Below are 72,089 nucleotides of genomic sequence, written 5' to 3'. Positions count from 1 at the left end.
TATCCCCAGCTTTCAGTACTTTTGGGTAGATACCTAGAATTTTGGGATCATCTTATAATTCTCTATTTAACTTTTGGAGGAACTGCCAAACTCACACACTGCACCATTTTATATTCCCACCAGCAAAGTGCAAGTGTTTAAATTTCTCTACATCCTCACCAGTACTTACTTTTTTTATATAATTTAATAATAGCTATTTTAGTTTTCTATTACTATGACAAAATACCTAAAATAAAGATGAAAAGTATTTGGGCTTAAGTGTCAATCCATGGTTGTTTGGCTCTTTTGCCTTTGGTAATTTACAGTAATTTTCAATTTTCTTATGGTATGGCATGGTCTTATGGTATGGCAGAACATCAAGGCAGGGCGTGTGTGGAGGAGGAAGCTGTTTACCTCAGGGAGCCAAGATGCAGAGAGAGAGAAAGGGGCTAGGATTTCAACATACCTTCAATGGCATGTCCACAGTGTTCTGACTTTCTTCTCTTAGGCCCTACCTCTTAAAGGCCTCACCACAGACTGGCAATCAAAGAACACAAGCCCAACATTTGAGATCCACACTGTATCTATCCTAATAGAAAAGAAATGATGTCTGTGGTGGTTCTGATTCGCATTTCTCTAACAGGTAGTGACTGTGAACATTTTTTCATGTAATAAATTTGTCTTATTTGAGGATACTTTTATTGAAGTTCTTTGTTCACTTTCAATTAAATTGTTTATTTTTTGTTGTTGAATTGTAAGAATACTTTACATATTCTGGATATTAATTCTTTTGTAGATATATGATTCACAAATATTTTCTCCCATTTTGTGAGTTGTTCTTAATGTTCTTTGATACACAAGTTTTTCATTTTAATGAGGTCCAGTTTAATTATTTTTTTTGGTTTGCATTTCTGGACTCATGTATCCAAGAAGCATTATCAGATTGGATATCATGAAGTTTTCCTATGAATTTTGTTTTTTTACTTTTTATGTTTTGTGTTTGATCCATTTGATTTGATTTTGGTATACAGTATAAGATTTCCAAAGAAAACCAGAGCCCAACAGTAGTAAAGCAATTAAAAAAAAACATATTTTTAATCAGGAACCATTATAAAAGGGGAAGATAGACCTCTTTATAGAACTAGGCTCATTTGTGAATGCATCGTGAAAGGTAGGGATTCATATTCAAACAACTGAGCAAGTGGATAGAAAGTTACTAGGAGAAAACACCAGGGGTCAGAGGGGGATTCTGAAACAAACAATTTAACAAGACTTTTGCTTTGGGCAGGAAGGTGATCAGAAGGGATGACAGGGAGTGCAAAATTTGAGCAGATATATTGAGGGTGATCAAATTGGGGGGAATTCTGGTGAACTGATTTACAAAATTCTTGCCAAAATTAGATGATCTAAAGTGCACAAAGTTCAAAGGTTGAGGCCTAATTAGGATAATAATTTAGAGAAGCCTAACTCACAATTGTTGGAGGAGTCTGTTTCAAAGGTAGGGATCCAACTTACTTGTTTTGCATGCACATATCCAATTTTCCTAACACTATTGCTGAAAAACCTAACTGCTTGTTACATGTATATTATTTAATCTTTAAAACAGCCCTATTTAGTTTGGTATTCTACTTCCATTTTGTAAGTGAGAAAAATGAATTTCAGAGACTTTCCCAGGGTTACAAAACTACAGAGCCTGTTAGATTCAAATATCACATTTCTTATCATTATTATTACTCTATTATTATTGTTTACTATTCAAGTGCTACCTGTTCTTGAACTACTTATGATCCAGCAATCCCACTACTGTGTATGTATGCAAAGAAATTGAAATCAGTTTGTCAAAGAAACATCTTCATGTTTATTGTAGGGCTCTTCACAGTAGCAAAGATATGAAATCAGTACGGGTCCATTGATGAATGAAAAGATAAAGTAATGCATGGAAGAATATAATCATAAAAGAGAATGAAATTCTGTCATTTCAAAAACATGGATGGAACTAGAATATATGAAGTGAAATAAGCACAGAAAGACAAATACAATTTCTCACTTATGTGGAAATTAAAAGGTTCATCTCAAAGAAGTAAGGAATAGACTATTGGTTATCAGAGCCTGGGAAGGGGCTATGAAGAGATGATGGTTAACAGAGTGTAGGTAGAAAAACTTCTTAAGTTTTACAAGTACAGCAGCATATTTATAATTGGCAAAGATTAACTGAATATTTTAAATAAGTAGTAAAAATAATTTTGAATGTTCCCAGAACAACAAAAAATATTTAAGATGACAGATATGCCAGTTAGCCTGACCTCATCATCTCACACTGTATACGTGTATTAAAATGTCATATTGTAGGACACAAATATATACTTTTTCTTTTTGTCAATTGAAAACAAAAATATATTCATCATAGTCAGATATAATCAGAATAATCAGACTAGTCTAACATTGCCATACCAGTGTAAAATATAAGTTAAAATTGAAAGGACGGGAATATTCAAGGGAAAATGTAATTTTACAGTTGGCTTAAACCAATCAATTGCATAGGATAAAATGGGAAGATATAGTTTGACCTCAGTAAAAATAAATCCTCAAGTTTAATTTGAATTCATGTTGAATTAATCCAACTGTATGCTTTAATCTGTTTTTAAAGTTTAACTGCAATTTTCACTAATAAACATACAGCTCTTCTATTTTAAAAAATAAGACATCAAATTTGATTAAAATTTAAATTAAATTTCATAAATTACATTTTAAAAATTCTGTATCAGTATATTATAGACATTCCTGGTAACATACATTAGGAGGGCTACTGACAAATGAGTTTTAAAAAATGGAGTTGCAAATATAGTATGGGTTCTGGGAATCTTGCCCAAAGTGAAACATATTTAGTGTACAAAGGAAAGGCTGAGGAGATGTATGATTCCTAACTTCAAATGTTAGACTTAAAAAATACATTTCTAGCTCATTTTCACTTAAACTTTTTTATTTTGTAATAATTTGAGACTTTAAAATTAGCACAAAGAATAGGATACTAGTATATTTTTCACCCAGCTTTCCCAAATGTCTTTCATAACCTTAGTAAATTGATGAAAACCAGGAAATTAACACTGATAAAATAGTATTGACTTATGTGTACATATTATTTAATTTTTGTCAACTGTCCCATTAGCTTCCTTTTCCTGTTCCAGAATCACACATTAAGTTGTGTTGTCACATTAATTTTCTCCACTAGGGGACACTATCTTAATTTTTGTCTTTCTTGACCTTGGTATTGTATTGGACAGCTATATTTTAGAATGTCCCTCAATTTGAGTTTGACTAAAAGTTCTTCATGAGCTGAGCTTAGTGGCCACACTAATAATTCCAACTATTCTGGAAACTGAGATAGGAAGATAGCTTGAGTCTAGAAGTAGGAGGCCAGCCTGTGTAACATAGCAAGGCTTGTCAAAAAAAAAAAAAAAAAAAAAAAGAAAAAGAAAAAGAAAAAAAGAAAAAAGAAAAAGAAAAAGAAAAAAGAAAATCCTTATGACTCAATTCAGACTATGCATGTTCACCATAAATACCATGGAAATGATGTGCTCTTTAAGAAGATGTCTCATCACAGATGATATTTGCTTTGATCACTTGATTAAATATCTGCCATTTTTCAATTTTCTGTCTTTTCTCTACCATAGAGTTAATATTTGGAGTGTGTTTTTTTCCTATATGACAGTACTTTCAGACTATGCAAATATCCTATTTCTTATAATACTTTTACCCAATAATTTTAGCATCCAGTAATGATTTTTGTCTACAATCATCATTGGCATAATATTTGCCAAACGGTGATGTTTCTCTTTTCATTATTCTATTTGTTCCTTGGAATTCTGTGATGAACGAGGTGTTCTTTTAACTCTTTATTCATTTATTTATATCAGGATAGACATAAATTTTGTTTTTTAATTAATTTTTATTTTTTTAAATTATACATGACAGTAGAATGCATTTATGCACTTTAATATATCATACATAGATGGGATATAATTTCTCATTTTTCTGAGTGTACATGTTGTAGAATCATATTGGTTATGCAGTCACATATACACATAAAGTAATAATGTCTGTTTCATTCTACTATCATTCCTATACCCACATCCCACCTCCTTCCCTCCCAATACTTCCCTCTACCTAATCTAAGATAACACTATTCTTCTCTAGTGCCTCCCACTTTATTGTGAACTAGCATCTACATATTAGTGAAAAACATTCAGTCCTTGAGTTTTTTTTTTAAAGATTGGATTGTTTCATCTAGCATGATATTCTCCAACTCCATCCATTTACTGGCAAATGACATAATTTCACTTTCTATAAAGCGGAGTAATATTCCACTGAGTATATATATCACATTTCTTTATCCATTAATCTATTGAAGGACAGACACCTAAGTTGGTTCCATAGATTAGCTATTGTGAATTGAGCTGCTATAAACATTGATGTGGTAAATACTGTGGTAAAATACTGTAGTATTTTATTTTTAAGTTCTTTGGATATAAACGGAAACTTCCATGATAAACAAAAATAAAAAGAATTCAAAACTAGACAGCCTACACAACAGAGCATCCTTGAAAAACTATTCCATGAGGATGAAGTGAAAAAAAATGAAAACCAGCAAAGGGAGGATCTACACTAAAGGAACCAAAAGGAGAAACTAAAACAAATCAAAACCCCAAAATAAATAAAAATGACAGGGAACACAAATCATATCTCAATAATAACCTTGAATGTTAATGGCCTAAACTCATCAATGAAAAGACATAGATTGGCAGATGGGACTAAAAGTAAAACCCAACAATATGCTGTCCTCAAGAGTCTCACCTCATGGACAAAGATCCATAGGCTTAAGGTGAAAGAATGGGATAAAACTTATCACTCATATGGATTACATAAAAAGCAGGGGTTTCCATTCTCATCTCAGATAAGGTAGACTTCATACCAAAGTTAATTAGAAGAGACAAGAAGGACATTTCATACTTTTTAAGGGAAGTATAATTTAGCAGGACATAACAATTATAAATATTTATGCCCCAAACAATGGAGCATCTATGTACATCAAACAAACCCTTCTCAATTTCAAGAGTCAAACAGACCACAATACAATAATACTGGGTGACTTTAACACACCTCTCTCACTACTGGACATGTCTTATCTTCCAAACAAAAACAAAATAAGGAAACTATAAAACTAAATAATATAATTAATAATTTATACTTAACATAGATATATAGAATATTTCATCCATCAATGAGCAAATATACTTTCTCCTCAGCAGCACATGGCTTCTTCTCTAAGATGGAGCATATCTTATGCCAGAAAGAAACTATTAGTAAATTGAAAAAAAAAATAAATAATACCTTGCAATCTATCCAGCCACAATGGAATGAAATTAAAAATCAATGATAAAATAAAAAATACAAACTATGGTAACAAATGGAGACTAAGTAATACACTATTTGAATGATGAAATGATAAAAGAAATCAAGAAAGAACGAAATATATTCTTAAGAGTTAAATGAGAACACTGATACAACATAAATTTTTATTTTACTCAGTGGATTTCACTCTATTTCTATCATTATTTTTGTTGCTCATACCATACTACATTTGGCCATTGGAAATTTTACCTTGATTCCTGTGTTCTTTGTCTTATTCATATTATTTTCAGGATATTTTCTTTTATTTTTTCTTACTATATGATATTATGGATTAATCCTGTATTTCCATTGCCTTTGCCCTTGAGTCAGTCATTTTTCTAAGGATGTCTGTTTTTTTTTTTTATTGGAGAATAGTTAGATATCAAAATGCAGCACTAAATGTGCTTAAGTCTCTGAAGTGCCTTTGTGTATTTCTCAATGGAATATTATTAGAAAATATATGTATTATAGTTTGATATCTAGATTTTTTGTCTTTTTGTTTACTACTATTAAAAACTAGCATATTTAGCACAAAATTTAGAGCTAATGCTATAGAAGGGATTTCTCAGATGTATAAAGTTATATCAAATAAACATACTCTCTGTAGTGTTCATAATAAGAACAATGAGCTTTGTGCTCACTGGAACAGAAAGCTTTGATTATTATCAGAAACAGTGAAGGGAGTTGAAGGCATAAAAATCCTTTTATCCATTTTAGCCTGACTTGCAGAAGACTTCTTCAGTAAAGCTATGGTGAAAAAAGAAACAAAGCAAATGAGGATATCTCCTTTACTGGAGTTCTAACATAAATTTGCTTTCTGTCCATTATTTTTTACTTTAGATAGATGAGATCCAAGTACAGGTTTATCTGCTATAATGCCATACATACGTTATAGTCTGCAAAATAGTAGCCTAAAAATAACAGGACTGAAACACAAAAAAATAGATTTGGGTAGAGCCCTCAAAATTTATGGAACTTTATATGTATTAACAAGAACTTCTAGCAGTAATTAACTGTCAATATGCTGAGTGACTATTACTATGTTTACCTCTCAATAACAATGTTTAACCAGAGTTTCTATTTCCTACATGTGCATTTTTATAGTCTTAGATGTTTCTAAAATATCGCTTGTTCAACCTGTAGAGTCTCTGAATAAACAGTGGTTTCTTGAAGTAATCTTTGGATACCTGGGTGTTATAGAGGCTTTTTTCAGTGGTAGTTTTGTGTATAGTTGTACAGTCTTTTAAATTCCTTTCCTCTTATTCCTCTGCCTCCTTCTATCCCTTCACCCATTTCATTAGTCCCTAACTTGGAGATAGGTTTTATCAAAGAAAAAATATTGAAGAATCATACAATTCCTACTCTTTATAGATTGGAAATAATTTGGAAGTATTATAAGACAAAATATAATCAATTGATAGAATGCTGTGTGCAGTTGTAAACACTAGGCTTGCTTGTGCTGTGTTCTAGCATTGCCCAGTTTTTCAAAATGCACTTCCAATGGAAGATGTTGCTGATCCTCCTCAGTCATAACAAGTTGTGAACTGATCTTTTCACTTGTTGACATTCCCAATTTACTGAAAGTAGAGGGTTTCTGAATTCTATAGATTTACTTTGTCAGTATCATGGTTTAGATGTTTGGTGTCCCCCAAAAGCTAATTAAGAGAGAATGCAAGAAAGTTTAGAGATAAAATGATTGGGTGACAAGAGGTTTGACCTAATCAGTACACTGATTCCCTGATAGGAATGAACTTGGGTGGTCACTATAGGCAGGTATGATATGGCTGGAGAAGGTGGGTCCCTGGGGCATGTCTTTGATGTTTATATTTTGTCCTAGTGAAGTAAGCGCCAGCTGGCACCATCTCTATCTCTATCTCTCTCTTTCTCTCCCTCTCCTCCTCCCCCCCTCTCAAACTCCCCTATTCCTGGTGTGATATCTTGAGCAATTTTCCTCCACCACACTCTCCTGTCTTTGTATTCAACCTCACCTCTACCTTCAAGAAGTGGAGTCAAGCTTCAATGGACCGAGACCTCTTAAATTGTGAGCCCCCAAATAAACTTTTCATGCTCTAATTGTTCTTGTCAGGTCTTTTGGTCACAGCAGTGAAAAAGCTACCTTAAAAAAATGAGTCCATCAGTACCGCAAAATCTTGTCTCAAGAAATAAAAAGAAACCTTTTGCAATTTACATATTGTTTCTGTTCAAATTTACCTCTTTGGGTGAAGATATACTTTAGGGTGGCAGGTGGCTAGGGAACTCTTTAGTACTTCTTGAATATTGTATTATTTATTAGAAAGTTAATTAAGGAAAATACATTGTTCATATATATCTAGTTGCTGAGAAATAAAAAAGATGGAAGTAATTTAGCAGAATTTTAGAAATTATTTATGCTTATCTAAATAATATAATCAAGTAAATGTTTCTATATAGAATATAGACATCCCCATTTATATTAAAAAATAAACACCTAGTATGATAGTGTACTACTGTAATATCAGCAACTTCAGAAGGTCAAGCAAGAGAATCCCAAGTTCAATGACAGTCTCAGCAACTTAGCAAGACCCTGTCTTCAATAAAAAAAAAAAAATGCTGGCAATATTTATCAGTGGTAACATGTCTCTGGGTTCACTTCCTGGCACTCAAACAAAAAAGTAAACAACCCTTTTGCAGGTAAATATTATATAACGTTTGGTTTGATATAGAGAATGTAAAAACTATCTTGGGAATGGATTTTTCCTCCATGTTGATTTGAAAAAAAAATTCTAGTTTTCTTGAGATTTTTCAAAGAATTTTTGTATTAGAAAATTTTATCATCATTCCTAAAGAGACAAATGCCCTATTACTTTCCTAGAGACAGATGGCGTATTATAAACCCTCATTATCCAGATAGAAAAGTGGAGGATTGAGAATGATGTAATTATCTTAATGTCATGTAAGATAACAGAATATAAGCCTCTAACATAAATATTCTATTGGGCATATTAGAATGCTTTTGTTTAATGGAGAAAAAAATTATACTAATTGAAGATAGGCTTCTGGGTACATGTGATTTAGTCTCCTACTCTGGGATTCAGTTCAAAATTGACTCCTGTAATTAAAGAATTCAAAAGACACTTGGAGCCACATATATTTTTGCTTGGGTTTTTTTACTTTGGGATATTATTTTTTTTTCAGAATCTTTAACTTAATTCATAGCTTTGTTTCTATAGATATCTGCAGTTTTCTAGAAAATAATATGGCAATGATTCCTTTCTAGAAATTAAGCTTTGTAAATTAATTAGAAAACATAGAATGTAGCTTTTAGCTACACAGTGTTTACTTGGAATGTTTTTTATTTTCCTTTATAAAGTTGGTAATTTTTTTTAATTGCTAAGATAAAGCCTTAAATTTTGCCCAGTATTTAAGTATGAGTATTCTGCTTTTTGTGATCATGAGACTATTTCAAAAGAATAGGAGCCAGTAGTGTGGGGAATGTCCACTCCATTTTCTGCCTACCTCCAAAAAACATCAAGAAGCTCCCAACTGATTCAAGGGAGCACATGTGGGGTTGTATCTGCTTCTTCTCTTGGTCATCATTGGCCCTTTGCCTCTTTACTGATGCTGATTGTGTTGACTGGTTGCTTTTGCAATGGTTGTGCTGGTGTTGTAATGAAAAAAAGAGAAATCAGAGATCTTTAATACTAAGAGAAAGGCTGAAATTGCAATCCATCTCTTCTTCTCCAATTTTGATGTGCCTACAGAAGTCAACAGAGCATCCCTTTCATGAGGAAAGCAGAATTCTCTAGCTCTTTTGCATTTTGTTACTTGGTGGGAAGCACAGAGAAAAAGCAAGAGCAGGAAAACATTGTTTTTCCAATCTTTTCAGAGTGCTGTTGATCTTTGTTGGGATAAGAAACACAGTGTATTATTCCTTAATTGCCCTCCTCAAAAGAACCTGTTGTTGAATTCCCATTTTTTTGACTAGCATTTAGGAATGTAATTATTAATAGGTTTCAATGATAAATATGGCCAGGAGAAAATTTGACATGGTACTTCAGTTGATGGTGGGATGATGTTGACACCTTTGCGTGGTGGATAGTGAAGAAGAGTCAGTGATAGAATTGATGAATAAGCATGAGAATTGACTTCCTTTTCAACTGGACAATTACAAGCTTTTATTTACTGTACTTCATAAAAAGGAGGCTTTCACATATTTCAACTCTGCACAACATGTTTTTGCAAATACTTGTACACCTAGTTGGAGAATGACACATTTCTAGGTTTTACAGGCTATCTTGAGGAGCAAGCCAAAACAACTTGAAATAACACTCAATTTGTAGTTTAATAAAGGATGTGGGTGGCTTAGGGATAACTTCTTTCCTTTCAAAGTGTTTCTTAAAACCAGATGTGAGTAGAAAAGGTATTCAGAACACTCAATAAAATGGATGTGTGCTTTGTGAAATTGGGAGAATTCATCAATACATGAAACAATGATTTATCATTGCATTTGGTCCTAAACCATATCAATGTAGATCAACAGAGGCACAGATAGATAGCTAGTATAAAATACCAAGGCAAAGGGGTTAATTGGCCTTACTGGGTTCAGTTTGCCACCCTCATGGTACTTTCTGTTGTCTGTGTCAACAGAGTTTCAAAGTACATTCCCACTAAGCCATCCACTCTGTTATTTATACAGTTGAACTACCCCAGGAGGGATGGATCAGTTTACAAGCTGGGAGGCCTTTTCTCTTTTTCTGCTCACTTCATGCTTTCTTATCCAGCTGTTCCTATGCACCTCCATATTCCTAATCTCTCCTCAGTTCTTCTGATTTTTATTTAATTTTCCTCTTTCCTCTTATTCATGGATTCATGTGTATGCATATTATACCTGGTTCTATTGAACTGTACATAATTCCTTGTCACCTCATTTTACCAAGTTACACCTCAAAACTTACTGAAACCCTTTGAAATTTTTGTCAGGAAACCTTTTAAAAACTCTTTAGAAGTTATACCATTGCACATGTAGCTACAGTCCTCTTTATCTTCTAGTACCTCCACACTACTGAGATTATTTTAAAAAATATACAAATATGAGAATGGTCTGGCAGTATATCTATTTATTTACAAACATAACATGGTATTCTGAAAATATCATTCTGCTTTTGTGCCGGAGTCTGGCTGGCTGGGCAAAACAATGGTGGGGGGGGGCGACAAGCAACTTGTGAAGGTTGATACAGCGGGAACCACTTCATTGTAGGAGAGTAGAGGTATATATACTTAATTGAAACAAGCTGTGTATAATTAGTTATCCAGATACAGCAATCCTTATCATCTTAACAATTATACACAGCTCAACTCAATCGACATCATCTTAATGACTCGCTGGCGTTACCTCAAACCACTCCTCTTGGCAAAGTGCCAGGCACCATCTTGACTTGTTTGTGGCTCTCTATATTTCCCCCCTTTTATTTTTAAAAAAGTATGTGGCTTAGGGACCATTGCCTGTTCTAGGTTGTCCAATACTATACATGGTCCTTACCCGTCATTGGATGGTCTGACCTCAAATCAGCCTCCTATCTTAGGTTGGTACCATTGTAATTGGATCCTACCCATCTTTGACTACCAGCCCAACACACTTAGCCATACTTGTGGATAACGACCATAGTGGTTTTTATACAAACACCATAAATAATCTGTTACAAACAGAAGGGGAGGATACAAACTGCCATGATACCAAGCCAATTGATGACTCCAGGTAAGAGGCCTTTGGAAAAATTATACCAGCAATGACACCGTTAGCAAAGATACCGAGTTACAATTTGTCGTCTCAATATATTACAGTTTGTTGTCACGGTCCAGGTAAAGCAATATCTAATTAAATCACAGACCAGGTAAGTTCACAGTCCAGGTAAATCACAGTCCAGGTAAGTTCTGCAGGCAGCTAGCCTAAGCTGTAGCAACAGAAACAGCAATCTGCTATGATGATCCGAAGTCTTGTCCGGTTCTCAGCAACATGGGAAATCTCTCCACCCTCTCCTCACCGGCACTGGGACGAAGGCAGGAACTCCGACAATGATGGCTAAAGAAAATTCTGTAGTATTCAGCAGGCACTAAGAAACAACTTTCTGAACAATTTAGTATCTCAAGGTTTTTTACATTTGAAATAGGCCTTAATGGTGCTCATTACTCATTAGCCTCCAGGTATGAGAGAACCACTGTAGTTATTGGCATTGGAAATTACCTAACTTCAGGGGCGCTGGGGCACATCCTCCACAGCTGCAGCATCCTCGGGTAGTCCCATGGTGGGAGGGCAGGGAAGAGCCACCGGCTGGAAAGTCCCCACTGTGCCCACGACCGGCTGGAGCCCACGGCAGCCAACATGCTTCATGCACCCTCCAGTGATGAAAAGAGACTCAGGAGCCTCCTGTTGTAATTCCTTCCCCGATAATCCTTCCTCCTCTGAACTCTCTTCCTTCCTCTGACTAGAGTTCCTGGGCTTTTATCAACGTATGCCCTAACTGTTTTTGATTCCACTGGGGTGCCTCCTTCCCTCAGCAATTTACCTAACACCCCTTCCATATTTCCATAACAAAGACAAAGACAAAACAAGACACAAACATATCGTATCAATCTTCTCCATTTTTTAAAAATGGCCATCCTTCCTCTCGCTCTATCTGCTAGGGATGAGCAGATTTGCTCCTGTTCTATCTATCTTTAGGGACAGGCAGCTTCTCCTCGTCACTCACCCCCAAGTATCCCGGGGCTCCCTGTACAGGCCACCATCTGCCACAGTCCTGCTGGCTGGACAAAATAGCCGGGGGGGAGTGACAGGCAACTTGTGAAGGTTGATACAGCAGGAGCTGCTTTATTGTAGGAGAGTAGAGGTATATATACACTTAACTAATTATACACAGCTTGTTTCAATTAACATCATCCAGATACAGCAATCCTCATCATTTAAACAATTATACACAGCTCAACTCAATCAACATCATCTTAATGACTCCCTGGCATTACCTCATCTTAACAATTATACACAGCTTAATTCAATTAACATCATCTTAATGACTCACTGGCGTTACCTCAAACCACTCCTCTTGGCAAAGTGCCGGGCACCATCTTGACTTGTTTGTGGCTCTCTAAACTTCTGTAGATCTACATTCTAGTTTTCAGAAGCATGCCTATTGCAGAGAGATGTATCCATGTTACCTAGATCATGTTCAAACTGGTAACTGAATTGCAATTCACATTATACTTTTCTACATACTAAAGGACTTTTAAGTTATATTCAGCCCTCCCCTCCTTCTCATTAAGCAATACCATAGTAAAGAGACATATAGTTGCCATGATGAAAATATTGCTAGTGTTTCATGGCAGTTTTTTTCCAAACACCAGTTAATAAAATAAATTAAGTAGTATGCAGTCTACATTTGAAAAGAGAAGAGAATGTAGTAAAAGGTGTCAGAGTAAATGTTATTTAATTTTCATGAATATGTATTACTAGGTTCTGAGTGGTGAATATTCACTATGCCTTCTATGGTAAAACTCAGTCAAAAAGTTTATGGGGTAATAAAAAATATATTTTATACTGTACACTTCAGTCTGCTCTGGGTTTTGGGTTCAGAAGTGGAGTATTCTGGATCATAGGCACCATCATATTTTGTTAGACACAGAAAACAAGTGCAATGCCTATTTATACTCCCCACATGATAATCATTATTTAATATTCTAACCAGAGTTTTACATGTTGTATAATGTGGAGGGTGAAAAGTTCTATACTATTTTAATTTTAACAAGTGAGGTTAAGTATAACCTCTTAAAGAGTATTAAATCCTATACTTTTGAAATATTCCTATTGTTGAAAATAATATGAAAGCTAGAGAAACTTTCATCTCCACAATCTTTTCTAACATTTCCCTTTTTTAAAAGTACCAAGCCTAGAACCATGTGGTCTTGGTAATTACAAAAACAAATTATATTAACGATTTCAGAGTCTCCTACTTCACAAACTGTAAACAGGATCCTTTTACCCAATATCAATACTCTGGTGTCCACAGCTTTTTTGAGGAATATTGATATCCCTCAGTATATGAATCTACTGTGTTTCAGTCAAATTCTATTGTTCCCAAGTCCTCGATTGTGGAAGAGCAGATGATAGGCAAGCACTAGAATATATTTCAGGCCTTTGTGAAGACCACTATAGAATGAAAGAATCCCCATCATGAATAGAACATTAAGAAATAATTTAGGCCTAATTGTTGTTGGTTATCCATGTTTTTCTTGGTTTTCTTTGAGAATGGAGATATACTCATTTCCTTTTTTGGTGATTGTTAGTGGTTATTTCAACTTACTCGTATACCTACTAGTTTTATTCATGGGTGCTATATGTGTCCTCATAAATAATGAAGGAAAGAGTATACTTTACTTATGACAGCTCAAATATTGGAACAAAGATTGTTCTTTGGTTGTGGGAATTTTGATTTTTACACTACCAGGCATCTGTCTATCATTTAGGTAATTGCCTATAAGTACATACTGTACATACTAATTTCATTTACGGACTCAATATTTACTTAATGCCTTATTTTAGAAATTGCCACTTTTTAATATTTCTGCCACGTGACCAGCGCTGGCTTCATTAAAGAAGGTTCAATTCTTGAGTAAATGCTAGAGGGAGTTTTAAATTAAAGAGATAAGACTCTAATTACCTTTAATACCAGCACAGGGACAGAATCTCCTAGCTCCTACCTCCAGCCACCTAATGCGGTAGCGAGGTTTACTGAAGAGGCTAGGGAGAGAGAGAGAACATGCCAGGGTGTGGACTTTTATTGGGGAACAAAAAATTCCAGGGAAAATCCCATCCAATGAAGGGTAAGGGGGGCAGTATCCCAAGGTCAGGGGCGACAATTGGGTCTTCAGGGCAGTGGCCAGACATGCCTCTCCATGGACAAGCCCTCCGACCTGGAGAAGAGTGGGGAAAGCTATGACACAGCTGTGTCTAAGTGCCTCTCACCCAGACAGGGAGGTAACTCAAATCACATGCAAGGATGGCCTCCCACATATTCCCCCTTTTTTTCTTTGAAAAAGCAGGTGATGATTTACTCTCTTGAGTCTCTGCACTCTCACTCTGAAGACTCGCCATTCTATAATTACAACACAAAAAAGAATTAACAGCCAAGAGAACAATCTTACAATGTACCAGGCTGAGTTATTGAAGAGTATTTCCAGGGTTAAATCCATTTAATTCCTTCAATATTGATTAGCCAAAAAAGAAGGATCTGAAAAATCAGCTTTATGATTTTGAATATCTTAGATTTGATGATGGAGTTTCTAAAGATCCAAACAATTATTATTATTTTGCCAAATACCCAACAAATGGCTCTTAACCTTCTCCCAATCGCAGAGATAAGCATTGTACTTGGCAGCTGTAACACACACATATTTATAACTTGCAGAACACTGAGAACCCCTGCAAAGGGGGGGGGTTGATGGGGGGAGCCAAGGTAAATGACTCCCAGGAGCCTTGTGGTGCTCAAGTGCCCATCAGGGGAGTCTTGGCCCCTTTCTTCCCTACCCAGTGCATCCTGAAGCACCACAGTTTCAGGTCCCTTCCACTTCAGCCAGAGAGGAGTCCTCTCCATGCCACCCACCCCTGGGTTTGCTTTAGGCTAGGCCATGATGAAGCTTCTTATGAAATTTCTATACAGTCATAATACCACTCAGTTTGATGCCACACAAATTCTAAAGCTTTCTAAACTGTCTTAACAGATTTTAGGTCATATATTAATATTTGTATTGCTTGCCCTTTTGCTTTAATGACCCATTCCTTTCCCTGCTCTTGTCCTCTCCCTTTTTTCTTCCTTCCTTCTTCCCTTCCTCCCTTTCTTCATTTTTTCCTTTCTTTCTTCCTTTCTTCCTTCCTCCCTTCCTCCCTCCTTCTCTTTTTTCTCCCTTACCTTTCTTTTCTTTTCTTCAGTACTGGGGTTTAAACTCCAAGGCCTTCTGCATGCTAGGCCAGCTCACTACCACTGAGCTACATCCCCAGACATGCTGACTCTTTCTATGAAGGTCATTTGAATTATTTATAAAGGAAAAAACTCTCAGGTTACACTACTTTCAAAGTATTTAGAAGAGTTGCTCACATGGGCACAAATCAGTTATGATGAGTCATTTCTAAAAAGCACAGTATATCTAATTTTCCTAAGAAGAAAGAGTTTAAAACTTTAGTTCTAGTTTTCCATGTCAATTTTTCTAGTCTACTCTTTATTGAAGTCTTTGGAATCTTTTACTCAGATGTTCTTTGACTTCTCATGGCTTAAAAACATCTAAGCAAGCTGGTCATTATAAATATATAGCAAAGAGAAGGACAGCTAGGACCCTGGGAAAAGGATTTAGCTCCTGAAGGTGAATGATGTTGTTGTTAGGATTCAGGGTTCATTGCTTCATGTATGAAAAAGACATCCAAACATATATTTCCCTCCCTAGATATGCTTGAATTGTTGATGAGTCAGATCTAAAGTTTGAAGGAAAAGATTCACAAGTAGTCACTGGTTTTCTGAATGTCTCTAGATACATGACAAGTTCAAAGGCATTATGCCACCATGCATGATTAGACTGTTGTTATTTATACTTACATGGCCCAGGCTGTATCATTGTCAACCAAAACTCTTATCCTATTCCACAGGGTATGAACATTTAGAAACTACTTAACGAATGTGATCATGTGAAGTAATGAGTATGTTAGTTTGTGGTGACTATTTCACAATGTACACCCCATAATCAGAATCAGATTTGTCAGTAGGAAGGCCCTCACCAAATGCCAGTGCCATGCTCTTGGACTTCCCGAGCCATGAGGAAGATAAATCTCTTTTCTCTATCGGTTACCAAGACTGATATTCAATGAGGGCAATAGAAAACACTACGTTTCAGAGAGATTACTGGTCAAGGCACACAACTCAAAAGCAACACTTCTGGGACTCAAGCCAGTTCCCTTCAGTTCCAAACCTCTGTAGAAGCAGTTAGCCATCAAGCAAAACACAAAAACACCAGGCTACAGATTCCTCTTTATTTGCCAGAGCTCTATTGTGCCTGGATGTAAAAGTTGCTAATCCAGAGTAGCTTGTTTTCCTCTACAGCACCTGTATCAAGATACTGGCTTTCAAATCAACTTCCTGGGTTTTTTCCTCATCTGAACATGCAAGTCAATAGCCCTATAGTAAGAGCCATAACGATACTCACTGTAACAGAGTTTTTCTGACCTTAAAATGGACAATAAGGTGACCCTGGTGTGCAAAGAACGGGCCTCACTGAAGGTGTGCTCCTAGTTGGTGCATGACACTTCTCAAGGTTTCACAGGCTGTTGAGGAAGAAGCCAAAACCACTTGAAATAGCTCTCAATTCATAGTTTAATAAAGGATATGGGTGGCTTAGGGATAACCTCTTTCTTCTCAGAAATGTTTCTTAAAACCAGACATGAGTTGAAAAAAAGGTATTCAGAACTCTCAATAAAATGGCTGTGTGCTTTATGGAATTGGCATGATTCATCAATACCTGAAACAATTATTTATCATTGCATTTGGTCCTAACACTTAACAATGGAGATCAACAGAGGCACAGTAAGAAAGACAGCTAGTAGAAAACACCAAAGCAATTTGGTTAATTGGCATTACAGGTTTCAGTTTGCCACTCTGGTGACACTTTCTGTTGTCTGTGTCAACAGAGTTGCAAAATACTTTCCCACTAAGAAGGCCACTCTGTTATTTGAATCACCAGGGAGGGATGGATCAATTTACCAGCTGTGAGGTTTTTCTGAATTTACATTTTAAAAACCCTTTAAAATTATACCATTGCATATGTAGCTTCCGTCCTTTTTATCTGCTAGTACTCCCACACTACTGAGATGTTAATATAATAAAAAATACACTTCCAGACCATATGGATATATAAACATAAATACAAACTCTCTCTCTCTCTCTCTCTCTCTCTCTCTCTCTCTCTCTCTCTCTCTCTCACACACACACACACACACACACACACGCACACAACATGCTATTCTGAAATTATCATTCTGCTTTTGCAGCTCTACATTTCATTTTTCAGAAGCATGCCTATTAAACGTAGATGTTACCCGTGTTCCCTTGATTGAGTTCAAACTGGTAACTGCATAGTAATTCACATTATTGTGTTCTGCCTACTGATTGACATTTAAGGTTTATTGAGCCCCACCCCATCCCCACTTCCCCCATTAAGCCATACCACAGTGAAGAGATATATAGTTGTCCTTACAAATATGTTGCTAATCTCTCAGGGCAGTGTTTTCCAAACATCAGTTAATAAAATCAACTTAGTATAGTTTGCAGTCTACATTTTAAAAGAGAAGAGAATGCCCTAAAAGGTGTCAGAGTAAATGGTATTTATTTTTTCATGAATATTATTATTTGGTTTTGAATGGTGAATATTCACTATACCTTCTACAGTAGGACTCAGTCAAAAATTTTATGGTGTAACACAAAATATATTTTATACTGTACATATTAGTCTGCTCCAGGTTTTGTGTTCAGAAGTGGATTATTCTGGATCATAGGCCACGTCATATTTTGTTAGACACAGCCAACAAGTGGCAATACTTTTTATACTCCCCACATGCTAATCACTATTTAATATTCTAGTCAAGAGTTTTACCTGTTGTAGAATGTGGAAGGTGAAAGTTCTATTCAATTTTAATTTTAACTAGTGAGGTTAAGTATAACCACTTTATAATGGAAGAGTATTAAATCCTATACCTTTGAAAGATTCCCATTCTTGAATATAATATGAAAGCTAGAGAAACTTTCATCTCCACAATCTTTTTTACCCTTTCCCTTTATTTTAAGTACCAAGCCTAGAACCATGTGGTCTTGGTAATTACTAAAAACAATTGTATTAATGATTTCAGTCTCCTACTTCACAAACTGTAAACAGAATTCTTTTACCCAATATCAATACTCTGGTGTCCACAGCTTTTTTGAGGAATATTGATATCCCTCAATATATAAATCTACTGTGTTTCAGTCAAATTCTATTGTTCCCATGTCCTCTATTGTGGAAGAGCAGATGCTAGCCAAGCACTAGAATATATTTTAGGCCTTTGTGAAGACCACTATAGAATGAAAGAATCCCCACCATGAATAGAACATTCAGAAATAATTTAGGTCTAATTGTTGTTGGTTATTCATGTTTTTCTTGTTTTTCTTTGAGAATGGAGATATACTCATTTCCTTTTTTGGTGATTGTTAGTGGTTATTTCAACTTACTCATATATCTATTAGTTTCATTCATTGGTGCTATATGGGTCCTCATAAATAATGAAGGAAAGAGTATATTTTACTCATGACAGCTCAAATGTCAAAACAAATATTGTTCTTTGGTTGTGGGAATTTTGATTTTTACACTACCAGGCAGCCATCTATCATTTAGGTAATTGCCTATAAGTACATACTATACATACTAATTTCATTTTTGGACTCAATATTTACTTAATGCCTTATTTTAAAAATTGACACTTTTTAATATTTCTGCCACATAACTAGCACTGGCTTCATTAAAGAAGGTTTGATTCTTGAGTAAATGCTAGGGAGTTTTAAATTAAAGAGACAAGACTCTAATTACCTTTAATACCAGCTCTGGGATGGATTCTCCTAGCTCCTGCATCCAGCCACCTAATGTGGTAGCAACGTTTACTGAAGAGGCTAGGGAGAGAGAGAGAACATGCCAGGGTTGTGGACTTTTATTGGGGAAAATCTCATCCAATAAAGGTTAAGGGGGGCAGCATCCCAAGGTCAGGGGTGACAATTGGGTCTTCAGGGCAGTGGCCAGACACGCCTCTCCATGGACAAGTCCTCCACCCTGGAGAAGAGTGGGGAAAGCTATGACACAGCTGTGTCTAAGTGCCTCTCACCCAGACAGGGAGGTAACTCAAATAACATGCGAGGATGGCCTCCCACATATTCCCCCTTTTTTCTTTTAAAAAGCAGGTGATGATTTACTCTCTCGAGTCTCTGCACTCTTTCTCTGAAGACTTGCCATCATATAATTACAGCACAAAAAAGTATTAAGAGAAAAGAGAACAATCCTATAATGTACCAGGCCAAGTTATTGAAGAATATTTCCAAGGTTAAATCCATTTAATTCCTTCAATATTTGAATAGCCAAAAAAGAAGGATCTGAAAAATCAGCTCCGTGTTTTTGAGTATCTTAGATATGATGATGGAGTTCCAAAAGATCCAAGCTATTATTTTTATTTTTCCAAATACCCAACAAATGGGTCTTAACCTTCTGCCAATCCCAGAGATAAGCATTGCACTTGGCAGCTGTAACACACACATATTTATAACTTGCCTGGCATTTAAGCCTTTCTTTAAACTTTAAAGCCAAAAGTTCATTTCCTATATTTATAACAGGTGCCTCTAAGGCATTTAACTGAGTCTCAATCCTTTCATCAATATTTACTTGATTGTTCAGAGCCTTGGAAGTATTTTGGGTTAAATTATTAAGAAATTTTGCATGTTGAATATTTTGAGATAAAGTTATCGAGGCTGTGACTGTGGATGCAATGAAAGAAACCAAGGCCGTAACTCCCACAATTATACTTCCAATGGCTCATCTAGGTCTCACTAGCTGGGTATGAATTTGCTCTAAGACTTGAAAACCAGCATCAGCATACCATGGCACTGAAATATTAGCAGGTAATAAAACAAAATAGGGCTGATGAAGCACCAGCACTCCTTTTCTTCTATTATATCTAGTTGCACAATTTGTTAAATTACATTTGTTACATGTTGCAACATATCTGTCATCTATCCATTTAACTTTTACATTTCCAATGATTACAACATAAGGAGATTGGACACAGGCTCGTAAGCCATAGCAAGATCCTTCCTTACAGTTCTTGCCAACAAATTTTGGTAAAGGCTTGTCTGTAAAATGTAAGAATTCTGAGGCAGCAATTAAGCGCCAAACACCTTTTGGAATACCACCCTCACTGTAAGTCAAAATATTGCTAAGAAATCCTGCAGGTGTCATAGCAGAATGTTTTCATAATTGTCTTTTTGGGAGAGTGGGCTAAATTTGAATCCACTCAATAACTCCCAATCTTTGCCATATGGCTCCTGTAGGGGTATGCACAATTGGGAATATTAATAAATATACCAGTTTTTGAGGATTAATTCTGGTAAGTTGTGAATCTTTAATTGCACTTTCAACCTTTTTTAAAGATGGTCTAGCCTCTACTGTCAGCTGACGAGGAGAGGTTGGAGAAGGATCTCCTTGCAATATCTGAAAGAAAGGACTTAATGGAGAAGTAGTTAGTTTTAAGAATGGCCTCATCCAATTAATATCTCCTAGAAGATTTGAATATCATTAAGGGTATATAACTCTTTAACTTTTATCTGTAAATTTTGAGGACAGATTCTACGTCCTTGAATTTTCTGACCCAAATATTGAAGGGGAGGCATCTTTTGAGGAGCAATGCACAAACCCATTGCTGTAAGTGAAGCCTCTGAGTAAAAATTTCTGAAAATACTTCTGGATTAGCATGAGCCAATAATATATGATCCATAAAATGAATAGTATATGCTTCATGAATGTTACCTCTTATAGGAGCTATTGCTTGACCCACAAATTTTTGACAAAGTTGAACTATTATGCATACCTTGAGGCAAAAACTTCCAGCAATATCTTTTAACAGGTTCTTTAAAATTAATTGCTGGGACACTGAAATCAGATTTTTCACAATCCTCAGGATGCAACTTTATTAAGAACAATCTTTTAGATTTACTACCATTAAGCTATAATTTAAAGGAATTGCTGTGGGGGAAGGAAGTCCAGGATGCAATGATCCCATAGGCTGAATTGCATGGTTTATTGCCCTTAAATCCTGTAGAAACCTCCAATTACTAAGCGTTGATTCTATATGACCAGCCTGAAGTTGTTCCTCAACTAACATATGAATTATTTCAAGCTTTTCTACTGAGATGGGCCACTGAGAAGAGAAATCCATACAGGCTCTTATGTGAGCCAGGTGATCTTTTTGGCTGTTTTTTTTTTTTTTTTGGATTGGGGAGATGCTCAGGCCCCCAGTAAAATTTTTGGTTTGGAGTATTTACTAATCTCTGTCAAGAAGCTGGTTTGTAAGCAGATATTCTTCTTGATATTTTTCCCCATTATCTCCAGGAAGAAGCCCTTGATTAATTTGCTCAGATGATCTTGTAGAATTTGGAGTTACTAATAATAATCCTATTTTGCTTAATAGGTGTCTTCCCCATAGGTTTACTGGTAAGGACTCTAACACATAAGGTTTAAAACCTCCACTGTTCCCATCAGGATCCTCCCAATGGAGATAATTTGCACTTTGAGCAGGCTGTGAGATTTGTCCAATTCCCTCTAAGTTAGCTGGTTCTATATGTAAGGGCCAATTCTTAGGCCAGAAGAGACTGGATAGGACTGATATATCTGCTCCGGTGTCCACTACACCTTTGAACTCTTTATGATTAATTTTAAGTTCCAGCAAGAAGCATTCCTGCTGCATTAATTGAGCAATTAATTACAGTACACTCTTTTTGGGAGGTTGGAAACCAAATTTAATTGTGGATGTCCATCCAAATTACAGGACAATACAAGTAATTGAGTAATTGTATTTTTTGGAGTAAACCGAAGGGCAAAATTTGACTTTACAGTAACATTTAATTCTCCTTCAAAATAAGAATCTACTACTCCAGGTATCACCATGATGGCCCCTTTTAAATTGTTACTTCCCAAAATTAAACCTATACTTTCTCTAGGGATTGGCCCCAAAATACCAGTAGGAATTTGTTGTGGTTCTGGATGTTCAGTAGCAGGCTCATTTGAAGATGGAATGAATCCTGAAGGGAACTCACTTCTACTTTCAGAATGCGGGGGTGGGTGGAGGAAATCCAGCTCTTGGGGGAAGGTCTTGAGAAAAACACTTCCATGCATAGACATCTGGCATTGGAAAAAATGGAGGGGGTGGTGGGCCTGGTGGAAAATAATCTTGAGGTGCTCCATACCTGTTTCCTGGAGGAGGCAGAGGGAAAAATGGTCCTCTTCTCGTGAACTGACTCCTTGGGTCCACAGGAAACAATTCACCTCTGACTGGAGGGAAAGGTGCCAACAATGAGCCAGAGCCAGTTGCTTGGTTTTCAGCAGAGAGAGATGAATCAGGCACATTGGTATCACCAGGATCAAATTTGGTCTCCTTTCTACTGGACTGACTTTCTGAAGACATAGGCCAATCCTCTTTATCCAAAGAAGGCATATTAGAACTTCTGAGTTCTGCTGGTCGCGATGGTCTACCATAATTCGAATAACATCCACCTTGCCAAGGAGGACCCAATGATGAGGGACCATTGGGGGAATTCTTTCTGCCCAATGCTGCCTTTGAAACACCAAGTGCACAGGGATCTTTCTCTACAAGTTCAAACTGAAGCTCCCTTTCAGTTAACTTTTGTCCATTGCGAGCCTTTTGTTTCATGAAATAATGGAGGTTTCTTTCAGCAATCCAAGCTGCCAATTCACTCTCATGTGCTTTTTTCTCAGAGTAAATAATCTTCCCCTGACAGGACTGAATGGTTCTCTCCAATTCTTCTTCAAGATATTTGGCTAGTTTTCTGTAGGTCTCCAGCTCTTTCTTCATATGGCCCATCTCTTCTTTGACCTTGGAAAGTTCCTTCTCTTGCTCCACCCGGTAGTTTTCCTCTACTCTGAGTTTCCCATAGAGTTTCGTCATGTTTTCTGGATAGTGTTCCATTATGACTTTACATTTCTGCTGAAGGTTCTCCTTCTCACCTTCAAGCTGTGTATTCTCTGACAGCAAGGTTGCCTGTTCAGTCTTCAGACTTCTAATCTGTTCTCTAAGGTCTTCCTTTGTTTTCTCTACTTCAGATAAGAAAGCACAAGTTTGATATCTTTGTCCTTCTAAGTTTTCTAAGGAGGCCTTTAGCTTAGCACCATCAATCAGTTTCTTTAAAGCTCCTTTTGGCTCATCATCCAAGTGAGCACCAATTCTTGATTCACTCCTCATTCCCCATTCCAAGTTGCCGACATCTGTTTGGGCTCCCACGCTTGGAGAAGACCTATCTTTCATCTTCAGCAAGCCTTCAGTCAGAGACTCCTCGTGATTTTCTTTATCACTTTGAACTTTTCCTGCATGGACTTGAGAGTCTTCCAATGTGGTGCTCTCTTTACATTGGACACATCCTTGTTCCCTCCATGCTTCAGCTTCTCCTTTTATGATTGGTTTCTGACATTGCCGAAGCTGGGAACTTACATCCAAAGCTTCTTTCGTTGCCAGCTGAAGTCCTTCCTCACTCATTTGAAGCAGTCTCAGGTTTGTTTTACTTTCAGTTATTTGTGATCTGAGGGATCCTAATTCACCTTCGAGGGACTTTATCCTTCTCGATATATCTGCCATGATTTCATCCTGTTTACAATGTCTGGCCTTTTGCTCTTCTAGCTCTTTTTCTAGAAAGAGTCTTTCATCCCCATGGCTAGGTTTGGACCTATGCAGCTTTTCATAGGTTGCCTTTAAATTTGGGGCTTCTCTTGGACCCTTCTCAAAACTGCCACCCTTTAAAGTTGACTCTATGTCTTCATGCTCTTTTTGAATAAGGCTAACTTTTTCAAGTAGTTCACATTTTTCTTCAATTCTTCTAGAAAGTTTTAGAGCCAGCTGTTTTTCTCTTCCCACATAAAGCCTGCTTTTAACACACTGAAAACTTCTTAACAAAAACAAGAGAAGACAAAAACATCCAATAGCTCTACACATCACCAAATCCCAAGGAACGCCATAAGGATCAGGGCCTGGCTTCATGTCTTCAGACAACGCTGCCACAACCCTTCCTACTTCTTCCAGGACCACCCTCTAATATGGCTGTGGACACTCAGGTCAGTTTGCTCAGGAATTCCAACCTGCACCAGGCAACGGAGCAGACCACTGAGAACCCCTGCAAGGGGGGGAGGGGGGGTTGTGATGTGGGGAGCTGGGGTGAAGGACTCCCAGGAGCCTTGTGGTGCTCAAGTGCCCATCAGGGGTGTCTTGGCCCCTTCCTTCCCTACCCAGTGCATCCTGAAGTGCCAGGGGTTCAGGTCCCTTCCACTCCAGCCAGAGAGGAGTCCTCTCCATGCCACTCACCCCTGAGTTTGGTTTAGGCTAGGCCAAGATGGAGCTTCTTATGAAATTTCCATACAGTCATAATACCACTCAGTTTGATGTCATGCAAATTCTAAAGCTTTCTAAACTGTCTCAACAGATTTTAGGTCATATTCTTATATGTGTACTGCTTGCCCTTTTGTTTTAATGACCCATTCCTTTCCCTGCTTTTGTCCTCTCCCTTTTTTCTTCCTTCCTTCCTTCCTCCCTCCCTTTCTTCATTTTTTCCTTGTTTTCTTCCTTTCATCCTTCCTCCCTTCCTCCCTTCCTCCCTCCCTCCCTTCTTTTTTCTCCCTTCCCTCCCTTTTCTTTTCTTGCAGTATTGGGCTTTAAATTCCAAGGCCTTCTGCATGCTTGGCCAGCTCACTACCACTGAGCTACCTCCCCAGACCTGCTGACTCTTTCTAGGATGGTCATTTGAATTATTTCTAACAGAAAAAACTCTCATGATACACTACTTCCTTTCTTTCTTTTTTCTTTTTAATTTTTTAGCTGGGTTAATGACTTATGTTTCTTTTTTTTAAGTTTACCCTTAATATTGTTTTTATTAAGTTTTATTTTTATAGAGCAAGCAACCATAAACATTAAACAAGTGGTTAAATAAGAACTGTTATTTTAGATCATTGTACTGTCATTTTTTTAACTTTATTTTTTTATTTTTTTTTAGTTATACATGACAGCAGAATGTATTTTGACATATAATACATACATGGAATGTACACACATCATTCATATTGTCTATTCTATTCTGTTGCCCTTCCTGTCCTCCTTACTCTTCCCCTCTTCTCCCATCCTTTCTCTCTATCCAATCTAATGTGACACACTTTTTTTTTCTTTTTCTCATTACAACATCATATATGTATTCTGTATAACAATGAGCTTCTCCTTCCATTTTCCGTGCAACTCCCCTTCTCCCTCTTTTTCCCTCCCACCTTTCTTCCCTATTAGTGGTAGTCTTCTTCTCATGCTCTTATTCCCTATCCCATTTTGAGTTACCCCCCTTATATCAGAGAAGACATTCAGCATTTGTTTTTTAGGGATTGGCTCACTTCACTTAGCATAATCTTCTCTAATGCCATCCATTTGCCTGCAAATGCCATGATCGTGTTATTTTTTAGTGCTGAGTAATATTCCATTGTGTATAAATGCCACCTTTTTTAATCCATTCATCTATTGAAGGGCATCTAGGTTGGTTCCACATTCTAGCTATTATGAATTTTGCTGCTATAAACATTGATGTGGCTGTGTCCCTGTAGTATGTTCTTTTTAGGTCTTTTTGCTATAGTCCGAGAAGGGGAATAGCTGGGTCAAATGGTGGTTCCATTCCCAGCTTTCTAAGTAATCTCCATACTGCTTTCCAAATTGGCTGCACCAATTTGCAGTCCCACCAGCAATGTATGAGTGTATCTTTTTCCCCACAACCTCACCAGTACTTATTGTTGTTTGACTTCATAATGGCTGCCATTCTTATTGGAGTGAGATGGTATCTTAGAGTAGTTTCAATTTTAATTTCTCTGATTGCTAGAGATGGTGAGCATTTTTTCATGTATTTGTTGATTGATTGTATATCCTATTCTGAGAAGTTTCTGTTCAAGTCCTTGGCCCATTTGTTGATTGGGTCATTTAATTTTTGTTGTTTAACTTTTTGGGTTCTTTATATACTATAGAGATTAGAGCTCTATCTGATGTTTGAGGGGTAAAAATTTGTTCCCAGGATGTAGGCTCCCTATTCACCTCAGATATTATTTCTCTTGCTGAGAACAAACTTTTTAGTTTGAATTCGTCCCATTTGTTGATTCTTGGTTTTAACTCTTGTGCTATAGGTGTTATTAAGAAATTTGGGGCCTGCCCCCATGTGATGAAGATTAGGGCCAACTTTATCTTCTTTTACATGCAGAGTCTCTGATCTGATTCCTAGCTCCTTGATCCATTTTCAGTTGACTTTTTTGCATGGTAAGAGAAAGGGATTAAATTTCATTTTGTTGCATATGGATTTCCAGTTCTCCCAGCACCATTTGTTGAAGATGCTATCCTTTCTCCATTGCATGGTTTTAGCACCTTTGTCTAATATAAGGTAGTTGTAACTTTGTGGATTTGTCTCTGTGTCCTCTATTTTGTACCATTGGTCTACCAGCTTGTTTTGGTGTCAGTACCATGCTGTTTTTGTTACTATTGCTCTATAGTATAGTTTAAAATCTGGAATCGCGATGCCACCAATTTCACTCTGCCTGCTTAGAATTACTTTAGCTATTCTGGGTCTCTTGTTTTTCCAGATGAATTTCATGATTGCTTTTTCCATTTCTGCAAGGAATGTTTTTGGGATTTTGATGAGAATTGCATTGAATCTGTAAAGTGTTTTTGGTACTATGGCCATCTTAATAATATTAATTCTACCAATCCATGAGCAAGGTAAATCCTTCCATCTTCTAAGGTCTTCTTCTATTTCTTTCTTCAGGGTTCTGTAGTTTTCATCGTATAGTTCTTTCCCTTCTTTTGTTAAGTTGATTCCCAGGTGTTTTTTTTTTTTTTTTTTGAGGATATTGTGAATGGAGTAGTTGTCCTCATTTCCATTTCAGAGAATTTGTCACTGATATACAGGAATGCCTTTGATTTATTGGTATTGATTTTATACCCTGCCACTTTGCTGAATTCATTTACGAGTTCTAGAAGTTTCTTGGTTGAATTTTATGTGTCTGCTAGGTATAGGATCATGTCATCGGCAAATAGTGCTAATTTAAGTTCTTCTTTTCCTATATTTATGCCTTTAATGTCTTTCATCTGTCTAATTGCTCTGGCTAGTGTTTCAAGAACTATGTTGAATAGAAGTGGTGAGAGAGGGCATCTCTGTCTTGTTCCAGATTTTAAAGGGAATGCCTTCAATTTTTCTCCATATAGAATGATGCTGGCCTGAGGCTTAGCGTATATAGCTTTTACCATTTTGAGGAAATTTCCTGTTATCCCTAATTTTTCTAGAGCTTTGAACATAAAGGGATGCTGTATTTTGTCAAATGCTTTTTCAGCATCTATCGAGATGATCGTATGGTTCTTATCTTTGAGTCTATTGATGTGGTGAATTACATTTATTGATTTCCATATATTGAACCAGCCTTGCATCCCAGTGATGATTCCCACCTGATCATGGTGCATGATATTTTTTATATGTTTTTGTATTCAATTTGCCAGAATTTAATTGAGGATTTTTGCATCTAAATTCATTTGGGATATTGGTCTGAAGTTTTCTTTCTTTGAAGTGTCTTTATCTGGTTTTGGAATCAGGGTGATGTTGGCCTCATAGAATGAATTTGGAAGTACTCCCTCTTTTTCTATCTCCTGAAATAGATTGTAGAGTATTGGTATTAGTTCTTCTTTAAAGTTCTTGTAAAACTCTGCTGTGTATCCGTCTGGTCCTGGGCTTTTCTTGGTTGGTAGTCTTTTGATGGCTTCTTCTATTTGTTCACTTGATATTGGTCTGTTTAGGTTGTTTATATCATCCTGACTCAATCTGGGCAGCTCATATGCCTTAAGGAATTTATCGATGCCTTCACTATCTTCTATTTGATTAGAGTATAGGGTTTCAAAATAATTTCTAATTATCTTCTGTATTTCTGAAGTGTCTGTTGTAATATTGCCTTTTTCATCCCGTAAGCTAGTAATTCGGGTTCCCGCTCTTCTTCTCTTTGTTAGCATGACTAAGGGTCTGTAATTCTTATCTATTTTTTCAAAGAACCAACTCTGAGTTTTGTCAATTTTTCCAAATGTTTCTTTTGTTTTTATTTCACTGATTTCAGCTCTGATTTTAATTATTGCATGCCTTCTACTGCTTTTGCTGATGGTTTGTTCTTCTTTTTCTAGGGCTTTGAAGTGTAGTGTGAGGTAATTTACTTCTTGGCTCTTTCTTCTTTCAAGAAATAAACTCCAAGCAATGAATTTTCTTCTTAGTACTGCTTTTATAATGTCCTAGGGATTTTGATATGTTGTGTCTGTGTTCTCATTTACCTCTAAGAATTTTTTAATTTCCTCCTTGATATCTTCTGTAACCCATTGTTCATTTAGTAGCATATTGTTCATTCTCCATGTGAAGAAGGAATTTTTCTTCCTTATTTTATCATTGATTTCCAATTTTATTCCATTACAATGGGATAAAATGCATGGTAGTAACTCTACTCCTTTGTATTTGTTAAGAGTTGCCCTGGGCATAATATAGCGTCTATTTTTGAGAAGGATCCATGTGCTGCTGATATATTGTGCTGCTTGATATTGGTTGATATTTTATATATGTCAACTAAGTCTAACTTATCAATTGTGGTTTTGAGTTCTATGATTTCATTATTCAAATTTGATTGGACAGGGCTGGGGATGTGGCTCAAGTGGTAGCGCGCTCGCCTCACATGCGTGTGGCCCGGGTTCGATCCTCAGCACCACATACCAACAAAGATGTTGTGTCCGCCGAGAACTAAAAAAAATAAATATTAAAAAATTCTCTCTCTCTCTCTCTCTCTCTCTCTCTCTCTCTCTCTCTCTCTCTCTCCCCTCTCTCACTCTCTCTTTAAAAAAAAAAAAAATTTGATTGGACCGTCTTCCCAGTGGAGAGAGGTGTGCTAAAATCACCCATGATTATTATGCTTTGGTCTATTTGACTCTTGAACTTGAGAAGAATTTTTTATATGAACATAGCTGCACCATGTTTGGGGGCATATATATTAAAGATTGTTATGTCTTGTTGCTGTATGGTTCCCTTGATCAATATGTAGGGTCCTTCTTTATCCCTTTTGATAAACTTTGGCTAGAAGTCTACTTTATTTTATATGAGTAAGGACACCCCTGCTTGCTTCTGAGGTCCATGTGAGTGTATGATTTTCCCAACCTTTTACCTTCAGTCTGTGTATCTCTTTTCCTATCAAATGATTTTGTTGTACACAGCATATTGTAGGATCTTTTTTAAAATAATCTAGTCTACTAGCCTGTATCTTTTGAATGGTGAGTTTATGCCATTAACATTTAGGGTTACTATTGAGATATGGTTTGTATTTCCAGCCATATTTGTTTATCTTTGTTATTTAACTTGACTTGATTTTCCTCTTTGATTAGTTTTTTCCCATAGTGTACTCCATTCCACTGTTGGTTTTCATTGTTCTTTTCCATTTCCTCTTAATGATATATTTTGCCAAGGATATGTTGACCGCTGGTTTTCTACCTGCAGATTCTCTTAACTTTTGTTTATCATGGAAGAATTTTATTTCATCGTCAAACCTGACACTTAGTCTTGCTGCATACAAGAGTCTTGGTTAGAATACAGTATATATATATTTTTTTAAAAAAAAGATTTTTTTTAATTGGTTGTTCACAACATTACAAAGCTCTTGACATAACATACTTCATACATTGGACTGAAGTGGGTTATGAACCAACAATTTTACCCCAAATGCAGATTGCAGAGTCACATCGGTTACACTTCCACAATTTTACATAATGTCCTATTGGTCATTGTTGTATTCTGCTACCTTTCCTATCCCCTACTATCCCCCCCTCCCCTCCCCTCCCAACTTAGATGGGGTAGAGAGAGAAGTTGGGAGAATACAGTATATTTTAGCATTGGAAATATATTGTTCCAGGATCTTCTAGCTTTCAGGGACTGTGTTGAAAGATCAGCTTTTAAACTAATTGGTATACCCCTATATGTGATCTGCTGCTTTTTTCTTGTGGCTTTTAAAATTTTCTTCTTGGAAAATTCAATGGAGAACAATCTAAAAAATACCTGACAAGTCCTCCTCAATACTGTCAAGGTCATCAGAACAAGGGAGTTCATAGAAACTGTCACCCCAAGAGAAGTTCATGGAGACATGATGACTGGATGTCATGTTGGATCCTAGATGGAATCCTAGAACAGGAAGACACAGTACCAAGAATCCAAAAGATACGTGACTTCAGTTAATTTTAACATACCAGTATTTCTTCTTCGTGATGAATGGTCTAAGATGTTAACACTTTAGAAACAGCTCACCTAAGTCATAATAAGGGAAGAAACCAGGCTGAGGCTACCTGAGAAATCTCTGCACTTTCTTTTCAATTTCTGTATAAAGATAAAACTAAGCCTGGCATGGTAGCACATGCCTGTAATCCCAGTGTCTTGAGGGGCTGAGGCAAGAGGATTTCAAGTTCAAAGCCAGCCTCAGCAACTTAGTGAAGCCCTAAGTAACTCTGTGAGACCCTACCTCTAAATAAAATACAAAAAATGGCTGGGGATGTGGCTCAGTGATTAAGCACACCTGGATTCAATCCCCAGTAAACCCCCCCCAAAAAAGATTAAACTAATGTAAAACCTTAGGATATGGTTATATTTTCTAAAACACCTACTTGTTTAATTATTCATACAGTTAATTACTGGTAACTGACACTCTTAGCTAGTTCTGTATTTTATTATGAACATTTATAACACAAAAATCAAATAGTTCAAACTAATATAAAATTCAAAGTATGTGGGCTGGGGTTGTAGCTCAGCAGTAGAGCACTCACCTAGCATATGTGAGGAACTAGGTTTGAGCCTCAGCACCACAGAAAATTGAATAAATAAAAATAAAGGCATTGTGTCCAACTACAACTAAAAAATTTTTAAAAATTCAAAGTATGTGCCACTTTTACATATTTCATGTTGAAGTAATAACATATGTGAACTTGTTATATTTTTATTCTGTCACTATGTTTTAGGTTTGCTATCTTAAAACTTGATCACTAGAGGGGGAAAATGACATTTTAGAGATTTTATTTCAACTCATGGTTTAACTTTCCCAAATGAGTGACTTTATAAAAACAAGTTCTAATGGCAAATTGACTCACTGTGACTGACTCACTTATCCCAAAGAATCCTTGTCTCTATTTTATTTCTATGCATACCTTTTAGCAGCAATACAATCAAATATTTGTCACTGGAACAAATAGTCAAAGAACGTCCAACTCCTCCAAGACCTCTGCAGGAAGTGGTAAGCCAAGAGAAGCAGAGGTGTCAACTCAGCCTAGGAGTGATATTAGATGCTGCTGTAGAGAGGGGAAACACTCTATCTTTTAGAATCACAAGGAGCTATGGATGCCCAAACTCTTGCATGAGTCTAAATCTAGTTGAACTTCTAAGTAATTTTATTGTCACTAGCTCATCATGAAGCCAATGACAACTAAAGGATCTATGGGGCTGGGGATGTAGCTCAGTGGTAGAAAGATTTCCTAGCATGCAGGAGGCCCTAGGACAAACCCCGAGAACCACAAAAGGAAAAAAAAAGAATTTGTGTCTTATATGTGTAATCAAATAAAAAAATGAATAATCACTCCTCGTTATAAGAAAACATGTTGGGTCTAAAACACTTGAGACTTTCAGAATCAAAATACTCTCCTTATAGTGTATTGCATAGCTAGACCACCATGAAGAGTGGTGTCACATCATAAAACATGTTCACATGAAGCATACCATCAAAACAACCAAAAGGCTTTATTGACAGTTGATAAGAAAAAACATAATCTAGCTTAGGAAATTATTAACACATTGGAAACATGGGTTAATAAGTAGACATCAAAATCCTCCAGGACAAGCCAGGCACTTTGACACATGCCTGTCATCTCATCTATTTGGGAGAATAAAGCAGAAGGACCACAAATTTGAGGCCAACATTAGCAATTCAGCTAGACCATGTCTCAAAATGAAATTGTAACGAGGACTGAAGACATATGTAGCTCAGGGCTTTCATAGCACATGCAAGGTCCTGGGTTTAATCCCCAGTGCCAAAAAAAATTTCTCTAGGTGAGACATCTGATAACAGACAACTATGGCAGGTACAGAACAGGGCAGAAGCCATTATGTCAACTTCCTCAAAATGATTAAAGTAAACCTGTACTTTGTTCAGCTCACAATACTAACATGTCTGATTTCTGCTTCTAATAATTCAAATGTAACCATTTAAATATGATCAAAAGTTTGTGTACTTTTCTAATGAATCCAACAAATTTGACACAGAGACTCAACTGTGTTCTGAAAGCCACCTTAAAAGCACATAGGAGCACCAACATTAGGATAAAATATAATCATTGTATTTCCCACCTGAAATAACCCTAAATGCTGATGAATACATAATTTCAAAAGAAAGACAAATTTCTGAAATCAAAAGCAAATTGATACATTTTTAAATAATATTTTAACAGAGGCAAAACACTTAAAGAGTTCTCCCACAAGAATTCCTGACAACATAAAGTATCATGCTCATTAGAAGGCCCATCCCTTTGTATGCAAGGAATAAGAGAACTTTCTGATAAATGTAGAACTTTAATAGGACATATTGACATGCTTTCTAAATTTTAAAAGAAAATATCTGTTTTTAAAAAAGCTTATTTGTAGTAAATGTATCTGAATTACAAAAAAGCAGCTACTGACTTGTCTCTTACATTTTGTAATGATTTGCATCTCAGGAAATTTCATCTATAGTGCTTTTAAATATCATGAAATATCAATAGTTAACATTAAAAATATTATCATCCCTCTTCTCTTTCAAAACTGTCATATGGATTTGGAAGAGACACTGTGGTGTATGTGTGTATGTGTAAATACATGATCTTTTTTTAAAAAAGAATATTTATTTTTAGTTGTAGTTGGACACAATACCTTTGTTTTATTTACTTATTTTTATGTGGTGCTGAGGATCGAATCCAGGGCCTTGCATGTGCTAGGCAAGTGCTCTACTGCTGAGCCACAACCCCAGCCCCAATACATGATCTTTTTAAACCATACTTCTCATTCTTGAGTCCTGTCAAAGACATCTCTGTGTTTGGTGCTAGGATGGACTCCGAGGACCCTCACATGCCAGTCAAGTGCTCTGCCACTGAGCTGCACATGTAGTCTCCAAAGATACCTTAATAAGTGGAAATTAATTAAATCATTTGATTATGAGCATTTCCAAACAAGACGATTCTCTCAAACAAGCCAATTCTCTCAATCAAAAACAAAGTAAGCTAAAAGTAATTTTTAAAATATTCCTTATAAAAAATAGAAGTTCACAGAATTAAAAATTCTATAGAGGTCTAGAGTTGTGGTGCAAAGGCAGAGCATTTGCCTGGCATGTGTTAGGCCCTGGGTTCAATCCTCAGCACCACATATAAATAAACAAAATTAATAAATAAAATAAAAAGATCCACTGACAACCAAAAAAATTTTTTTTTAAAATTCTGTAGAAAACTGAAAGAATATTAATCAAAAATTGAATAGGAAAAACCTACTGCACAGAACTGGAGACCTGGAGGCCATGGGGAATTACATTGTAAAATAACTCCAAAATAAGAAAACTAAATGAATCAATTAGCATACAAAACTTGAACTGGTACTTAGAGTTCTCCTACTGGATGGGATCCTGGGATCATCAGGGCTCAAGGCTGACTGTCATCTGCCCTTTAAGAAGTTCTGATTTTATTTCAAATGTTCATGATCTATAGAGAAAAAAGAGAGAGAAAGGTGACTTTTCTAAGTTTATTTTATGGTATATCAAATTCTGATATAGTCAAGATAATTCATCCAATGCAGGATGTTAGTGTTTATAAAACAGATGTTATTTGTGCACCATTACAAATATACTGCCAATTAGCACAGCAGCCAGGGAGCTGCTCATCCTAGATTAGCAGGGGAAGAGTCTGGAGGAGGGGGAGGGAAGGTCAGGAGGAGGATGGGGGCCTGGAAGATGGGTGGGGTCTGGAGAAGAGGCAGGGTCTTAAAGAGGAGGAGGGTTGGGCTGGGGTTATGGCTCCATGGTAGAGCACTTGCCTAGCATGTCTGAGGCACTAGGTTCAAACCTCAATACCACATAAAAATAAATAAACAAAATAAAGGCATTGTGTCCATGTGCAACAACAACAAAAAATTTAAAAAAAAAGGAGGAGTATGAGGTCTGGAGGAGAGGCAGGACAGGAAGAAGGGAAAGGTCTGGAGGAGAGGCAGGGTCTGAAGAAGGGGGAGAATGGGTCACAAGGGGGTAGGGCCTGGCATATGGGTGGGACCTGAGGGAGGGGCAGGCCCTGGAACATGACTAGGCCCTAGAGGAGAGGCAGGGTAGGAAGGAGGGGCAAGGGTGGTTCAGGAGGATGTGCAAGGCCATAGAATATGGGTGGGATCTGGAGGAGAGGCAGAGTCTGGAGGGGGAGGCCTTAGGGGGAGGGTTCTGGAGGCGTGGCTTCTTGCTAATTAAACTCTCCACCAAAAGAAAAATGTGTGGCTGTGGTAGCTCAGTGGTAGAATGCTTGCCTAGCATGTGTGAGGCACTGTATTTGATCCTCAGCACCACGTATAAATAAATAAATAAAATAAATGTATTTTGCCCTTCTGCAACTAAAAAAAAATTTAAAAAACTAAGCAAAGATTAAAGGAAAAAGAAAAATGTGGTACATGAGTTTGGTTCCACAAAAAACATGGGGTGTATTTTTAATAAATTCTGGCTTTGTTAGAAGTAATATATTTAAACTTAAGAATCTCAGAAGCTGAGGCAGAAGAATTTCGAGTTCAAAACCAGCCTTAGCAAAAGCAAGGCATGAAGCAACTCAGTGAGAGACCCTGTCTGTATAATAAAAAATAGGGCTGGAGATATGGCTCAGGGGTCACATGCTCCTGAGTTCAATGCCCAGTACCCCAAAATAAAAATAAAAAACAATTTTAAAAATAATATAGTGGGCTATTAACATATGCACTTTTTAATTTTTTCTACTATTTTAACACTGCAAGGAAAAACAAACCATTAAAACACTAAGGAAATCAAAGAAGTGGACTGGGGCCCCCTTCCCTTAGGCTCTATATTCCTGCCTTCCTATACATTCCTCCTTCCTCCATTCCAGGTTCCCTAGAAACCACCCTGGGTCACCATGTTAAGATGATGAGGGTCAAAGCCTAAGGAAGGGTCACTGCTGCACAGGGAGCCAGAATAAAATTGTGAAGGAGAGAGTGGGGCTGACAGCCACGGCTGCCCTCAGCTCTCAGGCCCAGGACAGGGTTTGCTCCTCATGCTCCCCATCATCCCCTCAACTGCTGCCAGTCCTTCCAGAAGCTTCTGAGCCATCTCTCTGAGGCTACTCTGAGGAAAAGGGAACCATAGCTGTCCCTAGAGACATAACCCATGTGGGTCCCCATGCTAGACCTCTCCTCAGGCTGCTCTGAGAAGGAAACCCCAGGCTCCTCTAGAGCTATGACCCATGAGGGTCCCCAAGCCAGGCTACTCCAAGGAGAAGGGAACCCCAGGCATCTCTAGGGACATGATCCACAAGGGTGCCTAAGAAAGGCATTTGCCTGAGGCTTCTCTGAGAAAGGAACCCCAGGTATCCCTAGATATGTGACCCATGAGTGTCCCCAAGCTGGGCTTCTCCCTCAGGTTGCTCTGAGGAGAAGGGAGCTCTGAGTGTCCCTAGAGATGTGACCCAGGTGAGTCCTCAAGCCAGGCATCTCCCAGAGGCTGCTCTGAGAAGGGAATCCCAGGCTTCATTAGAGAAACAACCAAGAAGGGTCCCTAAGTAAAGAATCTCCCTCAGGTTGCTCTGAGAAGAAGGGAACACCAGGCTCACTGAAGACATGACCCACAAGGATCCCCAACCCTGGCATCTCCCTCAGGCTGCTCTGCAAAGGGAAACCTAGAGACATGATCCACGAGATCCCCATGCTAGGCTTCTCCCTTGGGCTTCTCTGAGAAGGCAACCACAGGCATCCCTAGAGACTTGACCAACAAGGGTACCTATACCTGTCATCCCCCTCAGGCTTCTCTGAGAAGGGAACCCAGACATCCTCAGAGACATGACACATGAGTCCCTAAGACAGGTGTCTGCCTGAAGCTGCTCAGAGAAGGGAACCCCAGGCCCTGCTAGAGACATGAATAACAGGAGTTACAATGCCTAACATCTCCTCCAGCCTGCTCTGAGAAGGGAGCCCTGGGATACCTAGAGATGTGACCCACAAGGGTCCCCACACCAAGGGTCCCCACACCAAGTGTCTACCTGAGGCTCCTCTGAGTAGAAAGAAACCCTGGGCATCCCTAGAGACATAACCCACGAGGGTCCCCACACCAGGCATCTCCCTCAGGCCACTCTGAGAAGAAAACCTGGGGCCTACTTAGAGATGTGACCCATGAGGGTTCCCACACCTGGTGTCTCCCTCAGGCCAGTGTGAGGAGAAGGGAGCCCCAGGCATCCCTAGAGACATGCCCCATGAGGGTCCACATGCCTGTCATCTCTCTCCTCACAGGCAAGTGTGAGGAGAAGGGAACCCCAGGTGTCCCTAGAGATGTGGCCCAGGAGGGTCCCCACACTGGCATCTCCCCCAGGCCATTCTGAGAAAGGAGCAATGGGCATCCCTAGAAACATGACCCATGAGGGTCCCCACACCAGTGTCTCCCTCAAGCCACTCTTAAGAGAAGGGAACCCCAGGCATCCCTAGAGATGCCACCCACAAGGATCCCCACACTGGCATCTCCCTTTAAGCCTCTCTGAGAAGGGAGCCCCAGGCATCCCTAGAGACGTGGCCCAGGAGGGTCCCCACACCAGGCATCTCCCTCAGGCTGCTTTAAGGAGGAGGGAGCCCCCTGGCATCCCTAGAGACATGACCCACAAATGTACCCATGCCAGGTGTCTATCTCAGGCGGCTGAGGAGAAGGGAAACCTGGGAATCCCTAGAGACAGACTCATGAAAGTCCCTAAGCCAAGAGTCCACTGAGGCTGCTCTGAGAAGGGAGCTCTGGGAGTCCCTGGAGGCATGACCCACAAGGGTCCCCAACCTGGGTGTCTCTCTCAATCTGCTCTGAGAAGGGAGCTCAGCCTCCCCGCTCATAATCATCTCATCACCGTTGCTAAAGGTATTGGAGAAGGAGTACAGAGGATTTCAGGAGTGGAGATGCCAATCCTTCTTTTGGATGCAATTTACTACTTTTCAGCCACCCACAATTGTGGTACTTTCCTTCAAATTGCCACCTAGGAAACTAATGGAGGTAGCCATTGCTCAGAATAAACCCCACCATCCTGACATTGATATCTAGGTCTGTGTGATCTTCCCTAGGTCTCCCATGCTTCACTGTGGACACGTGGGTTCCCAGGCTGCCTCTGTGTTTGTCGACTCTGTTTGTCTAAGTGGCTGGACTCCTCCTGTGTGTCTCTGGTCACCTTGCCAGGGAAGTTGGGTGTATCCACCTCACACACAATCATGCATGATTCTGTCTCGATTCCCTGATCCCAGTTGACCACCACGAACTCATTGCACAGTATGAAACAGAATAGAAACTTCCAAAGAGCAAAGTTCTACTGTTCTGTGTCCTGTTTTATCAGCTGTATCTAAAAGAATTTTTACTTGTTTATTTTAATGTGTTCATTAGATGTGTGTGTGTGTGTGTGTGTGTGTGTGTGTGTGTGTGTGTGTGAGACAAGAATCATCTGGAGTAAATTAAGCTGGCTTGCTGTTTGTTGGGTTAAGGTAGGAAGTTAAACCAACAGGACTGAGTCTCAGGAAAGATTGCTGGGAGGCAGAAATCAAGATCTTTACTAAAAACCCAGGCTTCAAAGTGGAGCCAGAGGAGGGTGGGCACAGGAGGGTAGGGTGAGGGAAGAGCTTTGGAGGGAGGATGGTCATGGCCAATTGGATTGCTCACCACGGGACTGTGGATGAGGCCCTGGCTTGTTATCCTATGGGCATGTTCTGGAGTTTCTTCTCAGATGTCATGCTGTCCTTGGAGTTGCATTGTGGACTCTGGCTTCATGTGTGTGCACATGAACATCTGGGCCCATGAGCACACTCCCAGGTTGTGCAGGTGAGTCCTTATAGATTGGATGTCACATTTTTGAAGTCTCCACTCCTGTCATTGATGACCTTTCAGGGCCAGAGCTGAAGAGAAGGAAAACCCAGCACTGTCTGAAGTTGGAAGGAATGGACCATTCTCCAAGGAGGGCTCATTCTGCATAAAGCTCCAGGTGGGCAGATGTTGACACAGCAGAGTGAATGAAGAGTCAGCTTTTGAATTCCTGAGTTAAGATTCTTACTTTGCAAAGCACCTGGTGGGGAAGGCCTGGTAGGTTTTTGTTTTACTTTATTTTTTGCAAACAGAATGACCAAACAAAGAGGAGGAAGTCAGGGAGCAGAAGTGAGGGAACATTGTATCGGGAGACTTCCCTAGTGAAAGAGATGATCCATAGAGTGCAAAATGAAGGACCTGTGGCATGGGAACATTTACAAATCAGAGCAGGAGCTGTTCTCTTGAAATAGCAGGCTGTACCTGGCAAGGTGTAATCTCAGCAGCTCAGGAGGTTGAAGCAGGAGGATGACAAGTACAAAGCCAGCCTTCTGAACTTAGAACCTAAGCAAACTTAGCAAGACCTGCCTCAAAATTTAAAAAAAAAATAAACAAAAATGGCTGGGGATGTAGCTCTGTGGTTTAGGATTTAGTGTCCCTGGGTTTAATCCCCCAATCCCCCTGCCCCCCCACCAAACAAACAAACAAACAAAACACCAGGTAGAACCTGAAGGATGGGGTGCTCTGAACACATCTGTTTAGCCCTGCAAACCAGGGGACTCCCCTTGGATTTCAGGAGCTGACTTAACAGAGTCCCCCAATAGGCTTCAGGACTAGAGTGGGTTCGTGCTGTGTTATTCCCCCAGGTCCGGGAGAAGATGCTCAGGGATCTGTAAGGGATGTTCTGGAGTGGCTGGAGTTGGGCCCAGTAACAAGGGAACCATTTAGACTTGGGCCGGGAAGTGGATGTGGAAGAAAAGTAATCTCTTGTTCTTGGTTTAGACATGAAACTAGCAGAGCTTGTTGAATGCCATTTTCTTCTTCAAGTCTTATTTCATATTAAGTATTTCCTTGACATCTCTCTTTATTTCCCTGGCATCTCTCTTAGTAATATGCCTTGAGCAATATACCTCACTGTGTGAATAATGCCAGTTGGAACAGCTTCCTGAAGGCTGAGGTGCACAGGTCAAGAATTCATGAAAGAGAGAAAGAGAGAGAGAGAGAGAGAGAGAGAGAGAGAGAGAGAGAGAGAGAATCTTGAAGAAAAATACACAAATTAATTTTGTTGGAGTTCAGTATATTTTCTCCTTCCCTTCTCACCAAATAGGTGGGGTTGCCTGTTGTTTGCTGGTATCTCTGCCCTCAGGATGGTAAATGTTATGAGGGTTGGAGGGTTTGTCTTGGGGGTGGAGCTCCTAGAGGTGGGGTATAGCAATTACCAGTCCTGATGGGGGACTGGCACCCCAATGATCTCTTTTGGGGCCCACTTGTGTGATGTGGGCACCTGGTCTTACCTCCTTATATCATGTGGAGACCTCACAATTTCTGGTTTCCAATTCAGCCTCTTAAATGTATCTCACTCATCCTCTCTCTTATTACTTCTCAGTGAGGAACCTCTTTCTCCAGATGTTTTATGAGCTGAACTCTGGGGCTGCACACCTGTCTTGTAGAGCTGTTTTGTGCTGGGCAGTCACTGTGCCATGTTAGTGGCTGCCAGGGAGAGGGGTGAGTTGGGGATTGTAGGTCCCCACTCAGCTGGTGTTTCAAGCTGGGAGTTGTCCCAACTGAAGATGATGATGAAGGTGACTCGTGATTGAGGTGGCTGTTTAAGCGATTAGGAGTCAGGTAGGTTGGGGGGCAGGCAATGGCATTGGGTGATGGGTTCAGAGATTCTGCTCTGTGTCATGCAGTGTTGTGGCTGTCTGCTGTCTTCAAAGCCTGTGCAAAGTCTCCAGGTGAAGGTAGGCTTCCTTGTGTATGGGATTATGACACTGTCTGCAGAGTCCCAAGATGGAGTCAAATTGGGGACCCCCATGTTTGTTGATGGACATCCACACTGGAGTGGTGGTTGGAGTTCCTGCACGTGAGTTGCAGCTGACTGTCCTGTGTGGGATCAGCATCTGGGATTCGTGTGCAGGTGGATGGCCAGGAGTCCTGTAAGGGTGCTGAGGCTCATGGTCCTGCTCTGATGCTGAGGCCTGCATCCCTGTGTGGGCACAGCCGCCATGATTACTGTGTGGGAGCAGCTGTGAGGGCATCCTCTATCTCTCCAAGAGAAGCAATAGTCCCACTACTAGAATCCCAGGTCATGGATTGAAATAGAATGTTGCCTCCCTCTAGCCAACCATTTTAGATTCCCTGAACTTCACTTTTTGTCAGAAAGATTCTTACTCAGGATATCAGCAAGAACATGTGCAGAGGGCATTGTGGTTGGTAGCTTCCTCTTCTTTTTTTTTTTTTTTTTTTTTTTGTAAATGTCAAGTTTGTTTTAAAAAAAACTTGTAAAATCTCTGTTTAGTCTAAAAAAATGAACAAAAAACACTTTTCATGTAAATCTTTGATTCCTTACTCCCACTGAATATAATGTTCAAAGAATTTCCAAGATATATGGCCCTGAAATTTTTAGATGATTGCTGATCTGAATCTGCTTTCTGCTAATTCCCTGGGTGTCCAGCCTCTTTCTGTCCTACATCAATATGATTATTCTATATTTAACATTTCAAAGAATCACAGACTTTTTTCTATAACTACTGTACCACTTTTGAACTTCTCAGAAGTTTATGGGAGTTCTATTACTTTATATTCTCTACAGTTATTACTTTTTAAATTTTTGTCATGCTAGTACCTATGATGGGGAGTTTTTTGTTTAAATATTTGTTTATTTTTAGTAAAGTGAGTTGAACTCAAGGTGGTCTAGCACTAAGCTTTATCCCATAGCCCTTTTCACTTTTTTAAATTTAATATCACACTAAGCTTCTTACTTTGACCTCAGATTTTTCATCTATTTACTATAGAGTCACAATCTGTGAGTACTGCATTTGAGCATCACCATGTAAAAGTACTATAATATTTTTTTAACAAAGAGTACAATATTAACATTTTAGCAATGAGGACAATGTACCTCTTATAGAATTTCAGTAAAACAATTGTCAAGAAATATAATGCACAAACAAAGAATAATTTTATGGTCCGTATCCTCCATTTCAATTTCAGTTGAGCTGGGAGTGTAGCACAGTGGTAGAGTGCTTGCCTAGCATGATGCAGCTCTGGGTTCCATTGCTAACCCTGAGAAAATAAGCCATTAAGAATTTCTTAAAATTTTCAACTGAAGCATCACTGCTGTGTCATTGGTATGTTTATTTTTTTGTATCTCCCATTTACTGCATGGAAATGTGCATATCACCCCCTTCTCTGTGAGCTTATTATACCTACGATGCATTTTTTATGCCAGGAATTACCTCTTTTTTCCTGCAGATTTCCTAAGGATGGAGATGCTCTTTTATTTGTCTTTGGATCTGCACTATGTTGAACATATGGTTAGATAAAAATTGTTCACCAAGTCTGTTGATGTCAATTTTAGAGCAGTGTAAACAGGGAGGGGTCTTCAGGTAAACCATCCCAATGGACACATTCTCGAGGTTTCTTTATAAATATGTAGAATGGTGAGGGATTAAGTACTATCCTAGGCTTGTGAAGTCTTTAACCAAGGTCAGAATTGTCAGCTCAGGTAACTGCTTTTGACTGAGTCAACATAATTAGCATCATTGGAGTAAGCTAGAAAATATATAAATAGCATTGAAAAAGTGTTGATCTGCAAAAGTAATTTTTTCATTTAAAGCTTCACAAATAATTGTCACTTCTAACATTTATTTTAAAATATTAAGAGACTGATATTTCTTGGAAGAAAATGGAAAATATCAAATTCTGATTATCACTTGTGATAGGAAAAAATATTCAATGTGTTGTGATTTCTCACAAAAAATGTAAAATTTAAATGTCTGTCGTGGTTATTGTGAAGTTTCAAAAACTTCACAAAGTTTTTGAAAGAAACATTTCAGAAAAAGAAAATGCATGATATATGTGAAATATGATAATAATGTCAATTTCTGTTTTATTCTTGATTGTGACCTTACTTTTGTGGAGAGATTTCATGTAGTATATTTTGTAGCTAAAAGAAGAAGGACTTACCATAACATCAAACTCCTCTGGCAAACTTTTATCTGTGGTCACCAACAGTGTTCTACTTTTAAAAAAATCCATTTTCTTCAAGAAACAGCTTCTGATATTTCCACATTTACAATATATTCCTGGGAACAGGAGGAAGGTGACATGTCTTCTCAGTTATCAGGTGTAAGAAATGCCATATTTTTGTTTTCATTTTTTTCTCAAACCTGTATACTAGAAAAGATAGATTCTTTGTCAGAATGATCTGAGATATCCTTTACATAAAATGTCTTTTCCAAGGTGTGCAGTTGCTCATGAGTAGAAACTGAAGTCTCCTTTAGTTCCTCTTTTATATATCTCTGGGTGTCTGAGAGGACATATTTCAAAATCACATTAAATGACAAGGTTTTTGCTCAATTTCTTACACATAAACAATGCATTCAGAGGTTTGATGTGCATACATTCTGGATCTTCATATTATTAGTAAGAATGATGGAATAAGTGTTTTTAATGATCTATCCTGGTTTTTCCAATTATATCAAAATACATTTTGAAAGTAAGCCAGAGTTATTGAGAGTCCATATTCTTGACATAATGCTTATAAAATTAGTGTAAAAACCATATAAAGAATTATAGAGAAACACAAGTGGCCCAGTCCAGGAGCCCAGGCAAGTCAAATAGCCCCAATGTGAACTGTGCATATTCCATGTGAGCAGGATGAAGCTCATGACACAGTTTTGGATTACAAAGCTGAAAACAATGACTGGTGGAGCTAGCAGTCTTCATTGCTTCTTGGATATTACTCCCAAAAAAATGCTTTGTGAAGTAGGAGAACAGAAGACAGTGCTGTAGGTTTAGGATATGGGAAAATAGGAGAAGATCTGTCATAAACACAATATGGAAATTAGCTGACCCAAATGTGAATCCAAGATATGTTTTTGGAATAAAGAACAAAGCAATAAAGTAATTTATTAAGGAAGCTATTTATAAGTTCTCTTGATTCTTTTTTTAAACCTTCATTTTATTTATTTATTTTTATGTGGTGCTGAGGATTGAACTCAGGACCTCGCAGTGCGAGGTGAGCACTTTACTTCTGAGCCACAACCCCAACCCCTTCTCTTGATTCTTGAAAAAGGAAATAGGATACACACCTCAAAATAAATTCAATAAAAACTCTTTTTCCAATAGAAATGATTCAGGTGTTGATATCTGTCAGATTCAACTTGTCACATCGAATCTGCCTTGTTCATTTCCAAGAAAGTAAAGAGAATTTCCTCCAAGAATAAGGTTAAGGATACTTGGAAGACCTCTCAGATACTTGGCCACTCTTTGGATGGTGTCAGATTATACCTTATTTGTGACAACCATGGCAATGCATTCAATCAGGCATTAGACTCCTGGTGGCTTTGAAGTAGGTACCGAGTCTCCTTTAAAAATCTGTCCATGTTTCTCAAGCTTATGTCATTCTGCTACCAATGACTGGATGTAGATATCTGGGAACCAGGTCAAGAAAATTTTACATTATCTTTATCTAGTTACCATATTCTTCTCCTTCAAAATTATTGATTCCCTGATCATGTGCTTAACTTACCTTATATGAATGCTCACAGATAAAGCCTGTGCTCATTCAGTGAGTGGATTGAAAATGAACTTCGAAAAAATTTTTGTGAGAAAAGTTTTAAATTGAGAACATCACCATTTGAGATTTGGGAGAGAGGAGTAAAATAAATTCTTTAAAACATAAAATATTTCTGATGAAAAAAGAAAATGCTCTTTCTCTTGAGTGTAATAAACTACTTCTGTAACAAAAATTCTGTGACAATAAAGCAAATGAATTTGTAGTTTTAGTTCCAGAAGCATTAGTTATTTTCATATGAGCCAAACATTTTTCAGTATTTAAGGAATAATGAGTTACATAATGAGATAATGTTAATTTCTGTGTCTTTCCTCAGGTTGGAGTGGTCTCCCCCTGCCCCAGAGAGGAGTCCCCTCTACCCTGGGTGAGGTGGGGAGCTCTGCCCAACACCCAGGTTGGGGGTCTCCCCCGCCTAGAGGGGGGAGACCCTCTACCTTGGTGCAGAGGGGAGCTCCATGCTACACCCAGGTTGGGGGTGTCTCCCCCCCTCAGTGGGGAGTCCCCTAAACCCTGGGTGCAGTGGGGAGCTCCGCCCAACATCCAGGTGAGGGAGTCTCTCCCCCGTGGGGGAGGTCCCCTCTACCCTAGGTGTGATGGTGTGCAAAGCTCCCCCAACACCCAGGTTGCAGGGGTCTCCCCCGAGGAGGGGGGGTGTCTTCTCTACACTGGGTGTGGTGGGGAGCTCCCCCAGACACCCCGGTTGGACGAGTCTCCCCCCTGGAGGGGTGAGTTTCCTTTACCCTGGATGCAATGATGTACAAATCTCCCCGGGACACCCAGGTTGGAGGGGTCTCCCCCACCCAGAGGGGGGAGTTCCTTCTACCCTGGGTGCGGAGGGGAGCTTCCCTGGACACCCAGGTTGGAGGGGTCTCCTTCTCCAGAGGGGGGAGTCCCCTCTACCCAGGGTGTGATGGGGAGCTCTGCCCCACAACCAGGTTGGAGGGGTCTCACGGGGGGGGGTCCCCTCTACCCCGGTTGGCAGTGGGGAGCTCCGCTGGACACCCAGATTGGGGAGGTCTCCCCACTTGGAGGCAGGAGTCCCCTCTACCCCAGGTGCGGTGGGGAACTCCGCAGGACACCCAGGTTGGGGGGTCTCTCCCCCCAGGGGGGAGTCCCCTCTACCTTGGTGCCATGGGAAGCTCCACCCTATACCCAGGTTGGGGGGGGTCTTTCCCCTAGAGGGAGGAGTCTCCTCTATCCTGGCTGCGATGATGAACAAAGCTCCCCCCAACACCTAAGTTGCAGGGGTCTACCCCCTGGAGAGAGGGTTTCCTCTACCTTGGGTGCAATGATGTACAAAGCTCTCCCCCACACACCCAGGTTGGAGGAGTCTCCCCCCAGCCCTACGGAACCCTGAATCTCCTCCATGTCCCAAGCTTGGTCTCCTTGCTGGGGTCCCCATTCCACCAGCCCCCATCCTCCGGCCCTTGCTGCTGTGCCCTCCTTTGGCCCTCCTTTCCTCCCTGTCCTTGCCAGGCCCCCTTTCCTGATCCCTTTCCCAGGATGCTCTCCGGGGCCAGGGGAGTAGACCTGGCCTCTTGGCCCTCCTGGCTCCCTAGGGGAAAACGTCTCCCTGCCTCTTGCCTGGGCCCTTTGGCCTCTCTTAGCCCAGGCCCTGCTCCCTGACCTCGACACCCAGCAGTGGACCTGGGTCTTGAGCCTTCCTCCCAGTGTGCCACCAGCTCCCCCTCTGTCCCCTCTCTCCCCTCCCCAGCCCTGCCCCCGATCCTGGCACTTGGCTCTCCATTCCTGGGCCTGACCCCTTGCTTGAGCCCCTGGCCGCCCTTCTCTGGGACTCTGTCTCTGTCCCTGTCCCTTGATTTCAGGTCCCTCTCTGGCGCCCCCTCCTGGGCCTCCCCTCTGTTCCCATTGTGCTGTGGTGTCCTGGCACTGCCGGGACCCTCGGCTGGCTCCCCCTGCTTCTCCCTAGTCTGGGCTCCTCCAGTGGATCCTGGCTTCCCACCCAGCAGCCGTCCCCGCTCTAGCCCCTGATACCGGTGGAAGGGTACCCCCAAAGGGTGCCCCCCTTTAGTCCGGGTCCCTCCCTGAGGATCTCCTCATTTGGAGCAGAGGAGCAAAATTGGCTGGCCTTTGCTCCCTGAAGGCTCCCTATGGGAAACACAGCCCTGCCCCTGGCCTAGGACCCCCTCGTAGCCCGCATCCTGACACCTGGCAGTGGACGTGGGCCTTGCTTGGACCTTGCCCTGCGCCATCCACCCCCTTCTCTCCCCTGCGCTCCCGCCTTGCATACATACCCCAACCCAGCCATCCGCAACCCTGACCCTTTACGCTCCAGTCCGGGGGCCTGGCTCCTCGCCTGGGCTCCTGACCGCGTTCCCGTTGTCGCATGGTGTCGCTTGGCATCGTGTCGTGAGTCGGGTGGGACCTGGGGACCCCTTGCTTGGGCCCCCTACGGCACTCCCCTCAGTGCCCCTTGAGCCTCCCGCCCGCTGTCTCCTCATCCTCGCACCGCCCCTTCCTCCCCCTTCCCGCTTTCCCCTGGCAGGGTCCTCCTGCTCTTGGGGTCCCTCCTCTTAGTCGGGTGGGTGCCTTGCCTGGGCTCCTTGCTTGGGTCCTGGCTCTCGTCCCTCTCCACAGCCACCGCGACCCCCCGCGGAGCCCTCCCGTGGCCCTCCTCCTGGCCCCCATCCCTTGCCAGGCCCCCTTTGCCAGGTCCCTGGCCCAGGATTCTTATCTGGACCAGGACACCTTTTGGAAAACAGAACCCTGCCCCTTGCCTGGGCCCCTTGCTCTCCCTGGGCCCTTGGTCCTGCACCCAGAACCCTGACACCTGACAGTGGCCTTGGGACTCGAGTCTGCCTCCCCCTTGCCGGATCCCCTGCCTTCCCTCCCCAGCCCTGTCCAGTGTCCTGAGCCCTCTGCCCCAGCCTCAACCCTTGGCTCTCCATTCCCTGGCCTGGCTCCTAGCTTGAGCCTCTGGTGGCCCTGGTTGCCCAGTGGGTTCCTAGGCTTGACTGCGGGCCTCTTGCTTGGGCCGCTTCCCTACTCCCCTTGGTTTCCCTGCACTGCAGGCCACAAGTGCTGCCCGCCTACCTGGCCATGCCCTTCCCAGGTCTCCCCTGGCATGGGCCCTCCTTCAGGTCCCTAGCCTGGACTCCTTGCTGGGGTCCTGGCCCCCATCCCACCAGCTACCAGACACATGGTATCCCCAAAGGGTGCCCATTTTTGGCCCTGTTTTGGTCCTGGTCTCTCTGATGATCTACTCACCTGAGGCAGAGAAGTGGAATTGGCTGGCCTCTGTGCACTGAAGGCTCCTATAAAAAACACATCCCTGCTCCTTTTCTAGGACCCCTTGGCTCACTCTTCACTTAATGGGGGAGTTCCCTCTACCCTGGGTTCTGTAGGGGTTCCCTGAAAGCCCAGGTAAGGGGGTTCTCCCCCTGGAAAGGGGAGTCCCCTGTATCCTTAGTTCAGAGACATTCCTGGTCCCCACCCCATATCCAGGTTAGAAGGGTTTCCCTCCTAGATGGGAGAATCCCCTGTACCCTGGGTGCAGTGGGGTCCCCCCAACACCCAGATTAGAGGGATCTCCCCCCTGGCTGGGGAGTCTTCTGTACCCTTGGTGTGGAGGTATCGGCCCCCCAAAGCCCCTCCAGGGGGGAGACCTCTCTACCCTGGGTGTGGTGAGGGTCCCCCCAAGCCCAGATTAGAGGAGTATCCCCCCTGGAGGGCGGAGTTTCCTCTGCCCCGGGTTTGGTGGTATCCGGGGTCACTTCGGACCCCAGGTTAGTGGGATCTTCCCCGGAGGGCGGAGTCCTGTCTGCCCTGGTGCACTGGTATTCGGGTCCCGCCCCAACACCCATGTTAGAGGAGTCCCCCCGCGTTGGACAGTGTTTTCTCTGCCCTGGGTCTGTGGTATGCGGGGTTCCCCCTCACGCCCAGGTTAGAGGTGTCTCCCCTCTGGAGCGGGGGAGTCCCCTCTACCCTGGGTGCCTTGGGTGTTCCCCCCCGACCCCCAGGTTAGAAGGGTCTCCCCCTTCAGAGGGGAATCCCCCCTACCCTAGGCACGGCGGTATCCGGGTTCCCCCCGAAGTCCGCGTTATAGGGGTCACCCACCTGGGAGGCAGAGTCTCCTGTACCCTGGCCACGGCAGTATCCGTGTTCCCCCGACGCCCACGTTAGGGGGTGTCCACCCTGGAGGGGTGAGTCCCCTGTAGCCTTTGCGTGGTAGTATCGGGTTTTCTCCCAATGCCCACTTTAGAGGGGCCTCCCCCCTGGAGGGGGGGAGTACCCTGTACCCTGTGTGTGGTGGGGGTTCCCAACAACGACCATGTTAGGAGGGTCTCTCCGGTGAAGCGGGGAGTTCCCTCTACTCTGGGTGCTGTAGTATGTGGGTGCCCAAAGATGTCTATGTTAAAGGGGTCTCCCTCTGGAGAGAAAAGTCCCCTCTACCCTGGGTGCGATGGTATACAGAGCTCCCCCCATGCCCAAGTTAGAGGGGTCTCCCCCTGTAGGGGGGAGTACCCTCACCCTGGGTGCGGTGGTATCCGGGTTCACCCCCACACCCAGGTTAGAGAGTTCTCCCCCATGTGGGGGGGGAGTCACCTCTACCCTGGGTGCAGTGTTGTGGGAGCTCCCCCTGCCACCCTGGTTAGAGGCATCTTCCTTCTGGAGTGGAGGGGAGTCCCCTCTACCCTGGGTGCGGGGGTGTGAGCTCTCTCAGGCATCCAGGTGAGTGGGGCCTCCCCCCTGGAGTGAGGGGAGTCCCCTCTACCCTCTGTGTGGCTGTATCGGAGCTCCCCCAGACACCTGGGTGTGTCGGGTCTCCCCACCCTGGGGGGGGGGTGGAGGCCCCTCACTCCTGGGTGTGAAGGGTCTGATCTCCCCTCGGCAGCCAGGGGGGAGTGGCCTCCCCGCTGCAGGGAAGAGTCCCCTCACTCCTGGGTGCAATGGGTCTGAGCTTTCCTCGGCACTCAGGGGCGGGTGGTCTCCCCCTGAACCCGGTAGGGGGGAATCCCCTCACCCCTGGATGCAATGGGATCTCCCCTCAATACCCAGGGGAGAGGGGTCTCCTTCCTAACCCTGTAGCGCGGAGCCGGCTCACTCCTGGGTAGGACGTTCCTGCGTGCCCCTTGGCACCCAGGGGAGAGGGGTCTCCCCCCTGTAGTGGGTAGCTGGCTCACCCCTGGTGGTGATGGTCCCTGGCATCCCTCAGCACCCAGGGCAGAGGGGTCTCTCCCTGGTACTGCGGAGCCTGCTCACCCCTGGATGTGACGGTCCCGGGCGCCCCTTGGCACCCTGGGAAGAGGGGTCTCTCCCAGGTAGTTGGGAGCCCGCTCACCACTTCGTGTGATTGTCCCAGTCCCCCTTTGGCACTCAGGAGACAGGGGTCTCCCCCCGGTACTGGGGAGCCTGCTCACCCCTTTGTGTGAAGGTCCCAGGCACCTCTAGGCACCCTGGGGAGTAGGGTCTCCCCCCGGTAGTGGGGAGCCCACTCATTCCTGGGTGCGATGGTCCTGGGAGTCCCTCACACTCAGGGGAGAAGAATCTCCCTCTGTAGTAGGGAGCCTGCTCATCCCTGGGTGCGATAGTCCCAGGCGCCCCTCGACACCCAGGGGAAAGGGGTCTCTCCCCCCTATCAGGGAGTCACCTCAGCCCTAGCAGGCAAAGTCCCCTCACAACCTTGGGGACAGGAGTCTCCCCCTCTAGGGGGGAGTTCCCTGGCTACCCAGGGGACAGGAATATTTCCTTCTAGGGGTGAGTCACCTTGCCACCCAGGGGAGAGGGGTCTCCCCTCTAGGGGAGAGCCCCTCTCTTCCAGGCTCGATGTGTCCAGGTGAGAGATGGCTCCCCCTCTAGTGGGAGTACCATCACCCTTAGGGGCGATTGGTCTGAGCACCCCTTGCCACCCAGGGGTGATGGTTCTTCCCCTCTAGGGGGTAGTCCCCTTGCCCCTAAAGGTGATAGGTCGGAGTGCCCCTCGACATCTAGGGGAAAGGGGTCTCCCCCTCTAGGGGGGCGTCTCCTCACCCCTAGGGGCAATGGGTCCGAGTGCTGCTTGTCTTGCAGGGGAGAGGGGTTTCACCCTGGAGGGGGGAGTCCCCTCACCCCTAGGGGCGATGAGTCTGAGTGCACCTCACCACCTATGGCAGAGGGTCGCCCCCCTCTTCTCAAGGGAAAAGAGGAGTGTCCCTCGACACCCAGAGGCAGAGGGGGCTTCAGAGGGTGAGGCCCTCCTCTCCTTGAAGGCCAAGGAGGGGCCCCCATGCCCCTGGCCACAGCAAAGGGAGCCTTAGCCCTCCCCTTCATGGGAGAATTGAGGGCCCCCTTTCCTCGAGGGCCTACAAGGGGCCTCCTGGAGGGCCGACGAGGGGCCCTGGCGCCCCTAGCTACCCGGTGGGAGGGGGCCCCTCCTCCTCTAGGTTGAGGCCCCCCTCTCCTCAAGGGGCGATGGCCCCCAACCCCTGTAGCACCACCCGGAGGGATGTGCCCCCCTCTTGAGGCTAGGCCTGTCTCCTCTGGGGGTGATCCTGTCTCTGCTGCAGCATGTGAATTCTGTGTCCACCTCTGTGCTGACTGCAGGGGCGGGTGGTGGTGGGGTCTGGGTGTAAGTGGAGACCAAGCAAATGCTTTTCTTATTTAACACAGCAGTGGAGGCAGGCTGCCATCATGTCTTATCCCATACTCCAGAAAACTGGTTCCCCTGGGTATGGTGCACTCCCTGAGCCACATGGCCCTGTGCAACACAGGTGCTTTGTATGTTCTTTGTTGCCTCAAAACCCAGGTTGTTGGACAATTTCCACCCTCTCTGAAGCCGGTTGGTGGGGAAGCCCATCTTATCTGAGGAGATGTGGCATAAGACGAAATCTCTATTCACCCCACACTTGGCCCACAGATGTCAAACAGGTCCCCAGAGAATTGTAGCCTCCTTGCTTCTCAAGCCCTGATGAGCCCTGTGTCCTCTGGAAATCCTACCTTGTGCAGGTTCTGATGCGTAGCTGGGCTTGGGGACACTCAAAGTCTGTGCTCTAACAATTCCCAGCTCATATGATGCTCTGGCCCTCAGATCCCATTTTGGAAAACAAGGTGGAGGGAAGTAGATGGTCTCAGCTGTGCCTGTGGCAACCGTCTCCCAGAGCAGACCTGCATGCCCTGCCATCCCCACCTCTGGACAGGTGTCCCCCTCTCCCTTCAGAGAACGACTGCTGCCTCATCTCAGAGTAGACTTCCACAGAGCAGCAGAAGGCAGACTCTGCCTACCAGACACACTCATACTCTCAACCGGCTGCTGCAGGCACACCCTGCCTGTCCACAGAGAGAAGGGAGTGACCTTGAACTTGACACTCTGTGACACTCTGACCAAGCATGATACCATCACTAAAATCACTCTGTTCTAGAAAAATGAACTAGAGATGGAAAAGGAACATGGAAAAGTAACACTACGTCCTGACCCTAAGCTAAGGTCACTCTCTGCCCTGGAATTCTCTCTCTTGCACTTGAAGGGTTATGTGCCAGGATGTACAACCTTGGCCGGGTGACTAACTCATGTACCTCACATGTCCTTTTTATGAGATCCATCTGGAGTTTAATCATATGTTGCTATCACTGGGTCTTTGTAGACTGAAGAATTGTGATGCCTGGTCAGGGACAGGCTATTGACCATTTGTCTGCTGCCCCCACTGAATCTCCTCCATGGCCCTGGTCTTCCATAAGTTGCTCAGATCAGAGCTGTCTTCAACCCCTGGGTTGACGCTGTGGGTTTAACCAGTGGAGGGTGGAGCTCCATGTCACTTACCTTCACTTTTGCAGCCGTTGGGTGACACATGTTGGCTGTGACCGTGCGTGTGGCTGCTGTGTTGGATGGAATCCATAGTCCTCCCTCTCTTCTACCATCAAAAATGACCCAGGTGTGTCCCCATAGAATGTGTATGTAGCTGGGGAATATTTTGGGGTTTTTTTTTTTGGTATAAAATCACACGCATTTATTACCGTTTCTGAGGTTTAAGAATCTAGGAACATCTTAGCTGCTCCATAGCCTGAGAATATTTTGAGATAATAATGTATTTTTAGTATTTCTTCCCAGGATTTTGCCTTTTCCCTTCCCTGGTTCAAGTAGTGTTTAGGGCCTGTGTTTGTGAGCCCTGTAGACTGCTGAGGCAGAGCAGAAGCCCCAAGAGGACCCACACTGAAGAAGGCTGCAAAGGTCCCTCAGGTGCCACCTTCCTGCTTGTTTTCCCCAGGAATCTTTGAAGTCTGCCTATGGTTTATTTTAGGGCTGAAAACCTCAGTATAGGAGAGTGAAAAAGAGGGCCCTGGACCTTGTTCCCACAAGTTCACTAATTGCCTACTATGTGCCAGGCCCCTGCTAGGCACCAGGGTTGCAGACTTGAATTAGCTACTGTCCCACCACAGACTGCATACGGAATCCAAGGACAGAGGCTGTCAGGTGCTAGTGGAGGCAATGCCAAGTTGCTACCTCCCAGGAAGAAGTTTCTGGAGTCCAATGACCAATCACGGAGAAGAAGGATTTGATCTGGGAGATTCTCATCCTTACCCTTTTTTCTTGTCTCTTCCTTCCAAGTTCTCTTCCACATAACAAGCTATTTTCTCTAATAAAATAGCTTGGATTTGAAAAATAGATTTTTATGTGAAAACGTATTGAAGGCTTGTTTCACTCCTTCATGGATAGAATTAAAAGAACAGATGTGGTGTTGACCACAATTCCTTTTTATCCCACCCCTCTTAAATTCTGAACCAGTGAAAACCTCCAACGAAGGAATGTATGCCTCTTTCCCATGTTCCTCGTCCTCACAAAGAACTCAGGTGACTTCAGGTGACTGGTCCTGATGCTCTCAGGTCTCTGCACCCCCAGACACTATCAGCAGGATCACACTTAGGATCTGGCCTGGGCCTGCTCGTGGGCCATGGCTGTGAACTCCTGACAGGGTGATGGGGCTCAGATCCCCACCCTGATCCTCGCTCTCAATGCCTGCCACGTCGACCCTTGGTTAGGTGGTTGCTTCTCAGCAACCCCCAGTGACCTTTAAAAAGTAAGTAACTGACCAAACAGACTTCACACTCAGGGTTCAGGTGCAGCAGGGCTGGATGGGCCCAGGAATCTGTAACTGTGATTAGCGGCCACATTGGAGAACCAGTGGTCTAACTGAGGACTCAGTGAATTGAAGTGTGTGTGTGTGTGTGTGTGTGTGTGTGTAGCTTCCCCAGTGAGATTGTAAGGGCCTTGCTGCCTGATTATTTTCCTTCTGCCTATTGGATTTCAAGTGCCAGATGTGATCTGTGATCTCACAGAGGTCATCTTATAGTGTCATGGTGAGGACAAGATCAGAGATGTGCTCTGTGTGGCTTCAGTGCGTAGCGCCGTGGTGGCTGACTCACAGGAGATTTTTAATTGCTCTGTTGATGACCAGAGTGCGGGTTTGGGCATGCCTAACCGACTCGGGCAGCCTGTGGGTTTGACAGGTACAGAAGTGAGATGCTCTGGCTCATGACCCCTTCCCAGGCTCTTCTGCCTGTTCACACCAGGTTGGCAACACTGCAAGTCTTAGTTTCATCCTTGACTTCACAATTTCTGGAGTGATGGTCCTTTCACAGGTGAGGAAACTGAGACTTAGAAAAACCACCTTTCCACCTTACCCCTAGGCTGTATATGGTGGATTTGAGGTTTGAACCCAAGTCAACAGAACGCCTTGGACTACATACTAGTGCCTGTTTCGTAAAACCAAAGTTAATGTCTTCATATAACACAGTGTTAATCCTACCTGTTATCTTAACCCTGGGTAACAGCCTGCAAAATTATCACCCCGTCAATTTTTTAAAACATTTTTTGGTTTGGTCAGAGAAAGCGTTTGTATAAAAGGTGAGAAGATGGCATCATTCATTCAGCCTTTTACACCTCCTTTTAAAAACACACACCACCTTTATTATATTACCTCTGAATTTTGATTTTAATTTAATTCACATGAGGAAACCCTAGCAAATAACAGGCTCAAAAGACTCAAACAACTCAGCAAAAAAAGGCATCAAATAAAAATTATGTATGGTACATCAATCATTCTTATTTCTCCCATAAATCTTGAAAAACAAAAAAATCAGCTCCTCATATTTCATATGATTTCCTCCTTTGAATTAAGGAAAGCTTCCAAAGATACATTGTATGTACAGAGAGGGCACATGGCGAACACCACCTTGGCAAGTTTTACACTCTTCAGGAAAGAATCTACAAAATTGGCTTTGATCCCTGTTCTTAAATTTAAGAGGAGCTCAATTGCAAGACTTATCAATAGAATTTGTTAAGTCACCAAACCACTTTTTTATTTGAAAATAACAAACTTCTACCTTGAACTGAGCTGGCTGGAAAGGGGAGGGGGTCACCCTGCCCTGCCACCCCCAGGCTTTGGTGGAGGAAGCAGAGGGGCATGAGCAACGCAGGGAAGAGGAGGCTAACGGAGGATCATCCACCGGCTGCAGGGTGGGCAGTGCCCTCAGGCCTGCTAAACTGGTCCATCTCCCTAGAGGGCAGAAAAGGTGAATCTGTTATGATGTCCTCTTAAAATTCTTCCCTCCCTCTTCCTCTCCCCTCCATCCCTCCACTCCTCTCCCCTCCACCCCTCCACCCCTCTCCCCTCCACCCCTCCACCCCTCTGCCGACCGGTCACTCCTGTCCTTCTTGGTGGCCTAGTGAATGTTTCCTGGACTTTCCTTTGTCTCAGAGCTTCAATTTGTGACTTACCTGGGTTTGGATTATAGGAATGGAAAATCCATTTTATTTTGCATCATTCGGCATAATTTTGTAGAAGACACTGAGAAAAGTGCTATGTTGGACACCACAGGGCTACATGGGAGTGCTGGGATTTGAACCCAGGAGGTGGAACCCCGAGGCTACTTTCCCTTCCTGGAAGCTCAGCTGCCTTCCTGCCACTGACTGAGGCTTCTGCATAGTGATCAGCCCGTGGGAGGCATGGAGCAGCCTGAGGAGCTAGGTGTCAGTGTCCATGTTTTACACACAAACAGAGGGCAACTGATATGGCTAAGACCATGCAGCTGGCATCCCATCAGGTCTCAGAGCCTGCGTTTTAAGGCCGTTGCCCATCCATCGCCATGTCGAGGACTTGGCTAGACTCGGGAAGCTCTGGCTAGGTCCTTTCTGCCCTGCTGGATGGAGGTGGATGGGCACACCTCCCTGAGTTAGGCAACAGGCAACTGGGGTAACTGAGACCCTGAGAAATCAGTCGGCTTGCTTTGGCCGCTCCATTGGTAAGTGTGGCATGGGGCCAGAGCAGAACTTTACACTCTATTCCCCTGGGGTGGGAAGCTGGCACTTGGCAAGATGCAGACAGAAATCCTCAACAGACAGAATTTTAAACTCTGTGGCCCTTGTGCGCTGAAATGCTTAGTGCTGAAGTTTCGCAATTCCTTCAAATTACTTTCCAAGAGGTCAGAAAGGCAGAGGGGGAGCAAATGCCAGACACAGAGGGTAGAGGTGGGGTGCCCAGACGTGCCCTGTGGGGTCTCCATTACTGAGCCACATCCTCAGCCCTTTCTGTGATGAGACAAGGTCTTGCAAGATTGCTGAGGCCAGCCTCGAACTTGTGATCTCCTGCCTCAGCCTCACAAGTAGCTGGGATTACAGATGTCATTACCCTGCCTGGCTGTTCCTTCGACTTTTGTGTAGACTACAAAGTGAAAGGTGGGAGTGGGGGAAGAGTGAGAAAAGGAAGGAAGCAAATAAGGCAATTCTGAAAGTGTGCTTTCTCTTGGTGACTCTGCAGTGTCCCTGCATCGACAGCCACAGAGCCATATCCTGTCTTTCACCTATCAGGTAATCAGTAGTTGTGGTCAACAGAACATGGTGCTTGAACCTCACTGAAGAGAGCCAATGTACCAGCACCTGGGAATATGTTTTTAAGTCAACAGGAAATCCTTAGATTTATAAAGTTCTACCATCCACTCAAAGAGAAATCATATTTTGGATAAATCTTCCAAAGAAAATTTCCTGCCTAGCTAAACGATGACTGTTAGCTGATTCTGCAAGCATTGATTCATTTTTGATAAATTATAATATTTAAATATTCCATATCCCTACTTGCTATCACAAAAATACTAGTGACGGTTGCCAGCTAATAATTCCCCCATTCCCAATTATGTTTGAAGATTAAAAAAAATTAAATACAACAAAATAGAATTAAAATTTTATAGAACAAAAATTCAATAGTCAGTGAAATCTATTTGTGATACAAATTCATGATGTGATACAAATCACATCAGAAGACAGGTCGTGCCCTGGTGGGTACTATGCATTTCACTTTTGGTTTCAGAGACTATATTTTCTATATTCTAAGAGCAATATGTGATCATTTAAATTTTTTGAATATCATAGGCTAGGGGGAAAAAACAAAATCCATCTTCAAACCCAGAAGGAGCTAGAACTTAACATTTTGATGACATTTCTTCTCGAAGCATTTTTCTTTTTGTCTATCATCGTGGTTTTCTTTTCTTATTTTTTGAAATTGTATTCTATGTACAATTTTTGTATTCTGCTTTGTTCAAATGACACTACCTTATTAGCATTTTTCAGTATTATTAAAATTTGGGGGAAAAGATTCGTTTATGTTGTGGAAATTAAAAAATAAATAAAGACACGAGGAGAATATAAGAAATTATGTAGGCTTATGTGATGGAAAGACTGGAGGTGACTGGGTGGACAGAAGACAGGTGCCGGGAGGAACACTTTCCCACTGAGTATATTTATATATTTCTGTAAATTGTATGTATATATGCATATTTAATTTTGAACTATGAGCATATGATGCTTAGTAAAATGTAAATAAAGTGATTTGAATAATTTAAGGCCTTGGCATATTATATAATTCTCCAGTGAGGGAGCTCTTGAGTTCTATATTTTTTTCTCATGCATTGTTCTGCGTGCTTTTGAATACATTTGTGCATGTGTGTGTGTGAGTGAATAATTGCCTGATCTGATTTGGTCCCTAGTTCAAACAATCAGACTATCTTAATGTCCACAAGCTTATTTTGATATTTTGTGGTTGAAATTTTATGAGGATGTTTAGAGACTAAATCTTGAGAGATTTCCACTTTTTTTTTTCCTTTTTCTATGGGAATGGCTTCTCTTTTCTATACCAGAAATCACATCAGAAGACAGGTCGTGCCCTAGTGGGTACTATGCATCTGAGGACCTAAAGAAGTCTTGGGCCAGACCATGAAGGACCACAGCTGACACTGTGCCCACAGGACAAGGACTCGTCCCCTGTGGGCCCTCACGTGAACATCTCTGTGAAGTTTACAGGTGGATGGGGTCCTTGGTCTCTAGGCCAACTGGAGACAAGGCTGAAAGCTGTGGTCACTGTGCATCTGGGCATGTCAACTCAGAGTCCCTACCACCCCTGCGTTCCACAGCTGGCAGTGGAGCCTGGACTTCCCTGTGGACCCCACACTGACCATCCCTCATCCTGATGGTGCTGGTGCCTGGCTGGGTCCCCTGCAAGCAGGGAAGTGGTGCTAGAGACTGGGACTTACCCCACCGCAGCACTGACAGTCCCCACAGAGTGTCCCCAGGAGGCCGTTGATCGCCTGGATAGCACAGAGAATCATCTGGATTCCTCCGACCACCAGCAGGATGGAGAAGAGGGTCAGATTCCAGGAGACCACATTGTCAGGCTCCAGGCACTTGCTCCACAGGGCTTGGTCACTGAGATAGTCCCTGCAGGTGACAGGGTGGGGAAGGTGGAAGGAGACATTTGTTAAATACGGAGTCATCCCCTAGACTGGGAGGTCTACATAAAGATTTTTCTTGTGCAGTACTTCCCGTCTGGAGCTGGGGGGGAGGGGTGTGTGGCTTGGTGGCAGAGCACTTACCTAGCATGTACCAGGCCATAAGTTCCAGCCCAGCACCACAAAAACAAGACAAGACAAAACCTTTCCATCCAAAACAAGTTCCATGAGAAAAATACACAAATAAATTAATGAAACAACCCCAAACACACACATTGAGTACATCCTATGTGCCAGATCGTGTTCTAAATGTTTTGCACATATTCTCTCATTTATTCCTCACAGAAACCTATGATTCTTTCCTTCCAGACCCCAAATAAGGAAATTGAGGCACAGAGAGTTTAAGTGGCTTATCCCAGGTCACACAGCTACTAAGCAGCAGAGCAATATTTGTGACAGGGCAGAAAAACAAAAAATCACGTCAGAGTTAGAATTGCACAAATGACAGCCTTTTTTAGCAGTACCATCATTCGAGACATTTTGACTTTTGACAAATTATCTGTTAAACTCAGCAGAGATCTAAAACCATGTAAAATACAAATGTCATATCAACTAAAGGGAAGAGTCTGATTTTGGCCAAATTGTGAATTTGACTCAACATGTAGGAATTCCATGTGAAAAAATGCTTAATTATCTTTAAAAGTTAGAAGTAATCTACTACCTTAATACATATAATTTGCATAAACTTTGAATTAAGAGAAACTGCTGTATATACATATACTGCAATTTCTCATATTCACATCTATACTGTGTGTGTGTGTGTGTGTGTGTGTGTGTGTGTGTGTAGGGGGGGGGCGGTTCATTGTCATACGCAGGGCCTTGTGTCTTGCAGAGGAGAGTTGAATCTGCTCTGCTCCCCAGAAGACAAGAAAGAGCAAAGTGGGCAGATGCTTTTGATTATTAAGGTTCTGTCTCACATTCCTAGAGCCACAGATCCGCCCCTCTCCTTTCTCTTTCCTCCACCCTCTGGACCTTTGTGAGAAACTCTCTAGCTACCAAGTTAGCACTCATCTTATTGTTCCAGATCTTTATTGTTATTATTCTTGTTATTGGTTTTGGGGTTGAACCCAGGGGCTCTCTCCCACTGAGCTCATGCTCAAGAGCTTTTTATTTTGTATTTTGGACAGGTTCTCCCTAAGCTTCCGAGGATTGACTTGACCTTGCTGTCCTCCCCTGGCCTCAGTCTCTGGAGTGGCTGGGATTACAGGTGCCACTGTGCCCAGCTATCTAGATCTTCATGATGACCTCTGTGTCTTAGAAATTCTCAGGTGCACCAGTACACATTTATTTAATACATTATGATTTTAGAAACTCTTACAAATGATGGGAGATGTCCTGGGGTTGAACAAAGGTGAAGAAATGAAGGAACGAGTGCTTCACTCTTGATTCAGAAGCAAAGCTGTTTATACCCTTGACTCAGTTTCCCTAAGTGGCCTGTTCTAGTGGGATACCTGCCGTGGGGCCTCATCCCTACCTGTAAAACGGGAGCCACTTAGTCTACCACGTCTTAGTGTCACTGTATTACATAAGCTAATATGCGTGTTCAGGACATGCACAGAGTAAGTGCTTGCTGAATACCTGTACTGTCATGTTCTCACTTGATCCACACAGTCTAATGAAAAGAGCCTGCATTTTGGAAATTTGCTGTTTTACATCAAACATCCATCTTTCTGTTTCACTTGTTCTTACACGCAATCCTTGCTATCTTTACAATTTTGAGTTTGATGATTATAAAAGTTGGTAAAGATAGGGTATTTTTCAGACACACTGATTTATATAAAGAAAACAGACTTAGAGGCAGTTTGTCCAGAGATGGGGCGACAGCGCCTCCTGGTGATGGGATTGGTAAAATACTCTGGGAATGAGGAAACTAGGAATAATCTGGATGCCTGGAGAATCCAGTTGCACTCCAGCTGCTCCCAAATGGCCCCTGGTAGCCATCTTCAGGCCCTTCTCCACTCACAACTCTCACATCTGAGGGTGTAGGAGACTCTGATCAAAGAAGGCTATAGGCACGCACAGTGTGCTCCCAAGCCCAGGGTGGGAGGGGTCCTGGGTTCTTTGTGGATCTGGTAGTTGACATGTTTCTACTTTCTGTGAGGCAGGGAGAGCTGAGGCAGTGTCAATCCACCTAACTGGTGGTTTTCTTTTTTGTTTTGTTTTGTTTTTTGCTTTTGGTACCAGGGATTGAATCAGGGGCACTTAACCATTGAGCCACATCCCAGGCCTATTTGTTTGTTTGTTTAGAGACAGGGTTTTCAAAGTTGCTTAGGGTCTCACTAAATTGCTGAAGCTGGCTTTGAATTTGCAATCCTTCTGCCTCAGTCTCCTGTGACTCAATGTCAATCCTTTCAGGGATTACAGGGGTGCGCCATCATGCCCAGTTTAATTGGTATTTTAAAGCACCTGGTTATCACGAGGGGCATTCCCACCTGAACCACAATAATCCCACCAATTTGGGAGCAGAAAGCTATGGTTTAAACAAGTCTCTTTGCTGTAGGACTAGAAACCCACAAGGGCAGAGACTATGTCCCCGCAACTCTGTCCCCAGGTCCAGCACAGTGAATGTTCAATACACAGCAGCCCTTGTTCACTGGGTCTTGACCAGGGACTGAGCACTGGGCCATTTGCTTTATATCAGCCTTCCTAACACTACAAAGATGGGCTTCTGGAAAAGTGCCTGGCAAAGAGCAGCCCTCAGTAAATATTTCCTGAGTGAATGGATGTATATCCATTTTGCAAATTAAGAAGTTGAAACTTGTAACTGGAAGTAGCTGGATTTGATCTGAGGTCTAATTTCAAAGCCAGTGCCCTTATACAAATTGTACTCAAGTAGTTATATCCCTTTAGAACATTTGAAATATGATTTCTTTATGAACTTCTCTTTATGCTATCTGTAATAATATGCCAACCAAGGTTTACTGTGTCATCGTAGAGATGAGTCTCTTTGAACCTTCCTGTGTCTGGCTGAAAGGATTGACACTGAGTCACAAAATCATTAGAAAAGTGTAACACTTTAGAAAGTTCTAATGCACATGAATGAATTCCGTTCCAAAAATTCATAAAAAATGAAGAACATCGTGGAATGTCAAAAATGCAGTGGCCATTGTGCTTTACGTGCATCTTGCTGTTTTATTTCCACCTGAAGCTGTGAGGCAGATGTTGCTGCCACCTCTGTCTCTCCACTGAGGAGTCTGAGTTTGCAGGGCCCAAGATCCCACTGCTGGTGCATGGAAGAGTTGTGCCTGGCTTTTAAGTTGGCTTGGGGCAAAACGGGCTGCTAACATCTGTGATGCTCTTTCTGCTGTGTGAACACTGCGTGTGCTTGCAATGCAATCGCACCCTACCCAGGAGACTTTCAGCCTCAGGAAATGTCTTCTTGAACAGTTTATGGGGCTTCTTGCTAATAAGTCATCTTAAAGAGCAAATGCAGATGGTCCTGGCTGGGAGTCCAGGTGGAGGGTTTAATTATTTTCAGTTCTGGGTGTCAGTGTCCCAGCCACTCAGCTGCTTATGGCTTCTCAGGGGTCAGCTCTTGCCCAGGGAATGGGAGGTGCCCTGCTCAGTGGCTGCTCCCCTCCCCCTCAACTGAAATTCCTTGGCTTCCCAACCTTGGCTGACCCAACATGCTGGGCAAGGTGCTGCCCTTCCAGCAGCTCTGGATCAGGGGTGGGGTGGCAACTGTCTCAGTACAGAAGCCTTTGGGTAGGAGGAGGCTCGACTCCAGAGGAAATGAATAGCTTGCCTCAAAATACCCCAGATTTCTTTTTTTTTTTTCCTTCCAGAATGCTTCTTTTAAATTTTTCTTTTTCTTTTTGCAGGGGGTTGAACCCAAGGATGCTCTACCATTGAGCTTCATCCAGCCCTTTTTGTTTTTTATTTGGAGACAGGCAGGGGGTCTCACTGAGTTGCTTAGGGCCTCACTAAGTTGCTGAAGCTAGCTTTAACTTGCGATCCTCCTGCCTCAGGCTCCCGAGTTGCTAGGGTTGACTGTACCTAGTGTAGAATGCTTCTTAATATGGTTCTCATGATGGATAAAGTTAATTAACTCTGCTTCTTTAATATTTTCACCAACACGCATTTCTGAGGAAAACAGTGCTAAATTCTATGGCATTAAAGAGCCCTGAATTTCATGCCCAAGTTGGAAATCTCAGCATTTGCCTAGATGACCTTTCCCCTTCCTCACACCTAATGCTGGGCAAGCCCATCTCTGACAGTCTCTGAAATTTGCCCCAATTCTGTAGCCTTGGAGAAGCTCAGAACCTCACCTGGATCATCACTTCGGCCCCCGCCTCTCTCCCCCTCCTCAGTGACAGAGCTCTTCCATTCATTCTCCACATCAACGTCACCAATGTCATTACTCCAAACTCCCAAGTGGCCGCCTCACATCCTTCTTGACGTTCTCTGCTCTCCTCTGACGTCCCCAAGTTGCAGCCTGCCTCAGTCAATGGTGCCCCTTCTGCTCCTCTTTCCATATTGCTCTGAGCTTCAGGTCACAGCATCCTGACATCTGATCCCCTGAGCCCCGAGGCCCACATCTGCCTCCCCTCCCTGTGGGGAAGGTGAACTCGGGCTCATCCTCCCAAGCCAGCCATGCCCCCTACTCGGGGTTCTACTACTTTCCACATTGACAATCTCTGTCCCCTGTTGCCCCTGCAACTAACCATGTGCTCCTGGAACTGCGCCTCATCTGTCCTTCCTCACTCCATGTTCTGATGGGCTTCGGCACTAAGTCAGGTACTGATGCTGTGCAGTTAAAACATTTCTTCTCCTGGTTCCCAGCTGAGGGGCCCTGGGGGGGATTAGCCTCTTTGAATTTCATTTTTTCCTCCGGGGTAAGAATTCTCAGGTTTGACAGGAAGATTGAGATAATGCACCCATGCTTGGCAATTATCATTGGGAAGAAAAGAAGGAGGAGGAGGAAGAGGGGAAGAAAAAAAAGAAGAAGGAGGAGGAGGAGGGAAGGAAAAGGAGGAGGGGGAAGGAGGAGGAGGAGGAGGAGAGGGAGAGGAAAAGTAAGGAGAACAGGAGGAGCGGTCACCCTGCCTCATACTGCGCTGCCGTCTGGTGGTGGGAGGGGTGACAGCTGTCTGGAGTCTGTCCTTCTGCTCACAGTGGTTTAACCATGTGTAACCATGGCTGTGATGCCCCTGTGCTGGGGATCTGATGGGGACATGCGTCTGGTCAGGAAAAGTGAAGCCAGAGCACATGAGCATTGCCAGAGGGAATCTCAGCAAAGAGCAGAAAGCATGATCAGCATGAGTTGTGTTTTAGAAAAAAGCCAGGTGACTCCGGCCGAGAAAATCAGAAGTCCAGCTGCAGTCATTTAGAAACCATATTCCCTCAAGCAGGTCACCAGGCCTCAGCTATCTTCCTCTGAGAGAAAGCTACAAATCTCATTGGATGAGGATCAAATGACACATTGTGAGTGACTCGATTTTGCTACCTAAACACCAGCAAGCAATAGAGGATTAATTCCTGTGATAAGAAGCTCCTCATGAGTCACAGGGAAGACCTGTAACCAGCTGTGCCATCATACCAAAAAGGAATGTGCTGTGCATCCAGGTCTCTGAAGAGAGGAAACAGGAGGCCAGGATGAAATGAGGTGCTGTAGATGGCAGAGGGGTATAGCCAGACGCCATCTGCCTGGCTCCCACCCTGCAAAGAGCCTTCCTGTGGCCATAGTGGCACATGTCACATGTTAAACAGATTGTTCAATTATAGGCAGTCTGGGTGTTGGTGAAAGTCTCTGAGCCCAGTTGGTGAGAAATCCTTCTTGTTTTCTATGGTCAGGTCTGCAACGGAAATCGCTACAGGGTATTGATATTATTGATTGCATTGTGGTAATGCTAGTTCATATCTGGGAGCAAATAGTGATACCATAAATCTCCTCCCCTCGGGCCAACTGAGGTGTCCTCTTTCAGTTATCTCTCCCTGTGTCTGTCAGAGGGGAGACCCGGTGCAGCCTCTCCCTACCCCACAGTGTCATTGCCTGATATCTGGGCAACAAGGACGATGTGGTTTGGTGAGCCGTCTCTCCCTGTTGGTGGTCCACCTGCCCCAGCCCTTGAACTGACCTGTGGGCATTGCCAGGTGAGCCTTACCCGTCGTGGAAGGGGTAGCCCCACGTGTTATTGGACATGAGACAGTTAGGACCCTTGTTGATTGAGATGGCTGAGATGACAAACGAGTAGCCAGCACCCAAGAATCCAATCACCGCAAATATGGTCGAGGTGAACATCTGGAAGAGAAGAAGAGACACAGTCAAGCTCAGCAAACCCACCCCACCTGTTGAGCGTGGTGACCCAGGAAAGCTATGGTTTCTATGTTCTTCCAAATAGTTTTATATGTCAGAGATTAATTAGTCTAGATTGCATTAGCGTCTTTTCTTTTTCAGTGATAAAAATCCAAATAAAATTTCAGTATGCGAGCAGCCCAAGCAATCCTGGAGCCCATTCAAGCTAATTCCCACTTAAAGATGAAAAACCCAGGCCTGGAGACATTAAGAGTGTTTGCAATGTCCATTCTACATGGTAGTTAGCAGCAATATGGAAACATGCACGATTTTGGAAATGAAGAAAGAAAATGATCACTTCTATTGCTTTAGAAACAAAACACAAGGGTTTGAACATCAGAAGAGTGAGGCTCAAATCTTAGTCTTGCTATTTTCTGCTGTGTGAAGACTATGAAGGTATCCTCAGAGTCCTGCTTTCTCATCTGTAAAATTGGTATGTTAGAGCCAACCATAAAGCTCTATTGTGAACATTAGTTGTAGGAACCTGAGTTAAATGCCAGCGCCATCCCTTCCCCTATTCTTTTATTATTAATATTGGTGTTGTAGTATATGTTTGGGGGCCTAGGGCATGTAGGGGTGGAGAGAAACTGTGCCTGGGCAATTGGAATTTCATTGTAACAGAACTCATACTTCAGCTACTGTTGGTTCCATTTGAATGCATTTGATGGGGAGGTACCAGGGACTGAACTCAGGGGCACTTGACCACTAAACCACATCCCCAGCTCTATTCTGTATTTTATTTAGAGACAAGGTTTCATTGGGTTACATAGTGCCTCTCCTTTGCTGAGGCTGGTTTTGAACTCACGATCCTCCTGCCTCAGCTTCCCCTGCTCCTGGGATTACAGGCATGTGCCACCTTGCCTGGCTTATGCATTCATTTTGGATGCAATTTGGCAAGCCCAAAATCTGGCCTTGCCTGCCTTATGAAGCCTTGTCTGGCTCCCACAGCGCTGACCAGTGTACTCTGGATCATGCAAACTTGTGTCAGAGCACAGGCCTAGGGGACATTAATGGATACACGAGGCCCTTGGAGCTATGACAGTGAGTCCTATGGAGATGGATGTTCACACTTCACCACCCTGGGCAGGGTTTTCTCCCTGAGAGCTTATCAACAGCCCTGGAGTAGACTTTTTCAATGACTAAGGCTTCATGTGATTTATTTAACAAGATTCCCCACTTAGTTTTTATGCCTAGGAGATGTTAAATACACTTTCACCACAAAAACCAGTTGTGAGCTTCATCTAGGTTAGAATGAAAATTTAGTAAATGAAAATTTTGGTTCATTCGTGTTAGAACAGGCAATCTCTTTCCAAAAGGAATAATTTGGGGAACTTTCTGGATGATGTGCAGTTAAATTGGTTTCACTCCTGTTGGACTTTGGGGGCATTTATTGCTAACGTGTGTGACCTCCAAGGGAAGGTGTGCTCTTGCTCTGGGATTAAGGAAAGTCCCCAGCTCTGCGTGATCCTGCTAAAGGAAGGAGTAGCTTGAGTCCTTATTCCATCTGCCTCTGATACTTCATTTTGGAACAAATACTTCAAGGAAAAGACAGGAGTCAGAAACTCCATCAATGTTAAATAGCAACATTGTTTAAACTTTTTCTTAACATATATTTGCTTAATATTCTAGGGAGGGTGACCTTGCAATTCCTAGTTCAGGACTATAGTTTTAAACCTTTTAAAAGACATTCTAAAATGAGCATGCTTAGTGTTTAAAATTGTGGGGATTATTAACAGTAATTATTATTCCCCTGAAAGAGGAATGCCAGCACCCCACCTTTGACTTTTGGGAATTGACATTTATGACAAAACTTCAAAGGGCAGCTTCAGACATGGATGGAAAAACGGTGTCCAAACTTAAATGAAAGGAAGAAGTGATGTTGGAAATTCTTGATGATCCCAAGAGTATCTTCAGTATTAGCAAAAGTTGATGTCAGAGAAACGTGAAAGCACTTAAAAATAACTGAGTTATTTTTAAAACATCAGAGTTCAAGAGTGGCATATTAAAATTGTTTTATATTTTATAAGCATGTGACTTAAAATACATGTCTGTTGCTGAAAGTTTATATATGAATGTGGGTAAACAGCTTTTGAAAACTTCTCTGTGGGAAGTCCCTTTATGGGAAAATAAGGGATGGTTTTATACTCAGTTTTGCCTTCCATGACGGTACTTGTGGTGATTTGCAGAGTTCTCCAGTCTCATCTGAGTCCTGGAAGCTTCTCTGTGAGTCCCTGCGAGAACACACTTTGAGAAATGTGGTTCCTACTGAGAGCTCATCTGGCTGGGTTTCTGTCTCTGATCCACCTCCTGCTCCAACCCAAATTGCTCTTCAGTAATCACAGCTGCTGTGGCTGCAGGGAGAGCCAGAATCTCCCAGCAAGTGATCTTGGGCTCAGAGCAAGGCTTTCAGAGGTCTAGAAACAGTGCTGACATGTGGCAGGCTGGGTTGTCTTCATGACAGATGGGTGGTCTCACAGAAAAACAGGTTCCATGAAGGAAGGGTCCCTCACTTCTTGAAACTGGCCAACAGTATTCAAAAGCCAGCATCTCTTCTAAGTAGATGGTTAAATACACTTAATATTATATTTTAATAAGAGAGTTGACCTAAAAAGCCATCCAGTGCAACCATCCTACGGTCCAGCTAATAAGAGCAGCTCTGTCCCACAGCAGCCTGGTGTGCATGACCTCAGACAGTCCTCTCACACACCTGTGAGTGGGTGTCCTCATCTACATTCTCCAGTGAGAAATTGAGACCCCAGAAACTAAGACAATGGCAAAGAGGCAGATATGGGATAAGCACATGGCCCTGGCTTCCCAAGACCACACCCCCGATTTGTGGTTTCTCAAGTCACATTTAGGAGGCATCAAGTCTGATTAAGAACACACATCTCCTCCCAGCCCAGGGCCCTCGACCCTCTGCCCCTTCACACACACACACACACACACACACACACACATATGATACACACACATACACATATGATACACACCACACACACACATATGATACACACCACACCACACACACACATACCACACCACACATTCCACACCACACACACACACAACACAACACACCATACCAACCACACACCCATACACACACACCATTCACACCATGCCACATATCACATATGACACACACCTAATACAGACCACACAGACACCACACACAACACACCAAACACCATACACACACACTGCATGCATGCACAACACACATACCACATACACATGCACACACACACACACACAAAGCCACTAGCTCTGGATATTCTGTTATTTGCAAGTTTCCCTGTGAATGACACTGGTGTTCTCACAGAAATAAAACAACATATTAAAAAAAAATACAGCCTTGTGCTAACTCGACTTCCTCATATTGGGTTCCAACTCTTGCAGAGACCAGACGCCATGAGGATGAGGGCCATAGGCCCGTCTAAACTGCTGCCACGAGAGAGGACACTGTGCTCCCAGAGAGACAGTGAGGTCTCTGGGGAGGCCTGTTTCAGCCCCCTCAGCTTCACCACCGTGAACAAGGAAATGGTGGGTAGATCTAGAAAGTTCCCAGAGATGGAACAACCTAGTTCTGCCTGTGTAGCTGGCAGTGAGATGACAACTCTGACTTGGGCTCAACTGGCTACACCAAGGATTTTAGAAAATGCTTCCAAAACAGGTCAGCAGGTAGGCACTGGGCGATGCAAAAGCTGAGCAAGTCCAACTAGACAGAAGGTCAGATTAACATAAAGTATCCACGAGGAGATGATTTTCCCTTTATCATAAGCACCTCCAGATCAGCACCATCCAGTGCAAACAGTGTTGACCACCTGGGTAATTTAACATTTCTAGCAACCACCATTAAACTAAAAGGAAATAGGAGAAATTAAGCTTGATGCTGTATTTTCTTTAACTCTTTATCTCTAATATATCATCATTTCAACATGCAAACAGCATAAAAATCACCAAGATAGTTTACATGCTTCTTTTTGTAGCATTTCTTTGAAATCTTGGTGTGTATTCCACTCAAACAGCATATCTCAATGGAGACCAGCCACATTCATGGTCTCAGTAGCTACAGGTGGATACCAGAACATTTGAGAAGTTTATTTTTAGTAGTACAGAATTTAAAAATGCATGGATATGGTGCACTGAGTTCTCAAGAGGGGGAATATGCCATGGAGAGAGAATGTGGTGACTCTCAGTTGGATTAATGTTTTATTTCTTAGAAGATGTATCAATAGTTTTCTGTTTCATAATGCTACAAATGGTATGTTCCATTTTCAAATTCAAATTTGAAATCTCACCTTAAAATTAGCAAAATAAACATCCCATACTGAGTTTTCATAATTTTTCCAAAATGGATGATCCATGCAAAGGAAGGTACACTATACATCTTGTTCCTTTAGGTTATTTCACATTGGAAAATCTGAAGAAATTGCCAAATTCACTACTCATAGATATGGTCCGTCTTAACAGTAGCATGGAATAACTTCAATTTATCATGGGTTTCATGCAAAAAAAAAAAAGCTAAAGAGTTATTTCAATCAAATGGAATATGTTAGGACTGACACTCTAAAATTGATACTCCTTAAAGTACACAAAAGACCTGGGGTATCTCTAGAAGGAGAGACCTCTGGGGTTGCCGAATTTGGAGTCAGAAATGGGAGCTTTCTCTACAGTTTTACAGGATAGCTCTTCCTAGCTGGACAAAAAGTGAAGATGAACATTTGCATCCTCGTCACCAGCATGGGTGACAAGTTGATGGAGCTTGTTCCTCCCTCATGAACTTGGGAAGCTAATCTTTCTTTTTCCACTTCCTCTTCTGCAAAATAAAGCTCAATAATATGTACTGCCTCACAGAGGTCATGATGTGCAAGGGGACCTGACCCATAGACAGGAGAAATCAAAGGCACACCTTTAGATACTGCTGGGGTGGGGTGGGGCGGGGCTCCTAGGTGGGGCCCAGGACCTTACTGATAGAACCCAGAAATCTCCTTGGCCTGTTCCTAAGGTTTGGATAATTTTCCATGACATTAGCAAGCACTCAATTCATGTCATTATTATCGTTCTATTTTTATAGTCCAATCCTCACAACTCTCACTTCTCTATAAATACAGAGAGCAAAACTCTGGGAGAAAAATAAAGGCAAGCACTCTGGTTCTCCAACGGTTGCTCAGTACACATGTTGTGCTCACACGTGAAAGAAACAGGTGTCCAGTTCATGCTGTTCTTGCCTCCGTTGAAATGGAAGAGCAGAAGTACCCTCATTCAAATTCCTTCCCATTCACCCTTGCCAGCCCAGGACCTCCCATTCTGCCAGGCTCGGCATCAGATCCCAGCTCTGTCCCTGCTAGCACTGGGTCTTTGTCCATCTCTATGCTTACATTGGCCAAAACAAATGGGAGGGGGGAGCTGGGGATGTGGCTCAAGCGGTAGCGCGCTAGCCTGGCATGCGCGCGGCCCGGGGTTCGATCCTCAGCACCACATACCAACAAAGATGTTGTGTCCCCAGAGAACTAAAATAAATAAATAAATAAATTCTCTCTCTCTCTCTCTCTCTCTCTCTCTCTCCCCCCTTTCCTCTCTCTAAAAAAAAAAAACCAAAAAAAACACAAAAAAACAAATGGGGGGGGGACAGTGAGGGCGGAAAAGAAAAGAAATGTGGGTGGTATGGAGACTTGGGCTGTGACAAGTGGTGGGGAAACATCTCTGGTGAGCATGGGCGTGCCTCCTTGAAAAGTGTGCTAAGAGCTGTACAGAGACCACCTGCAATATCCTGACCTGGGCCTGTGGCTCAGTAGTAGAGCGCTTGCCTAGCACGCACGAGGCACTGGGTTCAATCCTCAGCACTATATAAAAATAAATAAATAAAATAAAGGTATTGTGCCCATCTACAACTAAAAAAAAAAAAAGAAAGAAAAAAATAAAAATAAAAAAAATCAATGTCCTATACTTTCTGCCTCAGTGAGGCATGGAAAGGGGTGGGGGTGGCAGTCAGGAACTTAACTCCCATGAACTTCAGTTCTCTCATTTACGGAACAGGGAATTTATTGCCTAATTCCCAGGGTCATTGCAAGGTTGAATCTGATAAAGTGTGGAAATCCCTTGAAACTTCTCCTGGGCATTCATCGCTTCACTCACCCAACAAGCACTCATGGAGGACCTGTGTGTCCTTGACACCCCAGGAACTTAGTTGGTGCTCCCCAACCTTCACACTAATGCTGTGGATGAATCACCCCACCCCCCACGGCAGTCCTTGCAACAAGTTTATGAGAGGCAGCAATTGACATTGTCTATTTTTTGCAGCAGAGGAGTTCAAAACATAGGAGATTAAGAAGGAAAAATAATTCTATAATTTCTTCTTCTACATAATCTATCCTTCAAAAGCATCCCCTTTCCTAAATCCCCCTCCCACTGGCTGTCTTTCCAAGTAAAGGCTTCTAGGAGTCCCCAGAAGTGCTCTCCCAAGAGGTGTCCCTAGGGGGCGCGGGTGAGCTGAGCACCGGGAAGAAGTGCTGAGGATGGCCACACACTGCTTCCAGAGGCACCCAGACCTTCCTGCAGTATGGGTCAACTACCCCACCCTGCCTGGGAGGGCCCAGAGGGGCCTTATCTGCTAGTTATGGTTTAAGGATGCTGAAATGCCACCTGCTTCCACGTATCTGCATTGTAATCTACTTCCCATCCCACTATTAAAGGCACTCCTTTGAGTCAAGGCCAAGGTCTCCAAAAGGTCCTGATTAAAGCACATACTTCAACGTGAACAGGTTGATAACATTAACTAGCTGTTCCTTTGGGCCTTGAGAGAGCAAAATTTTTAAAGGAGTAGAGGGCAGGAGGCACTGACCAGCCAGGAGCCACCAGGACCCTGTCCTGGGAGGAGGAGACTGTGTCCTGAACACAAACCCAGGGCAGGGCTTTCAAGCCTTCTTGGAAAGTCACCACCTCTCACTTTTCCTGATCCTCCTTTAGTATGTTCTGTTGAATGTATGCAGACCCCTGGGGTCAGTGCCTTTCTCCTCACAAAACCGCTGGGTCCTTTTCTCAGATTCAACGTGAAGTATGAATTAGGTAATGTGGAGATTCTCCAGCCCAGGGTCCAACTTCATCTCCACAGCCACCACATCCTGCTTCTCCTATCTCCCATCTCCTAATCCTGATTTTACTACCTAAGGAAGAAAATGGTACCGTTGACATCTGTGGAAACTTCCAGGAAGACCTGGAAAGGCTTCTTTTTTGGGGGGTGGTGCTGGGGATTGAACCCAGAGCCTTGTGCATACAAGGCAAGCACCTGGCAGGGTTTCTTAAATAAAGCTCCACAGAAGACAGGGTCTGCTAAGCACTTGGAGGGGAACATCATGAGCACTTTCTCACCTTTGGCATTATAGTCCTGATTAGGCTATGCCTTTTTTTCTGACAAAATATCTGCAAATGTCTTTGTTGGGTGCTCTGGAGCATGTGAACTCCATAACAGGGGCCTGAACTGTGGCCCAGGACTGGGGCAGGGACCCTACTGCAGCAGCCAGGATGGGCCTATGGAGCACAGCCCTCTGGCCTGGCCATTGTTGGGCCTTAGCGTGGACCTAGCTTGCCTTGTTAATTTTTTCTTTTTTGAAAACAAAGGTAAGCCATCTATCTCTATTTTTTAAAAGTTGGTAGTTAATTAAAATACAAACAAAAATCAAGAGGCCCCTGTGCCAGCTCTCAAGCATGTGGGGAGCTGGGTCCCAGGTGACAGTGCGGGGCTTGCTTCATGTCTGGCACAGCTGGTCCTTTGGGGCGCTGCCTGGTCCCTAAGGGGTGGCATCCTCAACTTGACCAAGGGGGAGCACCCGGGAGGGC

The 72,089-nt window shown here is 42.5% G+C and overlaps 2 protein-coding genes across 2 annotated transcripts in view; both read right to left on the bottom strand.

The window, feature by feature from the left end:
* Positions 1-20,662: 20,662 nt before the first annotated feature.
* On the bottom strand, positions 20,663-46,549 carry LOC308652786 (melanoma inhibitory activity protein 2-like; the record flags this gene model as incomplete). The annotated part of the gene is given in 5 exon segments (XM_081300830.1): positions 20,663-20,718; positions 22,242-22,344; positions 22,346-24,176; positions 45,953-46,173; positions 46,475-46,549. Coding segments are annotated over 5 exon segments (2,286 nt in total).
* Positions 46,550-54,657: 8,108 nt separating this feature from the next.
* The window catches only part of TM4SF4 (transmembrane 4 L six family member 4), a gene marked incomplete at both ends in the record, with an annotated part of 20,409 nt that continues 2,977 nt past the window's right edge, over positions 54,658-72,089 (bottom strand). Inside the window, 3 exons of the mRNA XM_081300723.1 lie at positions 54,658-54,675; positions 57,701-57,884; positions 64,060-64,196. Of these exons, the coding sequence (XP_081156849.1) occupies positions 54,658-54,675; positions 57,701-57,884; positions 64,060-64,196 (339 nt within the window). The remainder of the gene's footprint in view (positions 54,676-57,700; positions 57,885-64,059; positions 64,197-72,089) is intronic.

This window comes from Spermophilus citellus (genome assembly GCF_964194105.1).
Source record: "Spermophilus citellus genome assembly, chromosome: 7".
Lineage (NCBI taxonomy): Eukaryota > Metazoa > Chordata > Mammalia > Rodentia > Sciuridae > Spermophilus > Spermophilus citellus.
Note: the sequence above shows the minus strand (reverse complement) of the source record. Positions and strands in the feature narration are given on the sequence as shown.